The sequence below is a fragment of the Andrographis paniculata genome, unplaced genomic scaffold (genome assembly GCF_009805555.1).
Source record: "Andrographis paniculata isolate CXL003 unplaced genomic scaffold, ASM980555v1 Contig69END, whole genome shotgun sequence".
NCBI classification, from domain to species: Eukaryota; Viridiplantae; Streptophyta; class Magnoliopsida; order Lamiales; family Acanthaceae; genus Andrographis; species Andrographis paniculata.
In genome coordinates this window covers 3,457,700-3,529,788 of record NW_026137605.1, presented here as the reverse complement: position 1 = coordinate 3,529,788, position 72,089 = coordinate 3,457,700, and the positions used below count along the sequence as shown (strand labels likewise).

Below are 72,089 nucleotides of genomic sequence, written 5' to 3'. Positions count from 1 at the left end.
CTAACTTAATATCTTCCTTTTGCCTTAGGCTGCCCAAGAAATGAATATTTTGGCCCGAGTGGACCTTCCGACTTCCGTCAAGTCTATCGTGGAGCGCTGCGCCGACTTGGCTTTTGTCGACTTGAGTTTAACCAACCTCTCGGCTCTATTCTATGTCGCAATAACCTTGTTGGTTCAGCCCACCTTCGCATCAGGAGCTTCCCCCGTCCTTGATCGGATGATGGCCAGGATCACCGAACTTCAGGCCGAACTGCCCCTGATCCGCCCCCATCATCCGAGGCCACTTCATCCCATCCGACCGCTGACCCAGCCAGTCTTGAGGTAAACTTGAAGAAGGTCGATCAGGACCTTAGTCTTGCCAAGACCAAGCTGGACGAACTCCGACAAACGCGGCACGTGTTAGTGACCGAGATCTCCAAAAAAACGGAAGAACTTAGATGCCTCCAAGAACAACTGAAGTCCCTGGATGACAGCATTCAGGAAGGGAGTCGCCTGGTGGAGGCACATTGCCAAACTCAAACGAGTCTTTGCGAGCAACTCCAAACAGCTATACAAATGAAACTCGTTCAGAGACATCAGGAAGCCTATCAGCATCGGCGGTCCACAAAGTCTGAGCTAAAGTGGACCGACCTCTAGACAGCTTTAAAGGCCTTGCTTACTATGTAACCCTGATGTGATTTGTATAGAGTTCCAGACTTAGTTTATATATTCCCTATTTCCAAAACACATATCCTATGTTCCTTGCGCTTTTACTAAGTCAGACATCAAACACAGATCCATATTTTTTGCACATTTAATAAACCACATAAATTAAATACCACAACATCTATATAAACTCCATACATTTTATCGCAAATATCATCATCCCTCACATTATTACTCAAAATGGTTTCTCCTCGCATTCGCGTCCCTTCGTCCAACTAGCAAGGTTCTCTGCAACCATTCCTAGTAGGAAAATACCCTATAGGTCATCATGCTGAAGACCTGATACAGGTACTGAAACAACTAGACTTTAAATTTAGGTTCTCTGGCAGAGAGGCATGAGAACCATACATCGTACAATCTGACTGATGGAGCATATATCCACCGGATATGAACCCTTTCACCGACATACTTACTCGTATATCTGATCTTGATCATCATCTGGACATGATAGACCATCATGTATCTGCAATTCTCCCAGACCTCAGCTGGAACAACATTTTCCAGCAACAAAGATCAACACTCTTCAGACTGCGCGTCCTTGTTGAACGAGAGAATCAGTCTCTGCAAGATATGAAGGCCCAGACTGAACAAGATCTTCAAGATATGCAAGATCAGTGGGATCGCTACCGCCTAGATTTGGACGACCTCTTAGATGAAGAACCTGAAATGGTTTCTGCGAGTTGGGATGAAACCACTACCCTTCCGATGATTAGAGAACCCTTTCCTAATAGGTTCGAACCCTTTGAAGGGTTCCTAGATTTTATAATAAAAACTAATGACGATGTTCTGAAAAGGTAGGGTAATACCTTTTCAGATACTTAGCATTAATATTTTCATTTACCAGCTTTCCTTCTTGATTTATGATAATAAATGCTCAATTCCCAATCAGTTTATGAATGATGAAGGGACCTTCTCAGTTGGGAGACCACTTCCCTAATTGATCCACCTTCTTATACGTAGGCAGAATTGTCTTCCAGACCAAATCTCCTTCTGCAAAAACCTTTGGGAACACTCTTTTCCCATAGTATTTCGCCTTAATCTCACTCGGTCTAACCACTTGATCCAAGGCGTTTAACCGATTTGTATCCACTTCTTCCAATTGTTGCCACATCCTTTGTGCATACGCCTCGTCAATACACGCTGTTGTATTAGTCACTCTGGGTGAAGGCACAACAAATTCTGCATGTAAAACAGCATCTTGCCCGAACGTTAATTGGTATGGGGAAAATCCAGTAGAAGTATTTCTACTATTTCGGTGGGCCCACAATGCCTGAGACAGCAATGTGTGCCATTTCCTTGGATTTTCTTCTACCATTTTTCGGATGATGCTAATAACGATTTTATTTGCCGCTTCGGCCAACCTATTCGCCTGTGGGTAATACGGTGAAGAGTGATGCAATTTGATATTAAATTCGGCCAAAAACTCAACAAATTTTCCCCAGTAAACATCAATCATTGATCGGTTGTAAGAGTGTGCGGAATCCCAAATCAATAGATGATGTGATTAAGCACGAACTCAATCAACTCTTTCTGTGTTGCATTCTTCAAAGGAACCGCCTCTACCCATTTGGTGAAATATTCAGTGGCTACCAAAATGAATGAATGTTGCTTCGATGATGTCAGATGAATTTTTCCTATTACATCCAACGCCTAGGCTTTGAATGGCCACGGCTTAACCATCGTCTGCAGTTCTACTGTTGGCAGATGATTTAACGGACCATGCCTATGGCATTCTTCGCACCCCTTAGCAAATCTGATACAATCATAAAAAATCTTTGGCCAATAAAATCCCATACGATGAATAGCCCATCGCATATTCAATCCCGCTCGGTGCACCCCACAAATTCCATAATGGACCTCTTCCATTACTTTAGTGGATTCCTCAGGCCCCAGACACCTCAATAAAAATCCTTCAAAGGTTATTTTATACAGAACCCCTTCAATAAGCTGGAAACATAAAACTTTCAATCGAACGCCCACAAGAGTTACAAAACTTGGTGATTCCAAATACGCCGTAATTTTTGTTCTCCAATCAGTCCCGGAATCAATGCTACCGATCATTTGCTGGCAGGCACTCTCAGCCAAATTATCTGCCAACCGGTTCTCTGTTCTTGGTACATGCTTGAAAACTACCTCCGCAATTCTGTATAACAGGTGGAATACCAAATCTCGGTACCGACGCAGATGAGGGTAATTACAAGCGTACCATTTTAACACCTGGTTGATGACCGGTTGAGAATCTCAACAAATTAGGACCGATTGTACTCCTTTAGCGATAAGTGCTTCCAAACCCAAAATCAATGCTTCGTATTCCGCAGAATTATGAGTCATCTCTTCCATTTGAAGCTGCAAACTAATTTTACTGGCTCTTGGTCCTTCTAGTATCACTCATGCTCCTGACTTTCCTTTTGAACGAGAACCATAAAAAAACATTTTCCGAGGACTGGTGCCTATATACGACACTACTTTGTTTTCCAATGATTCATTGCCTGCAAATTCAGCCAACAAGTCGGCTACAACCTGCCTTTTCACCGCTTTTATAGGTCGATGTTGCAACGCAAAAGGAGCCAACTTGATGGCCCATTTCATTAATCTTCCCTGCATGGTTGGTCTGTGCAGAATTAATCTAATCAAATCCATTTTAGAAACCACCTCGGTTTCTCTTGGCAAAATATAATGCTCCAGCCGAGTACACGCAAAAACTAAAGAATAGCATATTTTTTCGGGCATACTATAATTCAACTCTGGTCCTGCCAAAGTTTTGCTTAAATAATAAATAGCCCTTTCCTTACCATCCTCCTATTCTTGCACCAACAGACTACTCACAACATCAAAGCTGTTTGCAACGTATAGCCGAAGGGGTCGGTCTCCTCTTGGGGGAACCAAGATAGACGGTTTTAATTAACACCTACTTAATTTCTTCTAGTGCCTTCTGCTGCTCCTGACCCCAAGAGAAATTGGCCACCTTATTCCGTAGCAACTTTGTGATAGGTTTTAACTTCCCTGCAGCATTTGATATAAAACTCCTTAGATGATTTACCTTTTCCAAAAAACTTTGCACTTCTTTGACCAACCGAGGTGACCGCATAGTCAGAACAGCCTTGGCTTTGTTTGCATCAATTTCTATCCCTTTTTCATGTACTAAAAACCCCAAGAAATTCCCTTCCGAAACTCCAAAGGCACATTTCGTTGTGTTCATTTTCAAGTTATACTGCTTCATCCATATAAAAGCATTTTTTAAATCAACCAGATGTGTGTCAAAGTCGGTAGACTTAATGATCACATCATCAATGTATACCTCCATTGACTGGCCGATCAGATCATGAAAGATGGTATTCATTGCCCGTTGGTAGGTTGCTGCAGCATTCTTTAAACTGAATGGGATAACCGTTCATTCGTAGATTCCTAAAGCTCCTGGGCATCTGAACGCAGTTTAGGATATATCTTCCTCTGCTAATGAAATTTGATTATACCCTGTGTATCTATCCATCAAACATAAAATTCGATTCCCTGCTGCCGAGCCGATCAACATGTCTGCTATGGGCATGACATACTCATCTTTTGGAGTGACGAGATTGAGATCTCTAAAATCAATGCAGATTCGAATCTTTCTATTTTTCTTGGTTACCGGAACAATATTGGCTAACCATTCTGCATATCGACATGGTCGAATGAATCCAACCTTCAACAGCTTCTCGATTTCTTCTTTGATCTAGGGCATCAATTCTTGACTCACTCTCCTTGGTGGTTGCTTATACGGTTTAAACCCTTTCTTAATAGGCAGCCTACGTTCTATCAAATGTGCGCCAATCCGGGCATTTCGGAGTAATCCCATGCCAGACACTCCTTATGATCCCGAATTAACGCTACCATTTGCTCCTGTTGGTTTTTTGACAATAAACCACTTACCCTGACTATCTTGGGTATCTGTTCGGTTCCTACATTATACTCAATGAGAGGATCCTGACTCGACAAAGAAGTTTCTGTCTTTTCCAAGAGATCAGGCCAGTGAAAACCTTCTCCCTCGCCAACATTATTGTTGGAACCTTCACTATTATGTAACCTAACCATTAATTGGTTTAAATAAAACTGCCTAATCAGCTTATCACATTTATTTATTTCTTCCATAATTAAACTTAAATAAATAAAAAGTTTTTTGGCTAACAACAGAGCCATAATACAGAAGATTGTTTCTAATGAAAAACATAACCCTGTGCAGTGAGCCTACAGCCCTTCCAGGGATACTCGTCTACCACAGTTGTCCGTCAAATGGGCGGTACATACTCTGAATAAAACACCGACTCTTCCACACCTTCTGTAGAACCGAACGGATTGGTACTGGCTTCCATGGTGAATACTTGGTCTCCTTCCCGAGATATGATCTGTTGATGGAGAGAAGAAGGCACGCATTTGGAAGCGTGAATCCAGTCTCGCCCCAACAAGACCGAATAAGTAGTGTTGACATCTACCACGAAGAATACTGTTGAAATCACCTTTGGTCCGACTTCAATAGGTGCCACCATCATCCCTTCTAGTTTGGTTGGTTGTCCTGTGAAGCTTGTTATCTCGATATCCACTAGAGATAGGTCGCCAATCCCTTTGCCTAATTTCCTCAGAGTTTTAAGAGGCATGACGTTGAAGACGGACCCATTATCAATGAAAACCTTGTTAATCGGCTTACCACATATGTGAGCGTTAACATACAGTGGTTTTAAGTGCGGGATTGCTCCTTCTGGTATAGGCGGAATAACCATAGGTGGGGGTCTGCCAGTCATCGCCGCCCACTCTGGTTCTTCTTCTTCCTCGAACTTTGCCCAGATGGGCTCTTCTTCTTCTTCATCGAACCATCGCATATCTGTCATCCTGACTTCGAACCTGGCTTTATCAATCTTCACTATCTTGCTGCACAAAAATTTTGTTTATTCTGGAGCAAAGGACCCGAAGACTATCTCAGGAGTCTCTTCCTCAGCATCTTCTATTTCAGGATCAATGTTGATCCGTCTGCAGAACTGACACCGAAAACACTTGGCCTTCTTGATAGGCTTTTCGATCTGCCAGTGCTCTTGTAGTCGGTCGCTCGAGCTTTTCCTTTTGGGTGATGACTTCTTCTTCTTATTCCCTTTATCTACTCGCTTTCCATGCCGAGCCACATACCTGTGCTTAGTATTACGGATTTGTGTGCGATTCATACCTGGAAATTGGAGATCTATGTCTATTGGCAGAGGCTTTCTGTTTCGGCTCCATTTGTCATGCACTGGCTGTGGTTTGCGCGTTCGTCGGTCTCGTACAACAACTTTATCCTTCAACTCCACTTTGAAGGACCCATCTTCTTTATCCTATTTCTCCGCCACTCTGGTTTCGCAAACTTTGAACTTGTCTTCCTGATCGTGTTCCCGCTCTTTGGGCTTGCACTCATTTCGCTTGGTATTTTCCTCACCATCACTTTGCGTATCTTGTGAAGAACGCAGGGAGATCACAGCAGTAGTCACTTTTGGGAACGGCTGGTGTTCCACTCCCATTGTTACATACTTGAATCTCCCTGCTTTGATAGCCTTCTGTATTTCCTTTCGGAAATGCGTACATTGATTAGTGTAATGCGTAAAAGAATTATGCCACTTACAGTATGGCCTCCCTTTTTTCTCTTCTTTCGTTGCTAAACTCTGCGCCTTGGGAATGTGAATTTGCCCGTCTGCTAGCATAATATCAAAAACTTTGTCTGCTTTAGACGCATCAAAGGTCAGTTGTTCCTTCACTTCTGTTCCCGGAAGAGGCTTTAGTTTGGAACACACATAAGGCTTCCCGCTTACAATTTCAAGCGCCATTTCTTCAATGATGTTTCCCTGCTCATCATCTGGCGCATACATTTCTGTGTCGACACTGGCCATCTATTGGACCCTGTTCTGTCGTAAATTATGATATTTTTCTCTAAAAAGAGATTCTAACCTTCCTTCTTTGGAAGCCAAACTGGCCAGGTCCTGAATATCATGGGCTGTCAACGCCTCCTGTAGTCTGGTATGCATATTCCTGACCAATAAATTGGTCATCTCGCTTTCTTCGACGATTTTCGGGTACCGTCCCTTCATTAGACGTATCCGCTCTATAAATTGATAAGCAGTCTCTTCTGGCATCTGCCAGATCTCTAAGAGATCTGTGAGTGAAACCATTGGGAGCGGATTAAAAAATCTTGCATGGAATGCAGCCTCCAGACCTTCCCAAGTTTGCAACAGTCCTCGCGGCAGATTAGCGAACCATGAAAAGGCGGTTCTTGTGAGCGATAACCCAAACAACTGTAATTTTTAAAACGAATTATTGACCACTTCCCCCAATTGAGCCGTGAAACGTCCCACATGCTCAATGGTTGATGCTCCATCCTCTCCTGAAAATGACTGAAAGTCGGGTGGTCTTTAATTCCTCGGAAGGGGGTACTCATTGATGATTCTTTCTGGGAATGGCCTCTGATATGCCGGTCTGTTGACCGTATGAGGATTCATTACAAAATGCACTCTCAAGACTTGAGCAATGTCTTCCATATCTACCATGGGCGGAACAGGATCAAATACAGGAATGGGATTGTGAGCCTGTCCTCCCAATCTTTCTTCTCTGGGATCGGTTGGTTCGGCCCTAACACCCAGTGGAACATTATTTGGGTATGTAAGAGGAGTCTTTCCCCTGTCAACCCTAGCGGCAGTAGCACTTGGAAAAGTGCTATCCACGTAAGAGGGCCCCACAAAATTTTCATGTAATCTTGATGGTGATGACTCTGGCAGTGTCTGGGTAGGTTGCAGAGTAACCCTTGATAACGCCTGATTTAGCATATTTTGCATAAGGTTTTGTTGCTCCCGCAACATGTTTTGCATAGCCAGATTATGCTGATTGTTCAATTTTTGAACATAGGACACCCAATCAGCAGGTGCTTGGGGTGTTTCCTCTGCATTTGGCAAGACAGGTGGTGAAACAGTTTCCCCCACCGGTGCTGAAGATGCTAGAGGCTGTGAGCCTGCCATATGGATCCTTCCGATGATTCGGCCAGACCTCAGTCATATGAAATTCTCTGTTGACGTAGGATCACCAATCTTGCCTTTCTCCCACTGTGGTCGCCAAATTATTGATGCAATTTTTCAACAATAAAAAGTAAAATCCGAAAATAGGAAATTATCTTCAAATTTGATATAACTAGTGCCTGAGATTAGGAATCCCTAAACACTATAGGATACATAAATAAAATAGAAAAATAAAACTACTGACTGGAAAAATAAAGTGGTGATCCCCAAAAGCAATTCTCTTGAATTTGATGTCGATTGAAGATAATTTGTCAGAATAGACCTGAATCTTTAAATAACTCCTTAAAGAAACGGTTTGAACTGCCGCCTGGTCGGTTACAGCAACCGCTGTCAACCGCCCACCAGGTTCTCCTCTGTTGACACATGTGTTAACCGACTCACCAACCGCTCTCACCAGTTACAGCGCTCAACTGATTTGTTTAACCCCCCGACTTGCCTGACTTTGCTTCACCCAACCTTATCACATCCGACCTCCGTACCCGACCTTATCATGCCCTATCTCCTTGTCCGACCTTACCACGCCCGACCTCTGAGCCCGACCTGATCACGTCCGATCTCACTGCCCGACCTTATCACGCCTGACCTCCGAGCCCGACCTACTCACGTCCGACCTCAGCGCCCGATCTTATCACGGCCGACCTTTGTGCCTGACCTTAAACGTGTCCGATCTTAACACCCGACCTGATCACGTCCGACCTCCGTGCCCGACCTGATCACGCCCGACCTGAGTGCCCGACCTTATCACATCCGACCTCTGTGCCCGACCTTACCGCGTTCGATCTCAACACCCGACCTAATCACGTCCAACCTCCGTGCCCAACCTGATCACGTCCGACCTCAGTGCACGACTGTATTACACGTGGGCTCCGCATCCGACCTTATCATACCTGAGCTCCGTGTCCAACCTTATTACACCTGGGTTCCGCACCCGACCTTATCGTACCTGAGCTCCATGTCTGACCTTATTACACCTGGATTCCGCATCCGACCTTATCGTACCTGAGCTCTGTGTCCGACCTTATTACCCCTGGGTTCCGCATCCGACCTTATCGTACCTGAGCTCCGTGTCCAACCTTATTACACCTGGGTTCCGCACCCAACCTTATCATACCTGAGCTCCGTGTCCGACCTTATTACACCCGATCTCTGCCTTCTCCCGAGGAAGCTTTTTCCTTAACAGTATTTATATTCGGACTTTTTGAAAGCCCATTAAACTCGAATAAACCTTAATCTAATTTGGTAGGCCTATTCTCGAAAACTCTACCCATCGTTTTTTTTGTGCTCAACACAATCCAAATGATTTTTATATTTTGTAAACTATAACATTAAACCACTAATGAAATACAGTATAATATACAAAACAAACCAAACAAACTCTATATTCATTATATATATGTATGAGAAAAATTTATTACTATTAATTTTGATTCTGTTATATAGTATATTACTAAATTTATTATGCAAACAACAATAATTTAACTAGTATAATTTTTGTTTTAATAATTTATTATGAGTGACTGTGAAGAAGTATATAATGTACTTCACTTGCGCAAGAAATACTTACATATATATTGTAGGGTGTGTTTCTTTAGGCGCGATTTGGAGAAATTGGATTTGGGTTTGGTTTATATTTGAATTTTTGAGTGAATTTTATTTTAGTTGTTTCTTTAGATATGTAGTTTGGTTTGGATTTCGGGGAAATGATATGAATTGATTTGATAGGTGAAATGATTGTGTAGGATAATAGGTATTTTTGGATTTTTTCTTTTTTATTTTTTTTTATGATGAAAAGGGGTTTTTAGAATTTTTTTAATCAATTATATAAATAGTAATAAAGAAAAATAAATTTGGGTTATTACCGCTTTTTATCCTGTTCGGCAATTGTAAATTTCTAAATTCTGATCTCATTTTCATCACATCCAGGTTTTTTTTTGTTTTATTAACACAATATTTGAAGCGACAATTTTACATAGACCAGTTACAATTATTAACTGAGGTGGGGAATCATTTGTTACACGGGTGATTAAAGTGTATCGGAAGCATGGAAAAAAATTATTACTGTCGCAAGCGAGCGTGTGAAGGTATCACAACTGCGAGGGGCGGAACGAAAGCCGCCGTCATTCCACCTAGCTCCAAACTGAAACCCTCTGAAGATGCTCACGAGCACCGGTATGACAGAAAACAAGGCACATTACTTCAAAATGATTAAATCCTAGTACATGAATGGCACATGGGTGGCGAAAGACCAACGAATGGATGCACGGAGTGAACGCCGTCCCCGAGCAAAGCATTTCAACGTTTATCATCAACGAGATCCGCTAGCACATCCCCACATATTGTGGCATAAGTCGAAGTGGGGGAACGGCCGTGAAAGTAGATGGTTGTGTCTGGGGTATGCCTGATGCGGACAGCCAAAATTTCGTCTCTGTCATAGTTGAAAACACCGGAATATATTGATTATTGAACTCAGCACTTACCGCTAGCCATGCGGCTTTCTCCTCGATGGTTGCATTGATGAGTCCCATTGCCCTGTCCCAACAAAGGCCTGTCTCCTGAACAACTAGGTCACATAAAAGAAAGTACGAGGACCGAATCCGCTTCAGTTTCTCTTTCAGCTGCCCCAGCTCAAATGCACAACTGCTTTCGTGATTGAATTGCTCATATACCTCGTCCCAAAGCTGGACGCGGATGTAAGGCCCATCAAAGCCTCCAGAAAGCCATTGTACCCATACAATGTGTATAAATTGTTGTTCAAGTTGATAAGTCCACTGCATCGGTGGAGTACGTGACACCCCGGGAGTCCCTGCTTGAAAAGGAAACATATTTCTACTTTCAATAACTAGAAGGATGAAAGCTTCGAAGCACGAATGAGATAGTATGGAGTATTAATACTCCACATGGGTCACAAGAATGAATGATTGGTCGTACGTGCAGATCATATTCGCTGATATTATCGTATTAATTATTTATGTCAAGTTTTTTCGTAATGTAGGGACAACCTGCAGACATAGGGAGGTCAGGAGGATGGATGGTAAACTCTGTGGTATGCACTTGTGGGTTGCACGCCTAGTCATTTCGAAAATTAAATGCAGGTGATGGTTGATTTCGTTGGTATACTGGTGCAAGATGGTTGGGCTTTTTTAGAAATGACAGAACATATAGAATGAAGTCTACTTGTTGGGAGAATCCATTGTAATAATGCAGAATAACGGGTAGTTTAGGCATGAAAAAAGAACAATTGCAGTGTCGTAGATAACTATTACAACTATTATGAATAAGTACTAAAATTGGATGAAAGATTCCACAAACGGGATGGAAACACCAGTAGCAACATGGCAAAAGGAGTTCACACATAATGACGTAATGGAAAACACAGTTATAAATCTGCAATCGAATAGTCGTTTGGGGCTAGGAGTAATTAGTGGATCGTATGTTCAATTGCAAAATACCGTCCAAGAATAAGGGGAGCTGCGGTGGACAAACCTGCCAACGGTAAAATGCTTCAACCAGTACCGGTGGAAGTGGGACCTACGTTACCGGCTCCATAAGCGGGATGATGGTGTGCGAGGAGCCGGCACACCAAAGTGAGTACAAAGGGCCTCCACTCTCTCCTCAATGACGTGCAACCTCTCGTCAATCCGCGCCTCCATATGAAACACCCGATCCTCCGTCGCGCCGTTACGTCCGACAGTTGTCTCAGATGTGCCCTCGTCCGCCGCATCGTCCGTCGGGGCCTCAATTTCTAGAGAGGTGTCACCACGCATCCTCCTCCGGACAAGGCCCATTTGAATAAGTACATCAACTCCGGCAGGCCTCATCGTTGACGCCGGGCTCTCTCCGAAAAAGGTCGTAACGTGTAAGCCGTGAGCAAGTCGGGTCACATAAGGTCCAACGGAGATGGTACGAATCCTGTCATCCGCGCTTGCCTTGCGATCAGTCGTGCAAGGCAATACCAAACGTGAATGGGGACCCTCCTTTCCATACTCCAAATATATTTGAGATCGTCGGAAGTGACCACACTCATGGTTGAGTTGCGGCCTGTGAGCGTGTGCGCCAGTACGTACTGCAGGTACCGCAATGCCGGGGATCGGAGAGCTGAAGCCTTCGACTGACCTGGGTGGTATATGTGCTGGTTCATCACCGATCACTAGTACATTTGTTGTGTCGCTTGCAACTCCTTCGTCAGCGACCGGTACTCGCTGGTCTTTGTAAAATTCTCGTCGTACAAACCCATGGCCGTAGAGAACTCCATGCAAAAGAGGCGGAAGAACCTATTCCCCAACCTGAATTGGAGCGTACCCGGGTAGTCGACCTCATGTAAATGCTTCTTGTTCACCTATAAAGTAGCAAGAAGCTCCAACGTCAGAGTCCGATGTGTGTCATCAGTTATTGAAAAGAACCGGTGCCACGCACCCACGCTAAGGTATCCATCAACCTCGTCTGCAGCGTTCAATGCTGTTATAGCTTCCTCGGAGATGCAGTGGCCCAAGAAAGGACACACTCTTAAGTTGTTCGAAGTTCACAGCTTGGATCGGATTTTCAAAAGGGAGCATAGTCGTATCTTCAGCAGAGGGCGTAGCTCCCGCGCTCGCTGCAGTCCCCTTCTTCGTAGTACGACTGCGCTTTTTTGCAGGTGCCATCCAAAGCACTCAAGCACAGTCCTACAAAATCGATAAAAGAAATTTGGTCACGGATCGAATAACTTTCATAGGACAGCAACATACCAGTCAATAAAAACAACGAACGAGAAACGCCACAGACACGTCAACATTAACAGACAAGTGCAAATCCTATAACTATGTATTTCACTGAATCAACCTACATGGGCAACGACAAAAGTCCGATTTATTGGAGGATCCGTGAAGAAACAAGTGGCCTGCACGGCCATGCATACCACTTTGTCAAGTTCCCAGCCTGAGAGGGCAGGGATTTAGAAGGGCCTCGCCACGGTTGTGCAGTCGCCCTCGTATTTCTTTGCCACTGCGAAAAGCCCACAAGTCAGAGGCGTCACGGCCGTGCTGAAGGGGCAACAATTCCTTGACGAAGTAATGTACTAGTCCATTTCGGCGCTGCCACGGCCATGCACGGCGGGTTGAAGTTCTCTGCCACAAAGTGGTAGGAAAGAAGCTCCACATTGGCACGGCCGTGCACAAGGGGACATATCTGGCTGCCTCTTATACACTGCAGGAAACATACGGTTGTGCAACACAGTGCTCTTTGGTGACTTTTTCCGATGGCAAAGCTGAGCACGTGTGGATGTACTCAATACTGAACTACTAGACGTACTAGAATAACATCGACGAGTGAAATTACATTACGTTTAAGACTCTTCGTTACTACACGGTCGATAGTTACCCACGAACACCTAAGGGATGACTCAATGATCCTAAGCAATCGAACTTACAGCCACGTACCCTGTGGGAAAAACCTTACATATTAACCCAAAGATACACAAGAACTGCTATCAGGGTTCACACACGACTTTTGGAAATTACGAGTATAGGCACACAACGTACGTAGTATTATTGATATAATTATGTTATTAAATTTTGGGTAGTGAATAAAGTAAGGGTTTCATTGTTTATGCCGAACCATTTTTCACATGCTAGCATCGTGTTCTTATTATGTTCTTTTCTGACATATTTTAGCCTTCGCATATCCTTTTTTCTATCCCTAACCATCAGCCCCGTTACAACCTTTATAAAAAAGTCTCTTTGATTCTTGATGTTAGATTCGAGTATCTTAAGAAATGGGGATTTGATTTTCATTCAAGCCTATGGGATAATATTTTGTCGCACTACTCGAGCGTTAGCTGATTATACACACTTATTTCTTTCAGAGAGCATGTGCGCATACACTTTATCCTGTGACGTTGACTTGGCTATATATGTTGAATTTCTGGTTGATTTGGTTAAGTTAGATTTTCTTGTCATATTGAGTCGTCTGCGATTTCTTTTAGCTTGTTTTGAATTTATGCTTGAGGGCAAGCATGGTCTAGGTGTGGGTCTTGGATGTGATAGCCATAAATCGCATGCGTTAAATATTCATATTATTTTGCGATATTTCGTTGATTTTGATTAGATTCTACCTGATTTGGGTATATATTATTTATTTATGATTTGCAGAAGTAAAATAATAAAATTGATAAAATTATAGAGAAAAGATTAAAAAAAAAGGCCCAAAGCCTAATTGTTACAAAATTAGGGCAAATATAAAGGAAAGAAATAAGGGGAGACGCTACTTTATGCCACTTGCCGAGGAGAACATCGTGCAGAACATTCCCAGGGAGAAACCGTGCAAGGGCAAGAAGGAGAATGATTCTTCCAAGAAGATTTCAAGTTCTACCCCTACCAACATTATTCTCAGGCGATATTTCTCTTTGCTTCATTTTCCTTTGTTCTTCCTCCTATGATTAGCGAGTAGTTTACTTTTCTAGTCTAGGAGCGGAAAACAACTTGGTATGAGTTTGAGGGATTAGACTTATTTTGATTTATGATATTTCTTTGATTCCTAAGTATTTATGTGGTTTCTGATTTCTTTGAGTTATAATCTTTTATTTGGTTGGGTATTGTGGCCAGGTATTTCAATTGGATTGAGGATTAATTGCTAAACTAAATTAGACGTCCTTAATTGCATTTTAATTTGGTTCAAGTAGCAACTAGTGGCAGACACCATTAGGAAATCACGGAATCAATTTTAAACAATTCCGCATAGTTAATTGTTAACTTGAATTAGGCTCTTTTAGTTCGCAAGGCGGTTAGGCTAGTAAATTCTTTGTGGCGTCACTAAGGTTCTAGTCTAACTAGAGAAGAAATTGACGGACGTACCTAGACTGTCAAGAAATTACGGAAGAGTTGGTTATTAGGCGCGTGTCAGTAACTATAACTAATTTATTTAGAAACCAATAAAATTAAATATTTATCGATGATCAAATCCACTACTCAAGTTGTCAATTTCATTCCAAGACTAGAAACTTATTTTTATTGAATTTATCTTTTAGTCGTAGAGTTTTTAGTTTGTTATTTTATTTTTATTTCCTACTTCCAAAATCCCCCTTTTATTATATTTATAAATCAAACAATAAAAAATAATATCTTTTTAATTCCTTGAGGAGACGACCCTACTTCATCTATATTACGTTATTTTTATTGCAAAAGTATGTTTATTCTATTTTATATTTTGCAGTGTGTGACAAACGTATGTCAGGATGTGTGTTCAATGTCGGTTTATGTTTGGGTAAAACTGAGTTCGAGTATATTACTTCCGTAATAATTAAAGTTGCTTTAAGTTTTCGCTAGATTCTTGTTTGGTGATTGATTAAACAAGTTGTCGATCTTGGTTTAGTAATAACATATAATAATATTTTTATATAATATTATATTTTAACTTTTTAAATTACAAATCTATATAAAATTTTTAATAATTGAAATGATTCCAAATAAATCAACATATATATTAATTAAAAATAACATAAAAAAGAATCATAATACTCCCTCCGTTCCATTGAAAGGTTGTCATTTTCCATTTTCGTCCGTCCCAAAACAAGGTTACTATTTCCTAATTTAGTAATTGTACTACCTATCTAACACAATAAATACCCTTCTAACTTACACTATATTACACAAATGACATTACTTTTATATTACACAATACTAATAGGGGCATTTTTGTCTTTTTCACTACAATTCATTATAATACTTATATTAAAAAATCTACGTGCAAAAAGTAAACGACAACCTTGTACCGGGACGGAGGGAGTATAATATAAACGTATAAAATAAATATATTACAATATAACTGAAGAATTATTCTTTTTATTGTCCAATCGTGTCCAATAATTTAATTTAAGTACTAATTAAAAATATCAGTATTTTCACTACCCATTTGGTTTAATTGAATATAAAAAGGTAGAGAATTGGTTAATAAAATATAAATATATTTATAAATAATTTATATTAAATTTAAATTTTAAAAATTTAATATTTCAAAAAATTTTGGATAGCTTTTAATTTTTTATTTTTATTTTTATTTTTTTAAGGTAAGTGGTTCTTGATAAAAGTAATAAATTTTGATAACCGTATTTCTTGTTAGAGGCTATAAGTTTTGTTATAGTAAAAAGTGAAAAGACAATGATAAAGATAACGAAATAGGTGACTGTAACAGATGTTGTTATATGTGGGCTCATTCTAAAATCGGTTGTCACATGACACTAACCGCAATTCAAACTGTGTTCACATTTTTACTTTGGTCATTGCGATTTTGTGATATATTAAAAAATAATATTATTTTATTAATTAATGAAAGTGTAAGAAGTTTTGATGTTTTTATTCTTTTGATTTTATATATAAAGTAATTTGATGTGTAATAATATACTTATAATTTACATAAAAATTAATGGTACGTTAATATTAGTGTGTGATTATTTTTACTAAAAAGAAAAAAAATACTTTGAGTGGAACGGACAAAATGGTAAAAGTGATATTTTGAATTAAAACAGAAGGAGAATTTGTTTTCTTTTTTTTTGGGAGTTTGTTTGTCTAATCATATTTTTATCTAAAGATAATCATTAATTTTTCTTCATATGAATCTTTAAATATTAATTATTATATTAATATACGGTACAAATAAAAAAAATAAGAATGTATCTTTTAATCTCTTATAATATAGATACATGATAATTGTGGAGTAAATTATATAAATATAATAATATTTTTAATATTAAATACAAGAATGCATAAAACAAATAGTATAATTCTTATTATCGACACATTTTTTATAAAGTATTATTTTTTATATTATCGACACATTTTTTTTTATATCTCAATAAAAATTACATTAAACAAAAGCAGATAACAAACAAACCCTTATATTTTGGAAACAAAAGTAGTTCTTAAATATTGTAATATATAAAATAAATGGTTGTTGTTAGGTGCTAACGAGGTCAATTAGCAAGCAATTTGTCACAAAGCAGATAACATAACACGTTAACTTGAAGCAATTAACATTTCATTAGAAGACATTTAACATATATTGTATTGCTATTTATTATATTAATATTTGTTAATTTCTTTAGATATTTGCTTATTTGGTCAAATTATTACTGTGATGAAATCAGAATATATTTTGTTATATGTCATTATATAATGTGTTTATATTGTATTAATATTTGTTATTTTCTTTATATTTTTTATTGGATCAAATCAGCACCATTTTGATTTATATATATACACATACATTCAGAATAGTATAAGGGTGTGTTTCTCTATTTCTTAAAGTGTATTTGGTTGTGATTTCAAATAAAAATCAATACTATTTATTATGTGAAATTCTCAATAAACAATATTACTCAATCCGTCATCCAATTATGTGCTCATTGGATCGGGCACGAGTTTTAAGAAAAAAAAAAAGGTAAAAATAGGTAAATAAAAAGTAGAAAAAATTGTTTTTGTCTACTAAAAGAAAACTATAATAAATTTGAATGACAATCCAAAAAGAAAAGTAATAATAGATTTGGATGAAAGATGGGGTATTTTTTTTTTTTTTTTGTCATAAAATATCATATCAAAATACTATTTAAATAAAAATTTAAATAAACATCTTATTTTAAATCAATTTAAAACTATCCTTCTTCCATCCCATATTTATCTCAATTTACTCTCTCCACGAACTTTTAAAAATATTAATTAGTATTATTTTATGATGTAGTAAAAACAAAACTAAAAATACTAAGCTAACTTTATTAGTATTATATGACATAAAGATAATGACATTTGTGTAATATATGGTAAATTTGAAGGGTATTTGTAATGTTACCATTACTTTAAAAAAAAATGAATGTTTTATTATGAGACGGACCAAAATGAAAAAAATTATAAATTGTTAAGGGACTGAGGGAGTATTATGTGTTGTATAATTAATAAATAGCAAATATGACATAATTTATTAATTATGGAATATTTGAAAAGATGTTAAATTATTTTTTACAAAATATTATTGAAGTATTTGTAGGAATTTTTAATGATTTTCAACTTTCATGTTATTAACTGTACTGCCTCCGTCCCCACTTAAATTGTCCGCTTTAGCTGAGGATATTGAGTAATTAACAAATAATTATAAATATATTAGTAAAAAATAATTATGTTTAATAAAGTTAAAAAAATATTATTTTTAAATATATAAATTTAATAAAAAATTTTAAATTTAAAAAAAAAAATTGTGTCCACTATAGCACTTATTTGGCAGATAGGTGTTCTCCGACGTGCCACGCGGGTGCAGTCATTTTCAGCGTCGGATGTCCAAATATGCGAAAAAATTCCACTTACGAGTTTATGTCAAGACAAACTCCAATTACTGAACTAAAATGATAAGATGTATCGATAACAAGAATAAAATAATAAGGCATTCCAATTACGACAATTACAATATAATATACTCTAAAATATATTAAAATGAAATTTCAAATGAAATATCAAAATAATAAATAGAAAAAAGAAGTCAATGTTTTTCATTACTAATTTATTATTATCTATCAATTTATTAAATAAAATATGAATTAGAACATTTATTTCTATCTAAAAATATCAAAATAATAAAGACAGACATAAATAATATAAAAAATACAAATAAATACAGTTAAAAATGATGTATGTACGGGTACAGAAACTGAGTCATACAACAGTAAAAACATGACCATTTTAATTCTAGAGAGAGAAAGAGGAAACGGATGAGAGAGAGAGCTCTCTCACTCTAAAATATCGGAGAAACTTTTGCTTTTCTGTCACACCATTTTCATATATTCTTAGGATTTGTGTTTTCCCACCGGCAGATTTTACTCATCACCCGGCCGATTTCATCGTTATCTTCGATCCTCACTAAATCCATTTCTCAGATTGCTTCTCCAAATCTTGTTTGTTCTTAGATTTGTTCCAATAGCAGTCTCCAGATTTGTCTAAAACATTACAATTTTTTATCAATTAAAAAAAAAAAAAAAAGAAATTATTATTGTTGTATCCTTACGTAGTCGATGCAGTAGTCGCTGTTGATTGCAGTCTGCAACCTTTATTGAATCCTTGGATTGAATTTTCAGAAGAATCAATAAATCAATCGGTGATAACTCCGGCGGTGGTGGCTGAATTTGGGGAATTTTCAGATTAGTAATTTTAATTAATCATAATAAGGAATTCATCCGCCATGGCAAAAGCTTCTTCGAGCATCAATAAATGGCGCAATTCTTTCGCGAACACGAGTTCCGACATCTTTGATATAATCAGGCATGCAGTAATAGTGGCGGCTTTCGATTGCCCTCGCGAGCTCAAGCTACAGAGGGACGATATTACAGAGCTTCTCTACACTTGTGGATTGCCGACGTGCCGCTGCTGCGGCGGCAAGCTCGAACTCGCCTTGTCCCGGATGGAGTCCCGCGACACCAAGGAGAGCGAAGCTAACGACGCCGACCGCCGGAAGAAGAAGGTCGAAATGGATCGGATTAATGAAGAAGATGAAGATGAGGAGGAAGATGAAGATGAGGATAAAGATGCTGAAGCACTGAATAATGAGGATGAGATGGAGACAAGGAAGATCGAGCAAGTTTCGAGGATCAAATCTCTCATCGACGACACTGGTGGTGATGAAAAGGTTGTCTTTATCTTTTAGGGTTTGTTTGGTTGTGATATATATATATATATATGAGATTGAAATTTTAATTTGGATTTGGATTTTGGTTTAAAAAGTATTTTGGTGTGAGTGATATTGAGTCTATTTGGTGATTTTGGTTTCAAACACAAACCAAACACTTACATTTCTGGTTTTCTTCTTTTAATTTTGAGTGTTATGGTCTTGAGCTTAAATGAGCTATTAATTTGGTCTATTGTTGTTTCGATTCTGATTTTTAAGTTCTTTTGTATCTATCCGGCAGCCGGATGCTGCAATGTTAGAATTGCTGAGGCAGCTTAGGCAGATACGTTTGTCGGTGGAGATTTTGAAGGTTTGACGATACTTTTTTTTAGAAGCGCACTTCCTTGTGTCAATTTTAAATACTTTGGTTCTATTTTCAGGCAACCGATATTGGAAAATCTATTTCCAGTTTGATGAAGCATCAATCAAGGGATGTTCGCCAACTTTCTCGGGCATTGATTAAGTATGGACTCTGATCGTATTCCTTTAATTTGTTGCTATTTATGCTCTTTACGTTCAAGATGTGATCTTGTGCTACGTAATTAAGAATGTTCTGTGTCAACAAGTGAATAGTTTAGAATAGTTCATTGCATCCAATCACTTGTCGGACATTGATTATAGACTTTAATCATATTCTGTTAATTTGTTTGTACGTACTCTCTTTACATTCAAAGTGTCATATTGTGCTATTGTGCTCTATGTAATCAAGAATATTTGGTGCCCACGTCTAAATAGCTTAGAATAGTGATATGCATTCGATCATGTGTTGTATCTTTGTAGGCATTGATTGAGTTTGGACTTTGATTGCTTTCAATTAATTTGTCGCTGCGTACGTCAAAGTGTGATCTTGTACTATGTAATCAAGAATGTTTTATGTCTACTTGTAAATAGTTTAGAATAGTGTTTTGCATTTGGTCACGTGTTATATCTTTGTCAAGCATTAATTGTGTATGGACTTTGATCACATCTTTTTAATTTGTCACTACGCTCTTTACATTCAAAATATGATCTTGTGCTACATAATCAAGAATGTACGGTGTCCACGTGTAAATAGTCTAGAATAGTATTTTGCATTTGATCGTGTGTTGCATCGTTGTCGGGCATTGATTTAGTATGGACTTTGATCATAGTCACGTAATTTTTCGGTAAGCCCATTACATTCAAAGTGTGATCTCCTACATAATCAAGAACTCTCGATGTCCACGTGTAAATAGCCAAGAGTATTATTTTGCATTCAATCACATGTTATATCTTTGTGCGGCATTGATTGAGTATGGACTTTGATCACTTTCCATTAATTTGTCGCCATGTTTTTTATATCCAAAGTGTGATCTTGTACTACGTCAATTAAGAATGTTCAGTGTGCACATGTAAATAGTTTAGAATAGTGTTTTGTATTCGATCACGTGTTGTTTCCATTGCACAATGGTTACACTTTACATGATCTTGCTTTTCCATTAAAATGCGAAAACAAAGCATTTTGTTATCTTCTCGTTAAAAAGTTTTGCTCACTTCTTGCTCGTCGATTTTCCAAACATTGAATGAAAAATATGAATAGTTTTCAACATCTTGAGATGTTTCTTTTCTTTTCTTTGTTGCTCCATAATGCAGGGAATGGAGGAAAGTTGTCGATGAGTGGGTTATCGCAAGAGCTGCCACAGCAGGTAAAATCTTATAAATACTAAGATGTTTTTAAGAATCATGGCCTGTAATACCATAGATAATGACTGTTTATGTCTGAAATTAAGGTGACGGAGCTGCGAAAGAATCGACGGAAAAATCTGAAGATCAAGAGAAGGGGGGCCTCGCGACGCCCCCTATGGATGTAGGCGCTCTATCCGCTGCTCCAGCAAAGATGAAGTTATCAAAGGTGCACGATCTGTTCTATTATATTGCTCAATCAAGTTTCGAATTTGGGATTTTTGATCGATTATCAACCAGCTGACTATGTTTTGCTTGTGTTGCTCTTCAATTGGTGATCCATAAAGATCTTCGATGGAATCGACAATGACGGGAGTTAGTCTCATCCTTCACTATATATATCTACATGTTCGCTAGTCATTTTTGTTTCCTTTTCATATTCGATTCTTCCATTTCGATGGATGGTGGTTTCAGAAATCAGAGATGAAGAACATCTACACAAGACCGAGGAAAGTGGCCGGAAAAGGAATTTGAATGATTCATGCCCGAGCATAAAATTCGATAATCCAACTGCGAAAAGGGAAGCCCCACCAAGCAGACCAAATAGGCCCCCCAAAAGCCTACCAGCCCCGGCAAGACCACCGGCCATTCGACAAACAGCCATCCCTAAACAGCCATCTGAGGCTCGGAACGGTCCTAATACTCAAAAGAAAACTCCGGTTTCTTGGCTGAAGAGAGAGGCCTTAACCAATAAACAGGGTGAGAAGCCTGTCTTGTCGAAGCCAAAACCAAAACCCGCGGCTCAAGTGAAGGGCACCATTCGGGATACAAGACCGATGCCTCGCCCCAATGAGGTTAGCATTGGAGCTTGTTGATACATTGTATATATCTTAATCATCTTTTTCTTTTTTTTTTGTTTCAATAATGCGTGTAATTTACTTACAAAAATGAACTAGCAGCCGAACCGCAACAATGCGTCTTCAATCGGGGCGATGCTAGAGATCGCCAAACGGAAACTTCTGGAGCGCAATCAAGAATTGGGAAGAGGTTAGCATTTGATCCTCCAATGTTGAACCAGTTGACTTCATAATATATAAATAAATAAATTATGCATATCCCTTTAAATTTAACTTTTTAGGTGAGATTGTCATTTAGCACAAGCAATATAAACTAAAACTTGTTGCAACATGAAACAAATAAATAAACAAGTTGTTGTTAATGAATCCGTGATAAAATGCAGCCAAGAAGCAGAAGACGGAAGAACTGGAGCCGGGAGAGATCAATCCAAAGGCCACCGTTCAGCGTGGCCCAAGGCCGGGTGGGACGGCCGTGACAGCCTTCTCCTACATATGGTGAGTTCGCTTTTGCTGTTGATGGTTCTCGCGGTTTTGTTTTGCTTTCTTGGGGCGAATAAATAGGTGGCTTCGATTGGTTAGAAGTAAGATTTGTTGGTTTTTTAAGGAGCGGAGAAGATTGATTTTGCACAAGGTTTGCACATTTTAGGAGCAATTCTTGTCGATCGTTGCATTCGAAAAATAGTTTTCAGAATAAAAAAAAATTGTATACTTTTAATAGAACGATTGATTCTTATTTATATCATATTATAGATATATATATTTATGATTCGTTCTCTTTAACTTTTTTAAACTATATAATTTTACAATTTTTACTTAAAAAATGTAACAAGTTTTTCATTTTATAACATTAAAACCCAAGCACGTCAAAAGAACCAAAAAAATAACATAGGTCAAGTTTTTCTATATGATATAGAGTGATTATTCATTTTGATATTTACTCCCTCCAAATACTTATTCCTGGTTTTGTTATCCACTAAATTTGTATATAGTAAATGGTAAATAATTTTATCCATTTACAATTTGTTGTTATTTTTTTAACTTAGTCTTATATTTTTTTTTATCAATTCTTAAACAAAATTGTTACAAGGTAACATTATATTTTTATAAAATTTTTAATATTTTTTTAAAGTTTTAAATTATTTTTGGCAATTTTTAAGACAATTATAGAGTAAGATTAATATTTTCTACTTAAGAAAGTTTTTAATGATAGTATTTATAATAGAGAGAAGATTCTACGATGATATTGATTTGTAATTATATTCAGCACTGAATTACAATCATTTTAAATATTTTATTGTAATTAAGGGTTATGATTGATTATCAGTATGTTGAATTTAATATATTTAAGCAGTTTACATGTATGCTTTTCCATTTAAAAGAGGTATTGGACTCTATTCTATTTTTGAAAATGATTGATATTAATGAGAAGTTTCTGTTATTATATTTTGTATTTTTAGATTTCTTTTTTGGAGTACAAAAACAATTCTAAAATTGTTTTTAGTTTGTTTTTCTCTCTCCAATTAAGATCATTTTATTGTTAAATGGGTTAAACAATTCAATTAATCTCTAACTTTCTTCACCAAATTGGGAATCCAAACCAAGAATTTGAATGAAAATATGCCTTCCCACATAAGCCATGGTGAGTTCTCAAAGGTCGAAGAACACACCATTGTAAATGTTAGTTAATACATATCTAACTTTATATTTATACACTTTATAATTAGCAATATATATATAATCATAGCAGCCTAATACCATAATTTCGAAGAAAATAGTATTAGTATGGATAACTGCATTCCTCCCCGGCCTCAGAATTGGCATCCAGCGGCCATCTTATTCTTCTACAGCCTCGCCTCCTCCAAATATCGCATCAATAATCTTATTTTTTATTGATAATTAATTAGATAATCTAAACTATATGGCCAAGACTTATAAATTATACTTCATTCATCCCTTAGTCCATCTTCAACCCACCAACTTTATTTATGTAGTTTTAACTTGCTACAGTATTTTTACTCTAACCTATAATTCTTTCTTTTACTGCAAAAAGAATATTCTTCAAATATTTTATTTTATATATTATTTTAAATCACTATTTATATTTACAATTAATATATTTTTTTTTTACCTGTCGAGTCTAGTTTGCAGGGTATTAGATTCGGCCAGAGATTTATCCAGTGTACACTTTTGGATAGCGGCTGCGGATTCTACGTTATAAAAAAAATTAATATAATTTTTTAAAAAACAGTGAAAAATAATAAAATAATTAATATAAAAATAATTAAGAAAAAAAAACACATACAATTCCATAGGATTTTTTCGGTACATTATCTTCTAAACTGATCATTTTTCCATATTACGATACAATTCATTCAAGTATAAAAAATTCCCCCTCAAATACTATTAATATGGCATTCATCAAAGATATATATAAAAAAAAAGAAAAAAAAAGGAAAAAAAGAAAGAAAGAAAGCATGAAAAACCATAGAAATGCAAGAAACATGATAAAAATAAACAAATATGAATCTTTCATGAAATATCTCTACTCGCTATATGTGAGGCTGTCTTTATTTTAAAATTCACTTTTAAAAAATAAAAAATAAAAATTACCAAGCAATCCAAATGGTTTTTATATTTTGTAAACTATAACATTAAACAACTAATGAAATACAATATAAAATACAAAACAAACCAAACAAACTCTATATCCATTATATATATGTATGAGAAAAATTTATTACTATTAATTTTGATTATGTTATATAGTATATTACTAAATTTATTATGCAAACAACAATAATTTAACTAGTATAATTTTTGTTTTAATAATTTATTAATGAGTGACTGTGAAAAAAGTATATATTGTACTCCACTTGTGCAAGAAATACTTACATATATATTGTAGGTGTGTTTCTTTAGGCGGGATTTAGAGAAATTGGATTTGGGTTTGGTTTATATTTGAATTTTTGAGTGAATTTTATTTTAGTTGTTTCTTTAGATATGTAGTTTGGTTTGGATTTGGGGAAATGATCTGAATTGATTTGATAGGTGAAATGATTGCGTAGGATAACAGGTGTTTTTGGATTTTTTTTTTTTTTTTTATGATGAAAAGGTGTTTTTGGAATTTTTTTTTTAATCAATTATATTTGTAGACACTAAAAATATATGTCTAAACTCAATTAAATTTCATGTATTTTGGAAAAAATAAAATTTCAATAAAATAAATATATGGTATTTAACTATGCACATATGTTAATTTTTGTACAATAAATATCAACTATTAATGCAAAAATCTGCTTAAAATGGAAGATATCGTACAAATATTACGTGCATAAATAGAGCCATAATAAATTTGACGGCAAAAGAAATTAATCTTGTCAATAAAGGAAGTATATAAATTAATGTCTTCCAAAAAAGGCAATGATATAAAGATTTTGGCGATAGGTGCGCAATCAAATCCGTCAACAATGAAAAACAACATCTGATGGAAAATGAAAGATTATAAAATCTTTCCATCCACGTGGCACCATCCGTAAAGGAAGCCAAGGCCACCCTCCCCTATAAATAGGAGCCTTGGCCAATTCATTTGAACACCGAAGTTGCATCGAGAATTCAAGCAAATGGGTAAGTCTCTAGATTCTCTCTGTATTGTTCTTCATATTCTTTGTGTCCTTCGAAGCGTTCTTCGTCGAAAGTTACTAATTTGGACAAATGATCCAATATTGGTTGGCGAATTGATGAAGTTAACGTTCTTCGTCGTATGTCCGAGCCGGAGGAAGGATCAAAGCTCTCAAAGCCATCGAGGAATCCATCAAAGCCAAGGAAGAGCCTCCAAAGCCGCTCTCAAAGCTTCAAGATGTTCGTCGCGTTCTTCATAAAAGGCGCAAACCAAGCCCTCTTCGATCCAAAATTCAAAGGGACACGCCGCCAAAAATGTTATGGAGCACTAAATCCACCTCTTCAAGGATCAAAGCTCTCAAAGCCGTTTAGGAATTCGTCAAAGCCAAGGGAAGGTCTTCAAAGTTCATCCCAAAGCTTCGAGGTGTTCATCGCATTCTTCACCAAAGCAACAACTCGGCCCTCTTCAATCCAAAAGTCAAAGGGACACGCCGCCTAAAGCGTTATGGAGCACCAAATCCACCTTCTCAAAGATCAAAGCTGTTGATCGTTTAAAGAGGACATCAAATCCAAAAATTAGGATTAAATCACCCACACGGAGACCAAAGTCCTCCAAAAGCGGCAAAGACAAACTAAAGATCAAAGTTGCAGATCGTCTAAATAAGACATCAAATCCAAAGCTGCGATCAAATCGCCCGCACGGAGACCAAAACCCTCCAAAAGCCGGCAAAGTCAAACTGAAGACCAAACCTCTTCGGATCAAAGAAGCCATCGAAAACCAAGTTGGAAAATAAATTGACCCGGAAGGAGAATCAAAAGGACCCATTTAGAGAATAGGACCCGCTTTAAATTCAAATCAAATATAATTTGTACAAATTTTGTGTTATTAAAAATAACACAATTTTTTGTCCACAATATTAATAGTAATAAAGAAAAATAAATTTGGGTTATTACCGTTTATTAGTCTGTTCGGCAATTGTAAATTTCTAAATTCTGATCTCATTTTCATCACATCCAGGTTTTTTTTTTTTTGTTTTTTTAACACAATGTTTGAAGCGACAATTTTACATAGACCAGTTACAATTATTAAGTGGGGTGGTGATAAAAATATATTATTATATATTTCTAGAAATATATTATAAGATTTAATTAATGTTTTGGATAGATTCATACTCACTTTTGGCATGTATTGATTTGTGCGAGGTAATTGAGCGATTCACGTCCATGCCATATTTTCGATCAAAGAATTTTGGAAAGACTTGAATTAAGCTCCAATGGTAAGGAAAGAGGTGGATTACGGAATTAAAGCTTGATTATTGTCATCGTGATTAATAAGGAGCAATTAAGGGAGTGATTGAGGACCCGGTCATCTATAAAAGGGGGGCCAAGACATTGGATGTGCCATCACAATTCATACTCACTTTTCATAGTCTAAGTGGAGGATTGAGAAGGCCGTTTAGAGACGAAGCACTTTTGGATGATCATCAAGGTTATTGTTTTATTTATTTATAAGTATGAGTAGTTAAATTCCTAGTCTAGTCCAAGGTTGAACGTAGATTTTGGATTGAGATTTGTGAGATTGTGTTATGAGTTAATTTGAATCTTGTTTAAGTAAATTGATATTTGTGTGATTTCTGTGATTCATGTCTGCAATTGTTTTATTTAATCTTTTATCGTAGCCGGATCTTAGATTGGTTTAGCAATTGTATGCCAATTGAACATTTACATCCGTAATTGTGTATGTGTTTCATAAAGTGGTAAATAGGTTAACAAGCTTAGCCTAGGAATCGCATGATCAAATAATTTAATCTTTTCGTAATTGATTAAATATTTGAATTGGGTTTTTCTCATGCTATTTTCAATTGGAGAAATTAATTTATGGTCGTACCTAGATTATTTCTTTGATTAGGGGTGCGGTTAATCGGTCGTACCATTGCCGTCAATAAAGTAAGGAAAAATTGGGTGTTATGATCGTATCTAATGCCTATAACCAATTTATCAGTTGAACAACAAGATTATTTAAAATCAATGATCGAATCTTTAATCCGGTCTCTTATTCACTCCTTGGGCTAGAAGTTAATCTCTTTGAAATCAAAAGTTTATTTTCCATCGTTTATTTTAATTATTTTAGTGAATTGCTAGTCCGTCCCCCAATATTTAAAATTGTGACAAAACAAAAATTGAACTTCACAGTCCCTGTGGATCGACCTTGGCATCACTTGCTACACGTGGTGTTAGAGTAATTTTATTGGAAGCATCGAGGCTACCAATTTTTGGCGTCGTTGCCGGGGACTGGCGTTTGTTTTATTTTTTTTTCAATTTTATTATATATATTATATATTTCTATAGTTTATGCCCCGCTCTTCTCGTACAGGAAATTTAATATACGAAGCGGAAATCGAGAGATTGGCGAGGAAAGTACGAAAGGAAGCAAAAAGAAAGCTGGAATTTGAAAAGGCATCGAGTTTTCAACTGAGGGAATCGATCAAGCAAGAGCCCAATATGGCGGAAGAGGATACCCGCACGCTGAGGGAGTTGGCTGCGCCTAATTTAAATTTACAACCTCTATGCATTACTTTGCCGGAAATTGAAGGTAATGCTAGTTTCGAATTATGATCCGGACTAATACACTTTTTGCCCTCGTTTCATGGCCTTGCAGGAGAAGAACCACATAAACATTTGCAGGAATTCGATGTGGTTTGCTCGAGCATGAAACCACCAATGGTTACAGAAGAGCAAGTAAAGCTACGAGCATTCCCTTTCTCATTGAAGGATGCGGCGAAGGAATGGCTATTTTTTCTACCGGCGGGAAGCGTGACTACTTGGAGGGACATGAAAAAGAAATTTCTGGAGAAGTATTTTCCGGCATCGCGGGCGGCGACATTACGCAAAGAAATTTGCGGAATCAAGCAACAACAAGGAGAGACGTTGCACGAATACCTAGAGAGGTTCAACAGGCTTTGTGCGCGATGCCCGCAACACCAAATCACTAACCAACTTTTGCTCCAATACTTTTATGAAGGACTGGGCATGCGAGACCGGAACAACATTGATGCCGCTAGCCAAGGAGCACTGGCGGATAAAACCCCGAAAGGTGCATGGGAGTTGATCGCAAGGATGGCAGAGAATTCGCAACAATTCGGAACAAGAGGAGTCGAATATTCGGAAGGTAACGATTCTATTCGACAACAAATATATGAACTTACAAAAGTTGTTCATCAATTGGCTACAGGAAACACACGCCATGTGAAAGCGTGTGGAATTTGCATGAGTTCGGAGCATCACACCGATGCATGTCCTACCCTGCATGAGGACAGTCATGCCGATGTGAAGGCAGCAGGTTTCAACCAACCAAGACGTCAATGAATTAATTTTTCCAGTTGACTTCTATGTCTTAGAAATGCATGATGAACATTCGCCCAACCCATCACCACTACTTTTAGGAAGGCCTTTTATGTGTACGGCGGATACTAAGATTGATGTAAAGAATGGAATTTTGACGATGGAATTTGATGGGGAAAAAATTGAATTCAAATTTTTTGATGCGATTAAATATCCCCTGGATCCTCACTCTGTTTTCTCGTTAGATGTTATTGACCTTGAAGTACAAGATGCTTTTGAGTTGAGGGCTGACGATGCGCTCGAAGTGGTGCTCACGAAACACTTGGAGGTTCAAAGCATGCCTACTCGAGGATTGAGTCCAGATTTGTTGGAAGTGATGCAAGCCTTAGAAGCTACAACTTTAGTTTCACACAGGTATGCCCTTGCTCCTATATTCATACCCGAGACTAATATACATTTATTGCCTTCGATTGTGCAGCCGCCGGAGTTGGAATTGAAACCACTGCCGAGCCATTTGAAGTATGCCTATTTGGGAGAAAATGAGACCCTTTCGGTGATCATTTCATCGAAGTTGACGACGGAACAAGAGGAAAAATTGATTCAAGTGCTAAAAAAACACAAACAAGCGATAGGATGGACAATAGCGGATATCAAAGGTATAAGCCCCTTATTTTGCACGCATAAGATTACACTTGAGGAAGGCGCAAAGCCGGTGAGGCAGGGCCAAAGACAGTTGAATCCAATCATGACAGAAGTTGTTAAGAAGGAGGTCCTCAAACTCCGGGATGCAGGAATCATATTTCCTATTGCCAATAGTCCTTGGATAAGTCCAATCCAAGTTGTTCCTAAGAAGTCCGGGGTAACCGTAGAGACAAATAAAAATGGTGAGTTAATTCCGGTAAGAAAACAAACTGGTTGGCGGCAATGCATCGATTATCGTAAGCTTAATTCCAGTGGGAATCATTTGTTACACGGTTGATTAAAGTGTATCGGAAGCATGGAAAAAAATTATTACTCTCGCATGCGAGCGTGTGAAGGTATCACAACTACGAGGGGCGGAACAAAAGCTGCCGTCATTCCACCTAACTCCAAACTGAAACCCCCCGAAGCTGCTCACGAGCACCGGTATGACAGAAAACAAGGCACATTACTTCGAAATGATTAAATCCTAGTACATGAAAACAAGAAAGGACAACAACAGAACGGCACATGGGTGGCGAAAGACCAACGAACGGATGCACGGAGTGAATGCCGCCCCCGAGCAAAGGATTTCAACGTTTATTCGTCAACGAGATCCGCTAGCACATCCCCACATATTGTGGCATAAGTCGAAGTGAGGGAACGGCCGTGAAAGTAGATGGTTGTGTCTGGGGTATGCCTGATGCGGACAACCAAAAGTTCGTCTCTGTCATAGTTGAAAACACCGGAATATATTGATTATTGAACTCAGCACTTACCGCTAGCCATGCGGCTTTCTCCTCGATAGTTGCATTGACGAGTCCCGTTGCCCTGTCCCAACAAAAGCCTGTCTCCCGAACAACTAGGTCACATAAAAGAAAGTACGAGGACCGAATCTGCTTCAGTTTCTCTTTTAGCTGCTCCAGCTCAAATGCACAATTGGTTTCGTGATTGAATTGCTCATGTACCTCGTCCCAAAGCTGGACGCGGATGTAAGGCCCATCAAAGCCTCCAGCAAGCCATTGTACCCATACAATGTGTATAAATTGTTGTTCAAGTCTAGTCCACTGCGCCGGTGGAGTACTTGAAACCCTGGGAGTCCCTGCTCGAAAAGGAATCATCTCTCTACTTTCAATAACTAGAAGGATGAAAGCTTCGAAGCACGAATGAGATAGTATGGAGTATTAATACTCCACATGGGTCACAAGAATGAATGATTGGTCATACGTGCAGATCAGATTCGCTGATACTATCCTATTAATTATTTATGTCAAGTCTTTTCGTAATGTAGGGACAACCTGCAGACATAGGGAGGTCGGGAGGGTGAATGAGGGGTAAACTCCGTGGTATGCGCTTGTGGGTTGCACACCTAATCATTTCGAAAATTAAATGCAGGTGATGGTTGATTTCGTTGGTATACTGGTGCAAGATGGTTGGGCTTTTTTAGAAATGATAGAACATATAGAATGAAGTCTACTTGCTGTGAGAATCCATTGTAATAATGCAGAATAACGGGTAGTTGAGGCATGAAAAAAGAACAATTGCAGTGTCGTAGATAACTATTACAACTATTACGCATAAGTACTAAAATTGGATGAAAGATTCCACAAACGGGATGGAAACACCAGTAACAACACGGCAAAAGAAGTTGACACATAACGACGTAATGGAAAACGCAGTTGTAATCTGAAATCGAATAGTCGTTCAGGGCTAGGAGTAATTAGTGAATCGTATGTTCAATTGCAAAGTACCGTCCAAGAATAAGGGGAGCTGCGGTGGACAAACCTGCCAACGGTAAAATGCTTCAACCAGTACCAGTGGAAGTGGGACCTACGTTAATGGCTCCGTAAGCGGGATGACGGTATGCGACGAGCCGGCACACCAAAGTGAGTGCAAAGGGCTTCCACTCTCTCCTCAATGACGCGCAACCTCTCGTCAATCCGCGCCTCCATACGAAACACCCGATCCTCCATCGCGCCACTGCATCCGACAGTTGTCTCAGATGTGCCCTCGTCCGCCGCATTGTCCGTCGGGGCCTCAATTTCCAGATAGGTGTCACCACGCATCCTCCTCTGGACAAGGCCCATTTGAATAAGCACATCAACTCCGGCAGGCCTCATCATTGACGCCGGGCTCTCTCCGAAAAAGGTCGTAACATGTAGGCCGTGGGCAAGTCGGGTCACATAAGGTCCAACGGAGATGGTACGAATCCTGTCATCCGACGTTTGCCTTGCGAACAGTCGTGCAAGGCAATACCCAACGTGAATAAGGACCCTCCTTTCCATACTCCAAATATACTTGAGATCATCTGAAGTGACCACACTCATGCTTGAGTTGCAGCCCGTGAGCGTGTGCGCCAGTACGTAGTGCAGGTACCGCAATGCCGGGGATCGGAGAGCTAAAGCCTTCGACTGACCTGGGTGGTATATGCGCTGGTTCATCACCGATCGCCAGTACATTTGTTGTGTCGCTTGCAACTCCTGTGTCAGCGACCGGTACTCGCTGGTCTTTGTAAAATTCTCGTTGTACAAACCCATGGCCGTAGAGAACTCCGTGCAAAAGAGGCGGAAGAACCTATTCCCCAACCTGAATTGGAGCGTACCCGGGTAGTCGACCTCATGTAAATGCTTCTTGTCCACCTATAAACTAGCAAGAAGCTCCAACGTCAAAGTCCGATGTGTGTCGTCAGTTATTGAAAAGAACCGGCGCCACGCACCCACGCTAAGGTATCCATCAACCTCGTCTGCGGCGTTCAATGCTGTTATAGCTTCCTCGGAGATGCAGCAGCCCACAAGAAAGGACACACCCTTAAGTTGTTCGAACTTCACAGCTTGGTCCGGATTTTGAAAAGGGAGCATAGTCGTATCTTCAGCAGAGGGCGTAGCTCCCGCGCTCCCCGCAGTCCCCTTCTTCGTAGTATGATTGCGCTTTTTTGCAGGTGCCATCCAAAGCAGTCAAGCACGGTCCTACAAAATCGATAAAAAAAAAAATTGGTCACGGATCGAATAACTTTCATAGGACAGCAACATACCTGTCAATGAAAACAACGAACGAGAAACGCCACAGACACGTCGACATTAACAGACAAGTGCAAATCCTATAACTATGTATTTCACTGAATCAACCTACATGGGCAACGACAAAAGTCCGATTTATTGGAGGATCCGTGAAGAAACAAGTGGCCTGCACGGCCATGCATACCACTGTGTCAAGTTCCCAGCCTGAGAGGGCAGGGATTTAGAAGGGCCACGCCACGGTCGTGCAGTCGCCCTCGTATTTCTTTGCCACTGCGAAAAGCCCACACATTGGAGGCGTCACGACCGTGCTGAAAGGGCAACAATTCCTTGACGAAGTCATGTACTAGACCAGTTCGGCGCTGCCACGGCCATGCACGGCGGATTGAATTTCTCTGCCACAAAGTGGTAGGAAAGAAGCTCCGCATTGGCACGGCCGTGCACAAGGGGACGTATCTGGCTGCCTCTTATACACTGCAGGAAACATACGGTTGTGCAACACAGTGCTCTTCGGTGAGTTTTTCCGATGGCAGCGCTGGGCACGTATGGATGTACTCAATACTAAACTACGAGACGTACTAGAATAACATCGACGAGTGAAATTACATTACGTTTAAGACTCCTCATTACTACACGGTCGATAGTTACCCACGAACACCTAAGGGATGACTCAATGATCCTAAGCAATCGAACTTACAGCCACGTACCCTGCGGGAAAAACCTTACATATTAACCCAAAGATACACAAGAACTGCCATCAGGGTTCACACACGACTTTTGGAAATTACGAGTATAGGCACACAACGTACGTAGTATTATTGATATAATTATGTTATTGAATTTTGGGTAGTGAATAAAGTAAGGGTTTCATTGTTTATGCCGAACCATTTTTCACGTGCTAGCATCGTGTTCTTATTATGTTCTTTTCTGACATATTTTAGCCTTGGCATATCCTTTTTTCTACCCCTAACCATCAGCCCCGTTACGACCTTTATAAAAAAGTCTCTTTGATTCTTGATGTTAGATTCGAGTATCTTAAAAAGGGGGATTTGATTTTCATTCAAGCCTATGGAATAATCTTTTGTCGCACTACTTGAGCGTCAGCTGATTATACACACTTATTTCTTTCAGAGAGCATGTGCGTATACACTTTATCCTGCGACGTTGACTTGGCTTGATATGTTGAATTTCTGATTGATTTGGTTGAGTTATATTTTCTTGTCATATTGAGTCGTCTGCGATTTCTTTTAGCTTGTTTTGAATTTATGCTTTGAGGGAAAGCATGGCTAGGTGTGGGTCTTGGATGTGATAGCCATAAATCGCATGCGTTAAATATTTATATTATATGCGAGATTTCGTTGATTTTGATTAGATTCTACCTGATTTGGGTATATATTATTTATTTATGATTTGCAGGAGAAAAATAATAAAATTGATAGAATTATAGAGAAAAGAGAAAAAAAAAAAAAAAACCCAAAGCCTAATTTTTACAAAATTAGGGCAAATATAAAGGAAAGAAATAAGGGGAGGCGCAACTTTATTCCACTTGCCGAGGAGAACATCGTGCAGAACATTCCCAGGGAGAAACCGTGCAAGGGCAAGAAGGAGAATGATTCTTCCAAGAAGATTTCAAGTTCTATCCCTACCAACATCATTCTCAGACGATATTTCTCTTTGCTTCCTTTTCCTTTGTTCTTCCTCCTATGATTAGGGAGTAGTTTACTTTTCTAGTCTGGGAGTGGAAAACAACTTGGTATGAGTTTGAGAGATTAGACTTGTTTTGATTTATGATATTTCTTTGATTCCTAATTATTTATGTGGTTTCTGATTTCTTTGAATTATAATCTTTTATTTGGTTGGGTATTGTGGCCAGGTATTTCAATTGGATTAAGGATTAATTGCTAAACTAAATTAGACGTCCTTAATTGCATTTTAATTTGATTCAAGTAGCAACTAGCGGTAGACACCATTAGAAAATCACGGAATCAATTTTAAACAATTTCGCATAGTTAATTGTTAACTTGAATTAGGCTCTTTTACTTCGCAAGACGGTTAGGCTACTAAATTATTTGTGGCGTCGCTAGGGTTCTAGTCTAACTAGGGAAGCAATTGACGAACGTACCTAGACTGTCAAGAAATTAAGGAAGAGTTGGTTATTAGGCGCGTGTCAGTAACTATAACTAATTTATTTAGAAACCAATAAAATTAAATATTTATCGATGATCAAATCCACTACTCAGTTGTCAATTTCATTCCTAGACTGGAAACTTATTTTTATTGAATTTATCTTTTAGTCGTAGAGTTTTTAGTTTGTTATTTTATTTTTATTTCCTACTTCCAAAATTCCCCTTTTATTATAATTATAAATCAAACAATAAAAAATAAAACCTTTTTAATTCCCTGAGGAGACGACCCTACTTCATCTGTACTATGTTATTTTTATTGCAAAAGTATGTTTCTTCTATTTTAAATTTTGCAACGTGTGACAAACGTATGTCAGGATTTGTGTTCGATGTCGGTTTATGTTTGGGTAAAAGTGAGTTCGAGTATATTGCTTCCGTAATAATTAAAGTTGCTTTAAGTTTTCGCAAGATTCTTGTTTGGTAATTGATTAAACAAGTTGTCAATCTTGGTTTAGTAATAATATATAATAATATTTTTATATAATATTATATTTTAACTTTTTAAAATATAAATCTATATAAAAATGTTAATAATTGAAATGATTCAAAATAAATCAACATATATATTAATTAAAATAACATAAAAAAGAATCACAATACTCCCTCCGTCCCATTGAAAGGTTGTCATTTTCTATTTTCGTCCGTCCAAAACAAGGTTATTATTTCCTAATTTAGTAATTGTACTACCTACCTAATACAAAAAATACCCTTCCAACTTACACTATATTACACAAATGTCATTACTTTTATATTACCAAATACTAATAGAGGCATTTTTGTCTTTTTCACTAAAAAATTCATTATAATACTAATATTTAAAAATTTACGTGCAAAATGTAAATGGCAACCTTGTACCGGGACGGAGGAAGTATAATATAAACGTATAAAATAAATATATTAACAATATAACTTAAGAATTATTATTTTTATTGTCCAATCGTATCCAACAACTTAATTTAAGTACTAATTAAAAATATCAGTATTTTCACTGCCCATTTGGTTTAATTGAATATGAAAAGGTAGAGAATTGGTTAATGAAATTTAAATATATTTATAAATAATTTATATTAAATTTAAATTTTAAAAATTTAAAATTACAAAAAATTTTGGATAGCTTTTAATTTTTTTATTTTTATTTTTTTTTAAAGGTAAGTGGTACTTGATAAAAGTAATAAATTTTGATAAACGTATTTCTTGTTAGAGGCAATGAGTTTTATTATGGTAAAAACTGAAAAGACAATGATAAAGGTAACGAAACAGGTGACTGTAACAGATGCTGTTATATGTGGGCTCATTCCAAAATCGGTTGTCACATGACACTAACCGCAATTCAAGCTTTGTTCACATTTTTACTTTGGTCATTGCGATTTTGTGATAGATTAAAGAATAATATTATTTTACTAATTAATGAAAGTGTAAGAAGTTTTGATGTTTTTATTATTTTGATTTTATATATAAAGTAATTGGATGTGCAATAATATATTTGTAATTTAAATAAAAATTAATGCTACGTTGATATTAGTGTGTGATTATTTTTACTAAAAAGAAAAACAAAATACTTTCAATGGAACGGACGAAATGGTAAAAATGATATTTTGAATTAAAACAAAAAGAGAATTTATTTATTTATTTTTTTTGAGTTTGTTTGTCTAATCATATTTTTATGTTAAGATAATCATTAATTTTTTTTCATATGACTCTTTAAATATTAATTTTTATATTAATATACGGTACAAATAAAAAAAATAAGAATGTATCTATTAATCTCTTATAATATAGATACATGATAATTGTGGAGTAAATTATATAAATACAATAATATTTTTAATATTAAATACAAGAATGCATAAAACAAATAGTATCCTTCTTATGGGACCAAGGTAGTAGATATATTTTATCATTTACAAAAAAATAATTTTCTACATAAAATATTATTTTTTATATTATCGACACATTTTTTTTTATATCTCAACACAAATTACATTAAACCAAAGCAGATAACAAACAAACCCTTATATTTTGGAAACAAAAGTAGTTCTTAAATATTGTAATATATAAAATAAATGGGTTCACTAGCCGGTCCCCACACATCTGAGTGAAGATATTCAAGGATATCTTTTGAAAAAATCCTACTTTCAGTGGGTTTTTGAGGAAAGGTAACTCTATGATGCTTTTCATATATGCAATTGTCACAAAATGGCACATTTGAGAAATTTTCAGCACCTAAACAACAAGTTTTATGCAAAATCTCCAATCCCCTGTTACTTAAATGACCTAATCTCTTATGCCACAATTCAGTGCTGTTATGGACAGCATTCACACAAGCATCAAAATCACAAATAGGCACAGCAGTCACAATATAGAGATTATTTCTCAAATCATCCTTGAAAACTACTAAAGAACCCTTAATTATTTTCATAAAATCCATTCCCTATTTTCCTTCTAGTCCTAAAGAAGACAAACCAGCACAAGAAAGCAAGTTATTCGACAGATTAGGGACATGTCTCACATTGCACAGCTTTAAAACATTTCCAGATTTAAATTTCAGAGTAACAGTCCCTATTCCTTTAACACTGCAAACCCTATTATAAGCCATAGTCACATTACAGTTTAAAAGGGTTTTATCATCACTGAAAAATTCCTTAAAAGGGGTCATGTGATAGGTGCAAGTTGAATCTAATAACCATTCAGTCTTATTAAAAGCAGTCACATTGGAACATTAAGCTGTAACAACATACACTTCACCTAAGGCATCATCATGAGAAATCAAGTTTACTTGTTCATTTGAAGAAGTATTAATAGGGGCTGTTCCATTTCTAAAGTTATTGTTGTTGTTATTCAAGTTTCTATTCTTCTTAGGACAATTCCTAATGAAATGTGAAGTGTCACCACAATTAAAACACCGTTTGACATACTTTGAAGGGGTTTGTGATCTATTCCTAAACTTACTTCTAGACTTCTTCTTATGTTGACTATTGTAGGAGTTATTCCATTGCTTATTGTTATTGGAAAAAGAGCCATTCTTATTCGGTCTAAAGGGAGATCTACCCCTAAAATGCATCACCTCACCATGTGACTGTCTATTAGCTTTACTTAGATTCAAATCCACTTCTTTACTTTTTAGACAATTTATCACAACATCTAGAGTAATCACATCCCTACCATACTTTATATCTGATTTTACATCTGAATTTGTACTAGGGATTGCATTTAACATCACAATAGAGTTGTAATCATCTATTTTTTATCCCCTGTAAGTTTTATATCTTGAATTAACTTGAAAAAAACATCTAAATTTTCATCTATTTTCTTTGAAAGGTCAAATTTGAAGCTAAAGAATTGCTCTAACAAATGTATCCTATTTGGAAGAGAAGTTTCAGTATACATGTTATTTAATTTGTCCCACAAATCGTCAGATGAACTATAAGATCCTATTTTCCTAATTAGATGGTCAGCTAGGTTTAAAATAATGCACGAAGACGCAAGTTCATCAAGCTCAAACCTTTCTTCAAGAGAAAGGTCAGTTGCTTGATCAGGTTCCACGGCTTTTATCAATCTTTGAGTTACAAGGACACTTCTCATCTTTTGTTTCCAAATTGCAAAATCAGATTTTCCATCAAAAGGTTGTATATTAAAGAATGCTTGACCAGCCATGATTTTAAAAGAGGAAAAACAATCTGTTTTAGGTAAAAAGACAAGAACAGACCAAATTTTCACAAAAAACAGCTGCTGCTCCTTAAAAAAAATTCACATAATCATTCAACACAGATTTATTGTTTATAATATCTCAACGAAAGAACCACCAGGTAGGAATGCACCAAGAACAAAGAAAATCTGAATATTAACTAATCCAAGGGTTAGTTTCTTGAGAAAACTAACTTAGGAGTAGTTAATATTACCTAACACACAATCAAATTTGCACAAACTGCTCTAACTAACACTTTAAATGTCACAGCAACCTTAAACAACCACACTTAGCACAGAAACAGTCACTTAGCAGACAAAATTTGCCACACTTAGTCACCCCAAAACTGAAATCTCACAAAAACACGCAACAAGGTTAGGAATGTTACCCACTCGAAGCTCCGCAACTGTTCTTTAAATTTCTTTTCGTAATTCAAAGCCTCCAACCTGTAAAATCCTTCCAACTGCGCACTTAATACACAGATTAGTAAATTTTGGATGAATCAATCAACAAGGAACTACACAAATCAACCAAATAAGGATGATTTCAAGTCCTAATCTACTACAGGGCCTATCTTAGATCTAATCAAGGAGGTCTAAACTTTATAGAAGTGAAAAACACCTTTAAAAAATAGTTTTCACTTCGACAGAAAAGTAAACAACCAAGACTTCGAAGAAACTTGAGATTATTTACTCAAAACCTTCGGATTTTACAAGAGAGAACTAGGTGTTCACTCCAGGAACTCGAAAATCACAATTCGAGTAAACTAACAAGCCCTAATAGCTCTGATACAGCTTGTAGATGTAATACAAGACCTAATACTTGTAGTTTACAGTTAATCGAACACATACGAAACAAGAAACATCGAATCTTTTATATACTTTCAAAATCAAAGGAGTTCGGACTCGGTTTACCCAAAGTTCCAACCGAATAGCAACATATACACACAACCTCGACCCAAACACTACCGACATCCACAGAAACGCACAATCAACGCGATTACCAACCTAATCGAAAGAAATCTCAAGATTCTAAGCCTAAATCATCGCGGACAACCAAATAACACCACAAACAGTACATAAAGGCATAATCAAGAAATCAAACCGAAGAACAGCTTTAGGACAAGCTGTAACACAACCACGATGGATTAACTTCGAGTTTCGATGGCCAAACTCGCTGGAATGCCAAGAATAGGTTGATCGCATTCGTCGGGGAAGTTAGGGCTCCAGAGACTGAAATCGCGATATGAAGAAGTGAGGAATCTGTCTATCCAGCGAAGCGGGGAAACCAAAATATATTAAGGCCCCATGGACCGGTTGAGGACGGTCCAGGGTGGTTCAGGCCAAACGAACCCATCATCCAATTCATCACTCAATCGGGTCGAACCGCGGGCACAGGATCAAGGGTTCGATAGGCTGGGTCGGGTCGAAGTGTAATACGCACAAAACATCACAAATATGAATTGATTTGATGGGTGAAATGATTGTGTAGGATAATAGGTGTTTTTGGAATTTTTGTTTTTTATTTTTTTTTATGATGAAAAGGTGTTTTTGGAATTTTTTTAATCAATTATATAAAGAGTAATAAAGAAAAATAAATTTGGGTTATTACCGCTTATTATCCTGTTAGCCAATTGTAAATTTCTAAATTCTGATCTCATTTTCATCACATCCAGGTTTTTATTTTTGTTTTTTTAACACAATGTTTGAAGCGACAATTTTACATAGACCAGTTACAATTATTAAGTAGGGTGGGGAATCATTTGTAACACGGGTGATTAAAGTGTATCGGAAGAATGCAAAAAAATTATTACTGTCGCATGCGAGCGTGTGAAGGTATCACAACTGCGAGGGGCGGAACAAAAGCCGCCGTCATTCCACCTAACTCCAAATTGAAACCCCCCAAAGTTGCTCGCAAGTACAAGTATGACAGAAAACAAGGCACATTACTTCGAAATGATTAAATCCTAGTACATGAAAACAAGAAAGGACAAAAACGGAACGGCACATGGGTGGCGAGAGACCAACGAACGGATGCACGGAGTGAACGCCGTCCCCGAGCAAAGGATTTCAACGTTTATTCGTCAACGAGATCCGCTAGCACATCCCCACATATCGTGGCATAAGTCGAAGTTGGGGAACGGCCGTGAAAGTAGATGGTTGTGTCTGGGGTATGCTTGATGCGGACAGCCAAAATTTCGTCTCTGTCATAGTTGAAAACACCGGAATATATTGATTATTGAACTCAGCACTTACCGCTAGCCATGCGGCTTTCTCCTTGATGGTTGCATTGACGAGTCCCGTTGCCCTGTCCCAACAAATTCCTGTCTCCCGAACAACTAGGTCACATAAAAGAAAGTACGAGGACCGAATCCGCTTCAGTTTCTCTTTTAGCTGCCCCAGCTCAAATGCACAACTGGTTTCGTGTTTGAATTGCTCATGTACCTCGTCCCAAAGCTGGACGCGGATGTAAGGCCCATCAAAGCCTCCAGTAAGCCACTGAACCCATACACTGTACATAAATTGTTGTTCAAGTTGATAAGTCCACTGCGCCGGTGGAGTACGTGACACCCCGGGAGTCCCTGCTCGAAAAGGAAGCATCTCTCTACTTTCAATAACTAGAAGGATGAAAGCTTCGAAGCATGAATGAGATAGTATGGAGTATTAATACTCCACATGGGTCACAAGAATGAATGCTTGGTCGTATGTGCAGATCAGATTCGCTGATACTATCGTATTAATTATTAATGTCAAGTCTTTTCGTAATGTAGGGACAACCTGCAGACATAGGGAGGTCAGGAGGGTGGATGGGGGGTAAAGTCTGTGGTATGCGCTTGTGGGTTGCACGCCTAGTCATTTCGAAAATTAAATGAACGTGATGGTTGATTTCGTTGGTATACTGGTGCAAGATGGTTGGGCTTTTTAGAAATGACAGAACATATAGAATGAAGTCTACTTGCTGGGAGAATCAATTGTAATAATGCAGAATAACGGGTAGTTGAGGCATGAAAAAAGAACAATTGCAGCGTCGTAGATAACTATTACAACTATTACGTATAAGTACTAAAATTGGATGAAAGATTCCACAAACGGGATGGAAACACCAGTAGCAACACGGCAAAAAGAGTTGACACATAACGACGTAATGGAAAACGCAGTTGTAATCTGAAATTGAATAGTCGTTCGGGGCTAGGAGTAATTAGTGGATCGTATGTTTAATTGCAAAGTACCGTCCAAGAATAAGGGGAGCTGCGGTGGACAAACATGCCAACGGTAAAATACTTCAACCAGTACCGGTGAAAGTGGGACCTACGTTAACGGCTCCGTAAGCGGGATGATAGTGTGCGACGAGCCGGCACACCAAAATGAATGCAAAAGGCCTCCACTCTCTCCTCAATGACGCGCAACCTCCTACGTCAGTGACCGGTACTCGCTGGTCTTTGTAAAATTCTCATCGTACAAACCCATGGCCGTAGAGAACTCCGTACAAAAGAGGCGAACAAACCTATTCCCCAACCTAAATTGGAGCGTACCCGGTAGTCAACCTCATGTAAATGCTTCTTGTCCACCTATAAAGTAGCAAGAAGCTCCAACGTCAGAGTCCGATGTGTGTCGTCAGTTATTGAAAAGAACCAGCGCCACGCACCCATGCTAAGGTATCCATCAACCTTGTCTGCGGCGTTCAATGCTGTTATAGCTTCCTCGGAGATGCAGCGGTCCACAAGAAAGGACACACCCTTAAGTTGTTCGAACTTCACAGCTAGGTCCTGATTTTGAAAAGGGATCATAGTCGTATCTTCAGCAGAGGGCGTAGCTTCTGCGCTCGCTGCAGTCCCCTTCTTCGTAGTACGACTGCGCTTTTTTGCAAGTGTCATCCAAAGCAGTCAAGCACAGTCCTACAAAATCAATAAAAAAAAAATTGGTCACGGATCGAATAACTTTCATAGGACAGCAACATACCTGTCAATGAAAACAACGAATGAGAAACGCCACAGACACGTCGACATTAACAGACAAGTGCAAATCCTATAACTATGTATTTCACTGAATCAACCTACGTGGGCAACGACAAAAGTCCGATTTATTGGAGGATCCGTGAAGAAACAAGTGGCCTGCACGGCCATGCATACCACTGTGTCAAGTTCCCAGCCTTAGAGGGCAGGGATTTAGAAGGGCCTCGCCACGGTCGTGCAGTCGCCCTCGTATTTCTTTGCCACTGCGAAAAGCCCGCACGTCGGAGGCGTCACGGCCGTGCTGAAGGGGCAACAATTCCTTGACGAAGTCATGTACTAGTCCAGTTCGGTGCTGCCACGGCCATGCACGGCGGGTTGAATTTCTCTGCCACAAAGTGGTAGGAAAGAAGCTCCGTATTGGCACGGCCGTCCACAAGGGGACGTATCTGGCTGCCTCTTATACACTGCAAGAAACATACGGTTGTGCAACACAGTGCTCTTCGGTGAGTTTTTCCGATGGCAACACTGAGCACGTATGGATGTACGCAATACTGAACTACGAGACGTACTAGAATAACATCGACGAGTGAAATTACATTACGTTTAAGACTCCTCGTTACAACACGGTCGATAGTTACCCACGAACATTTAAGGGATGACTCAATGATCCTAAGCAATCGAACTTACAGCCACGTACCCTGCGGAAAAAACCTTACATATTAACCCAAAGATACACAAGAACTGCCATCAGGGTTCACACACGACTTTTGGAAATTACGAGTATAGGCACACAACGTACGTAGTATTATTATTGATATAATTATGTTATTAAATTTTGGGTAGTGAATAAAGTAAGGGTTTCATTGTTTACGCCGAACCATTTTTCACGTGCTAGCATCATATTCTTATTATGTTCTTTTTTGATATATTTTAGCCTTCGCATATCCTTTTTTCTACCCCTAACCATCGGCCCCGTAACAACCTTTATAAAAAAGTCTCTTTGATTCTTGATGTTAGATTCGAGTATCTTAGGAAAGGGGGATTTGATTTTCATTCAAGCCTATGGGATAATCTTTTGTCGCTCTACTTGAGTGTTAGCTGATTATACACACTTATTTCTTTCAGAGAGCATGTGCGTATACATTTTATCCTGTGACGTTGACTTGGCTTGATATGTTGAATTTCTGATTGATTTGGTTAAGTTAGATTTTCTTGTCATATTGAGTCGTCTGTGATTTCTTTTAGCTTGTTTTGAATTGAGGGCAAGCATGGTCTAGGTGTGGGTCTTGGATGTGATAGCCATAAATCGCATGCGTTAAATATTCATATTATTTGTGATATTTCATTGATTTTGATTAGATTCTACCTGATTTGGGTATATATTATTTATTTATAATTTGCAGGAGAAAAATAATAAAATTGATAAAAATATAGAGAAAAGAGAAAAAACAAAAAAAATAAGGCCCAAAGCCTGATTGTTACAAAATTAGGGCAAATATAAAGGAAAGAAATAAGGGGAGGCGCTACTTTATGCCACTTGCCGAGGAGAACATCGTGCAGAACATTCCCAGGGAGAAACCGTGCAAGGGCAAGAAGGAGAATGATTCTTCCAAGAAGATTTCAAGTTCTACCCCTACCAACATCATTCTCAGGCCATATTTCTCTTTGCTTCCTTTTCCTTTGTTCTTCCTCCCATGATTAGCGAGTAGTTTACTTTTCTAGTTTAGGAGTGGAAAATAACTTGGTATGCGTTTGAGAGATTAGACTTGTTTTTATTTATGATATTTCTTTGGTTACTAAGTATTTATGTGGTTTCTGATTTCTTTGAGTTATAACATTTTATTTGGTTGGGTATTGTGCCCAGGTATTTCAATTGGATTAAGGATTAATTGCTAAACTAAATTAGACGTCCTTAATTGCATTTTAATTTGGTTCAAGTGGCAACTAGTGGCAGACACCATTAGGAAATCAAGGAATCAATTTTAAACAATTCCGCATAGTTAATTGTTAACTTGAATTAGGCTCTTTTAGTTCGCAAGGCGGTTAGGCTACTAAGTTCTTTGTGGCGTCACTAGGGTTCTAGTCTAACTAGGGAAGCAATTGACGGACGTACCTAGACTGTCAAGAAATTAAGGAAGAATTGGTTATTAGGCGCGTGTCAGTAACTATAACTAATTTATTTAGAAAGCAATAAAATTAAATATTTATCGATGATCAAATCCACTACTCAGTTGTCAATTTCATTTATAGACTGGAAACTTATTTTTATTGAATTTATCTTTTAGTCGTAAAGTTTTTAGTTTGTTATTTTATTTCTATTTTCTACTTCCAAAATCCCCCTTTTATTATATTTATAAATCAAATAATAAAAAATAAAACCTTTTTAATTCCTTGAGGAGACGAACATACTTCATCTATACTGCGTTATTTTTATTGCAAAAGTATGTTTATTCTATTTTAAATTTGGCAGCATGTGACAAACGTATGTCAGGATGTGTGTTCGATGTTGGTTTATGTTTGGGTAAAACTGAGTTCGAGTATATTGCTTCCGTAATAATTAAAGTTGCTTTAAGTTTTCGCTAGATTCTTGTTTGGTGATTGATTAAACAAGTTGTCGATCTTGGTTTAGTAATAACATATAATAATATTTTTATATAATATTACATTTTAACTTTTTAAAATATAAATCTATATAAAAATTTTAATAATTGAAATGATTCGAAATAAATCAACATATATATTAATTAAAGATAACATAAAAAAGAATCGTAATACTCCCTCCGTCCCATTGAAAGGTTGTCATTTTCCATTTTCGTCCGTCCCAAAACAAGGTTACTATTTCCTAATTTAGTAATTGTACTACCTACCTAACACAAAAAATACCCTTCCAAATTACACTATATTACACAAATGCCATTACTTTTATATTACACAATACTAATAGGGGCATTTTTATCTTTTTCACTACAATTCATTATAATACTAATATTCAAAAATCTACGTGCAAAAAGTAAACGGCAACCTTGTACCGGGACGGAGGGAGTATAATATAAACGTATAAAATAAACATATTACAATATAACTGAAGAATTATTATTTTTATTGTCCAATCGTGTCCAATAATTTAATTTAAGTACTAATTAAAAATATCAGTATTTTCACTGCCCATTTGGTTTAATTGAATATAAAAAGGTAGATAATTGGTTAATAAAATTTAAATAATTTATATTAAATTTAAATTTTAAAAATTTAATATTTCAAAAAACTTTGGATAGCTTTTAATTTTTAATTTTTAATTTTTTATTTTTTTTTAAGGTAAGTGGTTCTTGATAAAAGTAATAAATTTTGATAACCGTATTTCTTGTTTGAGGCAATGAGTTTTGTTATAGTAAAAAGTGAAAAGACAATGATAAAGGTAACGAAATAGGTGACTGTAACAGATGTTGTTATATGTTAGCTCATTCCAAAATCGGTTGTCACATGACACTAACCGCAATTCAAGCTGTGTTCACATTTTTACTTTGGTCATTGCGATTTTGTGATAGATTAAAAAATAATATTATTTTATTAATTAATTAAAGTGTAAGAAGTTTTGATGTTTTTATTCTTTTGATTTTATATATAAAGTAATTGGATGTGTAATAATATATTTGTAATTTAAATAATTTTTTTTTTTTGGAGTTTGTTTGTATAATCATATTTTTATCTGAAGATAATCATTAATTTTTTTTCATATGAATCTTTAAATATTAATTATTATATTAATATACGATACAAATAAAAAAAATAAGAATGTATCTTTTAATCTCTTATAATATAGATACATGATAATTGTGGAGTAAATTATATAAATACAATAATATTTTTAATATTAAATACAAGAATGCATAAAACAAATAGTATCTTCTTATGGGACCAAGGTAGTAGATATATTTTATCATTTACAAAAAAATAATATTCTACATAAAATATTATTTTTTATATTATCGACACATTTTTTTTTATATCTCAATACAAATTACATTAAACCAAAGCAGATAACAAACAAACCCTTATATTTTGGAAACAAAAGTAATTCTTAAATATTGTAATATATAAAATAAATGGCTTTTGTTAGGTGCCAACGAGGTCAAATTAGCAAGTAATTTGTCACAAAGCAGATAACATAGCACCTTTACTTGAAGCAATTAACATTTCATTAGAAGACATTTAACATATATTGTATTGCTATTTATTATATTAATATTTGTTAATTTCTTTAGATATTTGCTTATTGGGTCAAATTATTAATGTGATGAAATCAGAATATATTTTGTTATATGTCATTATATAATGTGTTTATATTGTATTAATATTTGTTATTTTCTTTCTATTTTTTATTGGATCAAATCAGCACCATTTTGATTTATATATATACACATACATTCAGAATAGTATAAGGGTGTGTTTCTCTATTTCTTAAAGTGTATTTGGTTGTGATTTCAAATTAAAATCAATACTATTTATTATGTGAAATTCTCAATAAACAATATTACTCAATCCGTGATCCAATTACATGCTCATTTGATCGGGCACGAGTTTTACAAAATATTATTGAAGTATTTGTAGGAATTTTTAATGATTTTCAAGTTTCATGTTATTAACTGTACTACCTCCGTCCCCGCGTAAATTGTCCGCTTTAGCTGAGGATATTGAGTAATTAATAAATAATTATAAATATATTAATAAAAAATAATTATGTTTAATAAAGTTAAAAAAATATTATTTTAAATATATAAATTTAATAAAAAATTTTAAATTTAAAAAAAAATTGTGTTCTCCGACGTGCCACGCGGGTGCAGTCATTTTCAGCGTCGGATGTCCAAATATGCGAAAAAATTCCACTTTCGAGTTTATTTCAAGACAAACTCTAATTACTGAAGTAAAATGATAAGATGTATCGATTACAAGAATAAAATAATAAGGCATTCCAATAACGACAATTACAATATAATATACTCTAAAATATATTAAAATGAAATTTCAAATGAAATATCAAAATGAATAAATAGAAAAAAGAAGTCAATGTTTTTCATTACTAATTTATTATTATATATCAATTTATTAAATAAAATATGAATTAGAACATTTATTTTTATCTAAAAATATCAAAATAATAAAGACAGACATAAATAATATAAAAAATACAAATAAATACAGTTAAAAATGATGTATATACGGGTACAGAAACTGAGTCATACAACAGTAAAAACAGGACCATTTTAATTCTAGAGAGAGAAAGAGGAACGGATGAGAGAGAGAGCTCTCCCACTCTAAAATATCTGAGAAACTTTTGCTTTTCTGTCACACCATTTTCATATATTCTTAGGATTTGTGTTTTCCCACCGGCAGATTTTACTCATCACCCGGCCGATTTCATCGTTATCTTCGATCCTCACTAAATCTATTTCTCAGATTGCTTCTCCAAATCTTGTTTGTTCTTAGATTTGTTCCAATAGCAGTCTCCAGATTTGTCTAAAACATTACAATTTTTTATCAATTAAAAAAAAAAAAAAAGAAATTATTATTGTTGTATCCTTACGTAGTCGATGCAGCAGTCGCTGTTGATTGCAGTCTGCAACCTTTATTGAATCCTTGGATTGAATTTTCAGAAGAATCAATAAATCAATCGGTGATAACTCCGGCGGTGGTGGCTGAATTTGGGGAATTTTCAGATTAGTAATTTTAATTAATCATAATAAGGAATTCATCCGCCATGGCAAAAGCTTCTTCGAGCATCAATAAATGGCGCAATTCTTTCGCGAACACGAGTTCCGACATCTTTGATATAATCAGGCATGCAGTAATAGTGGCGGCTTTCGATTGCCCTCGCGAGCTCAAGCTACAGAGGGACGATATTACAGAGCTTCTCTACACTTGTGGATTGCCGACGTGCCGCTGCTGCGGCGGCAAGCTCGAACTCGCCTTGTCCCGGATGGAGTCCCGCGACACCAAGGAGAGCGAAGCTAACGACGCCGACCGCTGGAAGAAGAAGGTCGAAATGGATCGGATTAATGAAGAAGATGAAGATGAGGAGGAAGATGAAGATGAGGATAAAGATGCTGAAGCACTGAATAATGAGGATGAGATGGAGACAAGGAAGATCGAGCAAGTTTCGAGGATCAAATCTCTCATCGACGACACTGGTGGTGATGAAAAGGTTGTCTTTATCTTTTAGGGTTTGTTTGGTTGTGATATATATATATATATATATATGAGATTGAAATTTTAATTTGGATTTGGATTTTGGTTTAAAAAGTATTTTGGTGTGAGTGATATTGAGTCTATTTGGTGATTTTGGTTTCAAACACAAACCAAACACTTACATTTCTGGTTTTCTTCTTTTAATTTTGAGTGTTATGGTCTTGAGCTTAAATGAGCTATTAATTTGGTCTATTGTTGTTTCGATTCTGATTTTTAAGTTCTTTTGTATCTATCCGGCAGCCGGATGCTGCAATGTTAGAATTGCTGAGGCAGCTTAGGCAGATACGTTTGTCGGTGGAAATTTTGAAGGTTTGACGATACTTTTTTTTAGAAGCGCACTTCCTTGTGTCAATTTTAAATACTTTGGTTCTATTTTCAGGCAACCGATATTGGAAAATCTATTTCCAGTTTGATGAAGCATCAATCAAGGGATGTTCGCCAACTTTCTCGGGCATTGATTAAGTATGGACTCTGATCGTATTCCTTTAATTTGTTGCTATTTATGCTCTTTACGTTCAAGATGTGATCTTGTGCTACGTAATTAAGAATGTTCTGTGTCAACAAGTGAATAGTTTAGAATAGTTCATTGCATCCAATCACTTGTCGGACATTGATTATAGACTTTAATCATATTCTGTTAATTTGTTTGTACGTACTCTCTTTACATTCAAAGTGTCATATTGTGCTATTGTGCTCTATGTAATCAAGAATATTTGGTGCCCACGTCTAAATAGCTTAGAATAGTGATATGCATTCGATCATGTGTTGTATCTTTGTAGGCATTGATTGAGTTTGGACTTTGATTGCTTTCAGTTAATTTGTCGCTGCGTACGTCAAAGTGTGATCTTGTGCTATGTAATCAAGAATGTTTTATGTCTACTTGTAAATAGTTTAGAATAGTGTTTTGCATTTGGCCACGTGTTATATCTTTGTCAAGCATTAATTGTGTATGGACTTTGATCACATCTTTTTAATTTGTCGCTACGCTCTTTACATTCAAAATATGATCTTGTGCTACATAATCAAGAATGTACGGTGTCCACGTGTAAATAGTCTAGAATAGTATTTTGCATTTGATCGTGTGTTGCATCGTTGTCGGGCATTGATTTAGTATGGACTTTGATCATAGTCACGTAATTTTTCGGTAAGCCCATTACATTCAAAGTGTGATCTCCTACATAATCAAGAACTCTCGATGTCCACGTGTAAATAGCCAAGAGCATTATTTTGCATTCAATCACATGTTATATCTTTGTGCGGCATTGATTGAGTATGGACTTTGATCACTTTCCATTAATTTGTCGCCATGTTTTTTATATCCAAAGTGTGATCTTGTACTACGTCAATTAAGAATGTTCAGTGTGCACATGTAAATAGTTTAGAATAGTGTTTTGTATTCGATCACGTGTTGTTTCCATTGCACAATGGTTACACTTTACATGATCTTGCTTTTCCATTAAAATGCGAAAACAAAGCATTTTGTTATCTTCTCGTTAAAAAGTTTTGCTCACTTCTTGCTCGTCGATTTTCCAAACATTGAATGAAAAATATGAATAGTTTTCAACATCTTGAGATGTTTCTTTTCTTTTCTTTGTTGCTCCATAATGCAGGGAATGGAGGAAAGTTGTCGATGAGTGGGTTATCGCAAGAGCTGCCACAGCAGGTAAAATCTTATAAATACTAAGATGTTTTTAAGAATCATGGCTTGTAATACCATAGATAATGACTGTTTATGTCTGAAATTAAGGTGACGGAGCTGCGAAAGAATCGACGGAAAAATCAGAAGATCAAGAGAAGGGGGGCCTCGCGACGCCCCCTATGGATGTAGGCGCTCTATCCGCTGCTCCAGCAAAGATGAAGTTATCAAAGGTGCACGATCTGTTCTATTATATTGCTCAATCAAGTTTCGAATTTGGGATTTTTGATCGATTATCAACCAGCTGACTATGTTTTGCTTGTGTTGCTCTTCAATTGGTGATCCATAAAGATCTTCGATGGAATCGACAATGACGGGAGTTAGTCTCATCCTTCACTATATATATCTACATGTTCGCTAGTCATTTTTGTTTCCTTTTCATATTCGATTCTTCCATTTCGATGGATGGTGGTTTCAGAAATCAGAGATGAAGAACATCTACACAAGACCGAGGAAAGTGGCCGGAAAAGGAATTTGAATGATTCACGCCCGAGCATAAAATTCGATAATCCAACCGCGGAAAGGGAAGCCCCACCAAGCAGACCAAATAGGCCCCCTAAAAGCCTACCAGCCCCGGCAAGACCACCGCCCATTCGACAAACAGCCATCCCTAAACAGCCATCTGAGGCTCGGAACGGTCCTAATACTCAAAAGAAAACTCCGGTTTCTTGGCTGAAGAGAGAGGCCTTAACCAATAAACAGGGTAAGAAGCCTGTCTTGTCGAAGCCAAAACCAAAACCCGCGGCTCAAGTGAAGGGCACCATTCGGGATACAAGACCGATGCCTCGCCCCAATGAGGTTAGCATTGGAGCTTGTTGATACATTGTATATATCTTAATCATCTTTTTCTTTTTTTTTTTTTTGTTTCAATAATGCGTGTAATTTACTTACAAAAATGAACTAGCAGCCGAACCGCAACAATGCGTCTTCAATCGGGGCGATGCTAGAGATCGCCAAACGGAAACTTCTGGAGCGCAATCAAGAATTGGGAAGAGGTTAGCATTTGATCCTCCAATGTTGAACCAGTTGATTTCATAATATATAAATAAATAAATTATGCATATCCCTTTAAATTTAACTTTTTAGGTGAGATTGTCATTTAGCACAAGCAATATAAACTAAAACTTGTTGCAACATGAAACAAATAAATAAACAAGTCGTCGTTAATGAATCCGTGATAAAATGCAGCCAAGAGGCAGAAGACAGAAGAACTGGAGCTGGGAGAGATCAAGCCACAGGCCACCGTTCAGCGTGGCCCAAGGCCGGGTGGGACGGCCGTGACAACCTTCTCCTACAGATGGTGAGTTCGCTTTTGCTGTTGATGGTTCTCGCGGTTTTGTTTTGCTTTCTTGGGGCGAATAAATAGGTGGCTTCGATCGGTTAGAAGTAAGATTTGTTGGTCTTTTAAGGAGCGGAGAAGATTGATTTTGCACAAGGTTTGCACATTTTAGAAGCAATTCTTGTCGATCGTTGCATTCGAAAAATAGTTTTTAGAATAAAAAAAAATTGTATACTTTTAATAGAACGATTCATTGTTACTTATATCATATTATAGATATATATTTATGATTCGTTCTCTTTTAACTTTTTTAAACTATATAATTTTACAATTTCTACTTAAAAAACTTAATAAGTATTTCATTTTATGAGATTAAAACCCAAGCACGTCAAAAGAACCGAAAAAAAACATAGGTCAAGTTTTTCTATATGATATAGAGTGATTATTCATTTTGATATTTACTTCCTCCAAATACTTATTCCTGGTTTTGCTATCCACTAAATTTGTATATAGTAAATGATAAATAATTTTATCCACTTACAATTTGTTGTTATTTTTTCAACTTGGTCTTATATTTTTTTATCAATTCTTAAACAAAATTGTTATAAGGTAACATTATATTTTTATAAAATTTTTAATATTTTTTTAAAGTTTTAAATTATTTTTGTCAATTTTTAAGACAATTATAGAGTAAGATTAATATTTTCTACTTAAGAAAGTTTTTAATGATAGTATTTATAATAGAGAGAAAATTCTACGATGATATTGATCTGTAATTATATTTAGCACTGAATTACATCCTAATTATTAATTAAACACGTTAATTAAATCATTTTAAATATTTTATTGTAATTAAGGGTTAGGATTGATGATCGGTATATTGAATTTAATATATTTAAGCAGTTTACATGTATGCTTTTCCATTTAAAAGGGGTATTGGACTCTATTCTAATTTTGAAAATGATTGATATTAATGAGAAGTTTCTCTTACTATATTTTGTATTTTTAGATTTCTTTTTTGGAGTACAAAAACAATTCTAAAATTGTTTTTAGTTTGTTTTTCTCTCTCCAATTAAGATCATTTTATTGTTAAATGGGTTAAACAATTCAATTAATCTCTAACTTTCTTCACCAAATTGGGAATCCAAACCAAGAATTTGAATGAAAATATGCCTTCCCACATAAGCCATGGTGAGTTCTCAAAGGTCCAAGAACACACCATTGTAAATGTTAGTTAATACATATCCTAACTTTATATTTATACACTTTATAATTAGCAATATATATATAATCATAGCAGCCTCATACCATAATTTCGAAGAAAATAGTATTAGTATGGATAACTGCATTCCTCCCCGGCCTCAGAATTGGCATCCAGCGGCCATCTTATTCTTCTACAGCCTCGCCTCCTCCAAATATCGCATCAATAATCTTATTTTTTATTGATAATTAATTAGATAATCTAAACTATATGGCCAAGACTTATAAATTACACTTCATTCATCCCTTAGTCCATCTTCCACCCACCAACTTTATTTATGTAGTTTTAACTTGCTACAGTGTTTTTACTCTAACCTCAACTCTTTCTTTTACTGCAAAAAGAATATTATTCAAATATTTTATTTTATATATTATTTTTAATCACTATTTATATTTACAATTAATATATTTTTTTTTTTACCTGTCGAGCCTAGTTTGCAGGGTATTAGATTCGGCCAGAGATTTATCCAGTGTACACTTTTGGATAGCGGCTGCGGATTCCACGTTATAAAAAAATTAATATAATTTTTTTTAAAAAAAAAAACAGTGAAAAATAATAAAATAATTAAGAAAAAAAAAACACATACAATTCCATAGTTGTTTTTCTGTGCATTATCTTCTAAACTGATCATTTTTCCATATTACGATACAATTCATTCAAGTATAAAAAATTCCCCCTCAAATACTATTAATATGGCATTCATCAAAGATATATATATTAAAAAAAAAAAAGGAGAGAAAGAAAGAAAGCAAGAAAAACCATAGAAATGCAAGAAACTTGATAAAAATAAACAGATATGAATCTTCCATGAAAGATTTCTACTCTATATGTGAGGCTGTCTTTATTTTAGAATTCACTTTAAAAAAAAAAAAAATTACCATGCAATCCAAATGATTTTTATATTTTGCAAACTATAACATTAAACCACTAGTATAAAATACAAAACAAACCAAACAAACTCTATATCCATTATATATATGTATGAGAAAAATTTATTACTAGTAATTTTGATTATGTTATATAGTATATTACTAAATTTATTATGCAAACAACAATAATTTAACTAGTATAATTTTTGTTTTTTAATAATTTATTAATGAGTGACTGTGAAGAAGTATATATTGTACTCCACTTGCGCAAGAAATACTTACATATATATTGTAGGGTGTGTTTCTTTAGGCGCGATTTGGAGAAATTGGATTTAGGTTTGGTTTATATTTGAATTTTTGAGTGAATTTTATTTTAATTGTGTCTTTAGATATGTAGTTTGGTTTGGATTTGGGGGAAAGATATTGTAGATGTAACACAGGACCTAATATTTGTAGTTTACAATTAATCGAACACATACGAAACAAAAAACATCGAATATTTTATATACTTTCAAAATCGAAGGAGTTCGGATTCAGTTTACCCAAAGTTCCAACCGAATAGCAACATATACACACTACCTCGACCCAAACACTACCGACATCCACAGAAACGCACAATCAGCGCGATTACAGACCTAATCGAAAGAAATCTCAAGATTCTAAGCCTAAATTATCGCGGACAACCAAATAACACCACGAAAAGTACATAAAGGCAGAATCGAGAAATCAAACCGGAGAACAGCTTTAGGACAAGCTGTAACACAACCATGACGGATGAACTTCAATATCCGATGGCCAAACTCGCCGGAATGCCAAAAACAGGTTGATCGCGTTCGTCGGGGAAGTTAGGGCTGCAGAGAGTGAAATCACGATATGAAGGAGTGAGGAATCTGTCTATATATATCATGCTGAGTGAAATAGCCGTAAAAAACAAATCAGCTGCAAAACTAAACAAAAACAGCCACACAATCAGCTACATGTTAAATATATCATACTGAAAACAGAATGTTAAAAATCAAAAGATATAAGCCTTCAAGTTTAAAAGATTCTCCTAATCAAAAGTATCTATATACACTGTTTTCTTACACAAATTGAATTTTGTTATTGATAAAACTTTAGTTCCCATGTCCGCAGGATTATATTCAGAAGGTATTTTTTCTAGTTTTAAAAAACCCTTAGACACTATATCACGAATGAAATGAAACCTAACATCAATATGTTTGGTTCGATCATGAAAGACTGGGTTTTTACAAAGCTGGCTTCCCGATTGACTATCTGAAAAAAACTGTTACTTCATTTTTCAAGTAGCCTATTTCATTTAATAAACCTTTTAACCACATACCTTCCTTTAATGCTTCAGTTATGGCCACATATTCAGATTCTGTCGTAGAAAGAGCAACTATATGTTGTAGTTGGGATTTCCAACTAACACAAGAACCACACAAAGTAAAGATATACGACATAGTTGACTTCCTAGAATCTCTATCATTCGCATAATTGGAATCCACATAGCCATTTAGTTTTAACTCACTAATGTGTTTACCAAATACTAAACCAACATCAATAGTATCAACCAAGTATTTAAACACACACTTTAAAGCATTCCAATGTTCCACAACCGGATTAGCCATGTATCTACTCAAACAACTAATAGAATACGCTAAATCAGGCCTAGTGCACACCATCAAGTACATAATAGAACCTATAGCACTAGTGTGAGGAACATTCAGCATGTATTTCACATCATTTTCAGATTTTGGGCATTGATCTTTAGATAAAATGAAATTAGAAGCGAGGGGGACATCAGAGGGTTTAGCATCAGTCATGCAGAATTTATTCAAAATTTTGTTTAATGTATGAAGACTGATTTAAAAACAACATGTTACCTTGTCTATTCCTAAGTATATTCATACCAAGAATTATGTTTGCATATCCTAGGTATTTCATATCAAATTTCTTGTTTAAACAATCCTTCACATGACTAATGGTTTCCAAACTAGGACTCATAATCAACATATCATTAACATATAATAGCAAGAATATGGGATGCTCACATGCTATTTTAAATACAAACAATAATCAAAATTGCTTCTATTAAATTCCAAAGATTTCATGCATTCATCAAATTTTATGTTCAATTGCCTAGGGGACTGTTTTAGTCCATAAATGGATTTTTTTAAAAGGCACACATGATTATGATTAATTTTATCAAAGAAGCCTTCCGGCTGTTTCATGTAAATCCTTTCATACAAATCACCATGTAAAAATGCAGTTTTTACATCTAATTATTTCAATTCCCAATTGAAATAGGCAACTAAAGCAAGCATGAGCCTTATAGTAGAATATTTAACAACATGAGCAAAAATTTCATTGTAATATATTCCCTCCTTTTGTGTAAACCCCTTAGCAACTAATCTTGCTTTAAATCTAACTCCATTTCCATCTTGTTTTACTTTGTAAAGCCATTTACAATCAACAACAGAACTGTTAGCTAACTTTGGCACCAAAATCCAGGTTTTACTATCCTTTAATGACTTCATTTCTTCATTCATTGCATTAATCCACTCATTTCTTTGTTTTGATTTCATAGCTTCACTATATGAACTTTGTTCATTACCATCTAATGATTCGAACACATTATAAGCTAATGAGATAACATCAACATCAAAATCATCTAACCTAGGAGACTGCCTTACATTTCGCCTAACTCTATCCCTAGCAAGTTGATAATTTTCCAGATTTTGATCAATGTTTTCAGCAATTCCAGATTCAATTCCCTCACTAACATCAACAGAACTGATTCCCGGATCAGCCTTTGAATTTCTAGAATTAAAATCTGGATCAGAACTGGCTGTTCTGGTATCAGTTCCATTTGAGGCATTATTATCAAGTAATTCAGCCTCTAAATTGGCTAAGGGGGTGTTTGGCAAATAGCTTTTTGAAGAGCTTTTAGCTTATTGAACAACTTTTAGCTGTTTGACCAGTCAAAAAGCTAATTTAGGTGTTTGGTAAATTAGCTTTTTGGAATAGCTTTTTGGACCCAATAAGTTAATTTCTAAAAAGCTAACTTACCCAGCGATTTGAAATAGCTTTTTCTGTAAAAAAAATATTTATTCCTTATATGCCCTTAAAAATTTATTATACATTTTACACAAATAAATATATTTTGATCGTTTATTAATTATATTAGAATATTTTATTATATTATAGTTTTACTTTTATAAATTTAAAATAATTAATTTTTATATAAAAATTATTTTAATTGTAAAATATATAAATTTATTAAAATAAACATAAAATAAAAAATATAAATATTAATAATTTATTTTTTTATTAAAATTACATTATATAAATTTTATACTAAAAATAAATTAAATTTATTGAAAATTATAAATATAATGAACTAATCGATAACTAACATAATAAATATATGCACGAAAAATTTATTATTTTATATTTTACATAATTTTCAATAAAAAACTATTTATACATTTTAATAAAAATATATTATTTTTTAAATCTAACTGTAATAAAAATAAATACTTTTATAACACTTTTACAATTTCCAATAACTAATAACAAAAAATTTTAAACATTCTAAACTCAGAAGAACATAATTGAATATATTAGAAACAAGAATAAAATAGAAATAAATGTCCTCAATTTTCATTTTACATATAAACAGCTAATATCAAACAGTTGTTTTACCAAACATTTTAATACAAACAGCTAATCGAATCAGCTAGTCAAACCAGCTAATTGAATCAACTAAGAACTATCAGCTAATTGAATCAGCTAACAGCTATCAGCTAATTGCCAAACACGCCCTAAATTATAATGATTTTGCTCCATCTCATTTTGAGTATCATTAGAACCATTAACAACAATGTTTTCATCATTTAAAATCTGATTTTGCTTCAAATAGGGTATTTCATTTTCATTAAATGCTACGTCTCAAAAGAAGTCACATTGGAACATTCAGCAGTAACAACAAACACTTCACCTAAGCCATCATCATGAGAAATCAAGTTTACTTGTTCATATGAAGAAGTATTAATAGGAGCTGTTCCATTTCTAAAGTTATTGTTGTTGTTATTCAAGTTTCTATTCTTCTTAGGACAATTCCTAATGAAATGTGAAGTGTCACCACAATTAAAACACCGTTTGACATACTTTGAAGGGGTTTGCGATCTATTCCTAGACTTACTTCTAGACTTCTTCGTTGACTATTGTAGGAGTTATTTCATTGCTTATTGTTATTGGAAAAAGATTCATACTTATTGGGTCTAAAGGGAGATCTACCCCTAACATGCATCACCTCACCATATGACTGTCTATTAGCTTTACTTAGTTTCAAATCCACTTCTTTACTTTTTAGACCATTTACCACAACATCTAGAGTAATCACATCCCTACCATACTTTATAGCTGATTTTACATCTGAATCTGTACTAGGGATTACATTTAACATGACAATAGATTTGTAATTATCTATGTTTTTATCCCCTGTAAGTTTTATATCTTGAATTAACTTGGGAAAAACATCTAAATTTTCACCTATTGTCTTTGAAAGGTCTAATTTGAAGCTAAAGAATTGCTCTAACAGATGTATCCTATTTGGAAGAGAAGTTTCAGTATACATGTTATTTAATTTGTCCCACAAATCCTCAGCTGAACTATAAGATCCTATTTTCCTAATTATATGGTCAACTAGGTTTAAAATAATGCACGAAGACGCAAGTTCATCAAGCTCAAACCTTTCTTCAAGAGAAAGGTCGGTTGCTTGATCAGGTTCCACGGCTTTTATCAATCTTTGAGTTACAAGGACACTTCTCATCTTTTGTTTCCAAATTGCAAAATCAGATTTTCCATCAAAAGGCTGTATATTAAAGAATGCTTGACCACCCATGATTTTAAAAGAGGAAAAACAATCTGTTTTAGGTAAAAAGACAAGAACAGACCAAATTTTCACAAAAAACAACTGTTGGTCCTTAAAAAAAATTCACAGAATCATTCAACACAGATTTATTGTTTATAATATCTCAACAAAAGAACCACCAGGTAGGAATGCATCAAGAACAGAGGAAATTTGAATATTAACTAATCCAAGGGTTAGTTTCTTGAGAAAACTAACTTAGGAGTAGTTAATATTACCTAACACAATCAGATTTGCACAAACTGCTCTAACTAACACTTTAAATGTCACAGCAACCTCAAACAGCCACACATAGCACATAAACAGTCACTTAGCAAACTAAATTTGCCACACTTAGTCACCCCAAAACTGAAATCTCAAAAAAACACGCAACAAGGTTAGGAATGTTACCCACTCGAAGCTCCGCAACTATTCTTTGACTTTCTTTTCGTAATTCAAAGCCTCCAACTTGTAAAATCCTTCCAACTGCGCACTTAATACATAGATTAGTAAAGTTTGGATGAATCAATCAACAAGGAACTACACAAATAAACCAAATAAGAATGATTTCAAGTCCTAATCTCCTACAGGGCCTATCTTAGTCCTAATCAAGGAGATCTAAACTTTACAGAAGTGAAATACACCTTTAAGAAACAATTTTCAGTTTGACAGAAAAGTAAACAACCAAGACTTCAAAAAAACTTGAGATTATTTACTCAAAACCTTCGGATTTTACAGAGAGAACTAGGTGTTCACTCCAGGAACTCGAAAATCACAATTCGAGTAAACTAACAAGCCCTAATAGCTCTGATACCACTTGTAGATGTAATACAGGACCTAATACTTGTAGTTTCCAATTAATCGAACACATACGAAACAAGAAACATCGAATCTTTTATATACTTTCAAAATCAAAGGAGTTCGGACTCTGTTTACCCAAAGTTCCAACCGAATAGCAACATATACACACAACCTCGACCCAAACACTACCGACATCCACAGAAATGCACAATCAATGCGATTACCAACCTAATCGAAAGAAATCTCAAGATGCTAAGACTAAATTATCGCGGACAACCAAATAACACCACGAACAGTACATAAAGGCAGAATCGAGAAATCAAACTGAAGAACAGCTTTAGGAAAAGCTGTAACACAACCACGATGGATGAACTTCAAGTTCCGATGGCCAAACTCGCCGGAATGCCAAGAACAAGTTGATCGCGTTCGTCGGGGAAGTTAGGGCTCTAAAGAGTGAAATCGCGATATGAAGGAATGAGGAATCTGTCTATCCAGCGAACCGGGGAAACCAAAATATATTAAGACCCCATGGACCGGTTGAGGGCAGTCCAGGGTGATTCAGGCCAAACGAACCCATCATCAAATTCATCACTCAATCGGGTCGAACCGCGGGCACATGATCCAGGTTTCGATAGGTTGGGTCGGGTTAAAGTGTAATATGCACAAACCATCGCAGATATGAATTGATTTGATAGGTGAAATGATTGTGTAGGATAATAGGTGTTTTTGGAATTTTTGTTTTTTATTTTTTTTATGATGAAAAGGTGTTTTTGGAATTATTTTTAATCAATTATATAAATAGCAATAAAGAAAAATAAATTTGGGTTATTACCGCTTATTATCCTGTTCGCCAATTGTAAATTTCTAAATTCTGATCTCAATTTCATCACATCCAGGTTTTTTTTTTTGGTTTTTTTAACACAATGTTTGAAGCGACAATTTTACATAGACCAGTTACAATTATTAAGTAGGGTGGGGAATCATTGGTAACACGGGTGATTAAAGTGTATCGGAAGAATAGAAAAAAATTATTACTTTCGCATGCGAGCGTGTGAAGGTATCACAACTGCGAAGGGCGGAACAAAAGCCGCCGTCATTCCACCTAACTCCAAACTGAAACCCCCCAAAGTTGCTCGCGAGTACAAGTATGACAGAAAACAAGGCACATTACTTCGAAATGATTAAATCCTAGTACATGAAAACAAGAAAGGACAAAAACGGAACGGCACATGGGTGGCGAGAGACCAACGAACGGATGCACGGAGTGAACGCCGTCCCCGAGCAAAGGATTTCAATATTTATTCGTCAACGAGATCCGCTAGCACATCCCCACATATTGTGGCATAAGTCGAAGTGGGGGAACGGCCGTGAAAGTAGATGGTTGTGTCTGGGGTATGCTTGATGCGGACAGCCAAAATTTCGTCTCTGTCATAGTTGAAAACACCGGAATATATTGATTATTGAACTCAGCACTTACTGCTTTCTCCTTGATGGTTGCATTGACGAGTCCCGTTGCCTTGTCCCAACAAAGGCCTATCTCCCGAACAACCAGGTCACATAAAAGAAAGTACGAGAACCGAATCCGCTTCAGTTTCTCTTTTAGCTGCCCCAGCTCAAAGGCACAACTGGTTTCGTGATTGAATTGCTCATGTACCTCGTCCCAAAGCTGGACGCGGATGTAAGGCCCATCAAAGCCTCCAACAAGCCACTGTACCCATACAATGTGCATAAATTGTTGTTCAAGTTGATAAGTCCACTGCGCCGGTGGAGTACGTGACATCCCGGGAGTCCCTGCTCGAAAAAGAAGCATCTCTCTACTTTCAATAACTAGAAGGATGAAAGCTTCGAAGCACGAATGAGATAGTATGGAGTATTAATACTCCACATGGGTCACAAGAATGAATGCTTGGTCGTACGTGCATATCAGATTCACTGATACTATCGTATTAATTATTTATGTCAAGTCTTTTCGTAATGTAGGGACAACCTGCAGACATAGGGAGGTCAGGAGGGTGGATGGGGGGTAAAGTCTGTGGTATGCGCTTGTGGGTTGCACGCCTAGTCATTTCGAAAATTAAATAAAGGTGATGGTTGATTTCGTTGGTATACTGGTGCAAGATGGTTGGGCTTTTTAGAAATGACAGAACATATAGAATGAAGTCTACTTGCTGGGAGAATCAATTGTAATAATGCAGAATAAGGGGTAGTTGAGGCATGAAAAAAGAACAATTGCAGCGCCGTAGATAACTATTACAACTATTACGTATAAGTACTAAAATTGGATGAAAGATTCCACAAACGGGATGGAAACACCAGTAGCAACACGGCAAAAAGAGTTGACACATAACGACGTAATGGAAAACACAGTTGTAATCCGAAATTGAATAGTCGTTTGGGGCTAGGAGTAATTAGTGGATCTTATGTTTAATTGCAAAGTACCGTCCAAGAATAAGGGGAGCTGCGGTGGACAAACATGCCAACGGTAAAATGCTTAAACCAGTACCGGTGGAAGTGGGACCTACGTTAATGGCTCCGTAAGCGGGATGATAGTGTGCGACGAGCCGGCACACCAAAATGAATGCAAAAGGCCTCCACTCTCTCCTCAATGACGCGCAACCTCCTACGTCAGCGACCGGTACTCGCTGGTCTTTGTAAAATTCTCGTCGTACAAACCCATGGCCGTAGAGAACTCCGTACAAAAGAGGCGAAAGAACCTATTCCCCAACCTAAATTGGAGCGTACCCGGGTAGTCAACCTCATGTAAATGCTTCTTGTCCACCTATAAAGTAGCAAGAAGCTCCAACGTCAGAGTCCGATGTGTGTCGTCAGTTATTGAAAAGAACCAGCGCCACGCACGCACGCTAAGGTATCTATCAACCTCGTCTGCGGCGTTCAATGCTGTTATAGCTTCCTCAGAGATGCAGCGGTCCACAAGAAAGGACACACACCCTTAAGTTGTTCGAACTTCACAGCTTGGTCCTGATTTTGAAAAGGGAGCATAGTCGTATCTTCAGCAGAGGGCGTAGGTCCCGCGCTCGCTGCAGTCCCCTTCTTCGTAGTACGACTGCGCTTTTTTGCAAGTGTCATCCAAAGCAGTCAAGCACAGTCCTACAAAATCGATAAAAAAAAAATGGTCACGGATAACTTTCATAGGACAGCAACATACCTGTCAATGAAAACAACGAACAAGAAACGCCACAGACACGTCGACATTAACAGACAAGTGCAAATCCTATAACTATGTATTTCACTGAATCAACCTACATGGGCAACGACAAAAGTCCGATTTATTGGAGGATCCGTGAAGAAACAAGTGGCCTGCACGGCCATGCATACCACTGTGTCAAGTTCCCAGCCTTAGAGGGCAGGGATTTAGAAGGGCCTCGCCACGGTCGTGCAGTCGCCCTCGTATTTCTTTGCCACTGCCAAAAGCCCGCACGTCGGAGGCGTCACGGCCGTGCTGAAGGGGCAACAATTCCTTGACGAAGTCATGTACTAGTCCAGTTCGGCGCTGCCACGGCCATGCACGGCGGATTGAATTTCTCTGCCACAAAGTGGTAGGAAAGAAGCTCCGCATTGGCACGGCCGTGCACAAGGGGATGTATCTGGCTGCCTCTTATACACTGCAGGAAACATACGGTTGTGCAACACAGTGCTCTTCGGTGAGTTTTTCCGATGGAAGCGCTGGGCACGTATGGATGTACTCAATACTGAACTACGAGACGTACTAGAATAACATCGACGAGTGAAATTACATTACATTTAAGACTCCTCCTTACTACACGGTCGATAGTTACCCACGAACACCTAAGGGATGACTCAATGATCCTAAGCAATAGAACTTACAGCCACGTACCCTGCGGGAGAAACCTTACATATTAACCCAAAGATACACAAGAACTGCCATCAGGGTTCACACACGACTTTTGGAAATTACGAGTATAGGCACACAACGTACGTAGTATTATTGATATAATTATGTTATTAAATTTTGGGTAGTGAATAAAGTAAGGGTTTCATTGTTTATGCCGAACCATTTTTCACGTGCTAGCATCGTGTTCTTATTATGTTCTTTTCTGACATATTTTAGCCTTGGCATATCCTTTTTTCTACCCCTAACCATCAGCCCCGTTACGACCTTTATAAAAAAGTCTATTTGATTCTTGATGTTAGATTCGAGTATCTTAAGAAAGGGGGATTCGATTTTCATTCAAGCCTATGGAATAATCTTTTGTCGCACTACTTGAGCGTTAGCTGATTATACACACTTATTTCTTTCAGAGAGCATGTGCGCATACACTTTATCCTGCGACGTTGACTTAGCTTGATATGTTGAATTTCTGATTGATTTGGTTGAGTTATATTTTCTTGTCATATTGAGTCATCTGCGATTTCTTTTAGCTTGTTTTGAATTTATGCTTTGAGGGAAAGCATGGTCTAGGTGTGGGTCTTGGATGTGATAGCCATAAATCGCATGCGTTAAATATTTATATTATATGCGAGATTTCGTTGATTTTGATTAGATTCTACCTGATTTGGGTATATATTATTTATTTATGATTTGCAGGAGAAAAATAATAAAATTGATAGAATTATAGAGAAAAGAGAAAAAAAAAAAAAAAAAAAAAAAGGCCCAAAGCCTAATTTTTACAAAATTAGGGCAAATATAAAGGAAAGAAATAAGGAGAGGCGCAACTTTATTCCACTTGCCGAGGAGAACATCGTGCAGAACAGTCCCAGGGAGAAACCGTGCAATGGCAAGAAGGAGAATGATTCTTCCAAGAAGATTTCAAGTTCTACCCCTACCAACATCATTCTCAGACGATATTTCTCTTTGCTTCCTTTTCCTTTGTTCTTCCTCCTATGATTAGGGAGTAGTTTACTTTTCTAGTATGGGAGTGGAAAACAACTTGGTATGAGTTTGAGAGATTAGACTTGTTTTGATTTATGATATTTCTTTGATTCCTAATTATTTATGTGGTTTCTGATTTCTTTGAATTATAATCTTTTATTTGGTTGGGTATTGTGGCCAGGTATTTCAATTGGATTAAGGATTAATTGCTAAACTAAATTAGACGTCCTTAATTGCATTTTAATTCGATTCAAGTAGCAACTAGCGGCAGATACCATTAGAAAATCACGGAATCAATTTTAAACAATTTCGCATAGTTAATTGTTAACTTGAATTAGGCTCTTTTACTTCGCAAGACGGTTAGGCTACTAAATTCTTTGTGGCGTCGCTAGGGTTCTAGTCTAACAAGGGAAGCAATTGACGAACGTACCTAGACTGTCAAGAAATTAAGGAAGATTTGGTTATTAGGCGCGTGTCAGTAACTATAACTAATTTATTTAGAAACCAATAAAATTTAATATTTATCGATGATCAAATCCACTACTCAGTTGTCAATTTCATTCCTAGACTGGAAACTTATTTTTATTGAATTTATCTTTTAGTCGTAGAGTTTTTAGTTTGTTATTTTATTTTTATTTCCTACTTCCAAAATTCCCCTTTTATTATAATTATAAATCAAACAATAAAAAATAAAACCTTTTTAATTCCCTGAGGAGACGACCCTACTTCATCTGTACTATGTTATTTTTATTGCAAAAGTATGTTTCTTCTATTTTAAATTTTGCAACGTGTAACAAACGTATGTCAGGATTTGTGTTCGATGTCGGTTTATGTTTGGGTAAAACTGAGTTCGAGTATATTGCTTCTGTAATAATTAAAGTTGCTTTAAGTTTTCGCAAGATTCTTGTTTGGTAATTGATTAAACAAGTTGTCGATCTTGGTTTAGTAATAATATATAATAATATTTTTATATAATATTATATTTTAACTTTTTAAAATATAAATCTATATAAAAATGTTAATAATTGAAATGATTCAAAATAAATCAACATATATATTAATTAAGAATAACATAAAAAAGAATCATAATAATCCCTCCGTCCCATTGAAAGGTTGTCATTTTCTATTTTCGTCCGTCCATAACAAGGTTATTATTTCCTAATTTAGTAATTGTACTACCTACCTAACACAAAAAATACCCTTCCAACTTACACTATATTACACAAATGTCATTACTTTTATATTACCAAATACTAATAGAGGCATTTTTGTCTTTTTCACTACAAAATTCATTTAATACTAATATTTAAAAATTTACGTGCAAAATGTAAATGACAACCTTGTACCGGGACGGAGGGAGTATAATATAAACGTATAAAATAAATATATTAACAATATAACTTAAGAATTATTATTTTTATTGTCCAATCGTATCCAACAACTTAATTTAAGTACTAATTAAAAATATCAGTATTTTCACTGCCCATTTGGTTTAATTGAATATAAAAAGGTAGAGAATTGGTTAATGAAATTTAAATATATTTATAAATAATTTATATTAAATTTAAATTTTAAAAATTTAAAATTACAAAAAATTTTTGATAGCTTTTAATTTTTTATTTTTTTTTATTTTTTTTTAAAGGTAAGTGGTACTTGATAAAAGTAATAAATTTTGATAACCGTGTTTCTTGTTAGAGGCAATGAGTTTTATTATGGTAAAAAAACCGAAAAGACAATGATAAAGGTAACGAAACAAGTGACTGTAACAGATGCTGTTATACGTGGGCTCATTCCAAATTGGTTGTCACATGACACTAACCGCAATTCAAGCTGTGTTCACATTTTTACTTTGGTCATTGCGATTTTGTGATAGATTAAAAAATAATATTATTTTATTAATTAATGAAAGTGTAAGAAGTTTTGATGTTTTTATTATTTTGATTTTATATATAAAGTAATTGGATGTGCAATAATATATTTGTAATTCAAATAAAAATTAATGGTACGTTGATATTAGTGTGTGATTATTTTTACTAAAAAGAAAAAAAATACTTTCAATGGAACGGACGAAATGGTAAAAATGATATTTTGAATTAAAACAGAAAGAGAATTTATTTATTTATTTATTTTGAGTTTGTTTGTCTAATCATATTTTTATCTTAAGATAATCATTAATTTTTTTTCATATGAATCTTTAAATATTAACTTTTATATTAATATACCGTACAAATAAAAAAAAATAAGAATATATATCTTTTAATCTCTTATAATATAGATGCATGGTAATTGTGGAGTAAATTATATAATTATAATAATATTTTTAATATTAAATACAAGAATGCATAAAACAACTAGTATCCTTCTCATGGGACCAAGGTAGTAGATATATTTTATCATTTACAAAAAAAATAATATTCTATATAAAGTATTATTTTTTATATTATCGGCACATTTTTTTATATCTCAATAAAAATTACATTAAACCAAAGTAGATAACAAACAAACCCTTATATTTTGGAAACAAAAGTAGTTCTTCAATATTGTAATATATAAAATAAATGGCGGTCGTTAGGTGCTAACGAGGTCAAATTAGCAAGCAATTTGTCACAAAACAAATAACATAACATTTTAACTTGAAGCAATTAACATTTCATTAGAAGACATTTAACATATATTGTATTGCTATTTATTATATTAATATTTGTTAATTTCTTTAGATATTTGCTTATTGGGTCAAATTATTACTGTGATGAAATCAAAATATATTTTGTTATATGTCATTATATAATGTGTTTATATTGTATTAATATTTGTTAATTTTTTATATTTTTTATTAGATCAAATCAGTACCATTTTGATTTATATATATACACATACATTCAGCGTCGGATGTCCAAATATGCGAAAAAATTCCACTTACGAGTTTATTTCAAGACAAACTCTAATTACTGAACTAAAATGATAAGATATATCGATAACAAGAATAAAATAATAAGGCATTCCAATTACGACAATTACAATATAATATACTCTAAAATATATTAAAATGAAATTTCAAATGAAATATCAAAATGAATAAATAGAAAAAAGAAGTCAATGTTTTTCATTACTAATTTATTATTATATATCAATTTATTAAATAAAATATGAATTAGAACATTTATTTTTATCTAAAAATATCAAAATAATAAAGACAGACATAAATAATATAAAAAATACAAATAAATACAGTTAAAAATGATGTACATACGGGTACAGAAACTGAGTCATACAACAGTAAAAACAGGACCATTTTAATTCTAGAGAGAGAAAGAGGAAACGGATGAGAGAGAGAGCTCTCCCACTCTAAAATATCGGAGAAACTTTTGCTTTTCTGTCACACCATTTTCATATATTCTTAGGATTTGTGTTTTCCCACCGGCAGATTTTACTCATCACCCGGCCGATTTCATCGTTATCTTCGATCCTCACTAAATCCATTTCTCAGATTGCTTCTCCAAATCTTGTTTGTTCTTAGATTTGTTCCAATAGCAGTCTCCAGATTTGTCTAAAACATTACAATTTTTTATCAATTAAAAAAAAAAAAAAAGAAATTATTATTGTTGTATCCTTACGTAGTCGATGCAGTAGTCGCTGTTGATTGCAGTCTGCAACCTTTATTGAATCCTTGGATTGAATTTTCAGAAGAATCAATAAATCAATCGGTGATAACTCCGGCGGTGGTGGCTGAATTTGGGGAATTTTCAGATTAGTAATTTTAATTAATCATAACAAGGAATTCATCCGCCATGGCAAAAGCTTCTTCGAGCATCAATAAATGGCGCAATTCTTTCGCGAACATGAGTTCCGACATCTTCGATATAATCAGGAATGCAGTAATAGTGGCGGCTTCCGATTGCCCTCGCGAGCTCAAGCTACAGAGGGACGATATTACAGAGCTTCTCTACACTTGTGGATTGCCGACGTGCCGCTGCTGCGGCGGCAAGCTCGAACTCGCCTTGTCCCGGATGGAGTCCCGCGACACCAAGGAGAGCGAAGCTAACGACGCCGACCGCCGGAAGAAGAAGGTCGAAATGGATCGGATTAATGAAGAAGATGAAGATGAGGAGGAAGATGAAGATGAGGATAAAGATGCTGAAGCACTGAATAATGAGGATGAGATGGAGACAAGGAAGATCGAGCAAGTTTCGAGGATCAAATCTCTCATCGACGACACTGGTGGTGATGAAAAGGTTGTCTTTATCTTTTAGGGTTTGTTTGGTTGTGATATATATATATATATATATATATGAGATTGAAATTTTAATTTGGATTTGGATTTTGGTTTAAAAAGTATTTTGGTGTGAGTGATATTGAGTCTATTTGGTGATTTTGGTTTCAAACACAAACCAAACACTTACATTTCTGGTTTTCTTCTTTTAATTTTGAGTGTTATGGTCTTGAGCTTAAATGAGCTATTAATTTGGTCTATTGTTGTTTCGATTCTGATTTTTAAGTTCTTTTGTATCTATCCGGCAGCCGGATGCTGCAATGTTAGAATTGCTGAGGCAGCTTAGGCAGATACGTTTGTCGGTGGAAATTTTGAAGGTTTGACGATACTTTTTTTTAGAAGCGCACTTCCTTGTGTCAATTTTAAATACTTTGGTTCTATTTTCAGGCAACCGATATTGGAAAATCTATTTCCAGTTTGATGAAGCATCAATCAAGGGATGTTCGCCAACTTTCTCGGGCATTGATTAAGTATGGACTCTGATCGTATTCCTTTAATTTGTTGCTATTTATGCTCTTTACGTTCAAGATGTGATCTTGTGCTACGTAATTAAGAATGTTCTGTGTCAACAAGTGAATAGTTTAGAATAGTTCATTGCATCCAATCACTTGTCGGACATTGATTATAGACTTTAATCATATTCTGTTAATTTGTTTGTACGTACTCTCTTTACATTCAAAGTGTCATATTGTGCTATTGTGCTCTATGTAATCAAGAATATTTGGTGCCCACGTCTAAATAGCTTAGAATAGTGATATGCATTCGATCATGTGTTGTATCTTTGTAGGCATTGATTGAGTTTGGACTTTGATTGCTTTCAGTTAATTTGTCGCTGCGTACGTCAAAGTGTGATCTTGTGCTATGTAATCAAGAATGTTTTATGTCTACTTGTAAATAGTTTAGAATAGTGTTTTGCATTTGGCCACGTGTTATATCTTTGTCAAGCATTAATTGTGTATGGACTTTGATCACATCTTTTTAATTTGTCGCTACGCTCTTTACATTCAAAATATGATCTTGTGCTACATAATCAAGAATGTACGGTGTCCACGTGTAAATAGTCTAGAATAGTATTTTGCATTTGATCGTGTGTTGCATCGTTGTCGGGCATTGATTTAGTATGGACTTTGATCATAGTCACGTAATTTTTCGGTAAGCCCATTACATTCAAAGTGTGATCTCCTACATAATCAAGAACTCTCGATGTCCACGTGTAAATAGCCAAGAGCATTATTTTGCATTCAATCACATGTTATATCTTTGTGCGGCATTGATTGAGTATGGACTTTGATCACTTTCCATTAATTTGTCGCCATGTTTTTTATATCCAAAGTGTGATCTTGTACTACGTCAATTAAGAATGTTCAGTGTGCACATGTAAATAGTTTAGAATAGTGTTTTGTATTCGATCACGTGTTGTTTCCATTGCACAATGGTTACACTTTACATGATCTTGCTTTTCCATTAAAATGCGAAAACAAAGCATTTTGTTATCTTCTCGTTAAAAAGTTTTGCTCACTTCTTGCTCGTCGATTTTCCAAACATTGAATGAAAAATATGAATAGTTTTCAACATCTTGAGATGTTTCTTTTCTTTTCTTTGTTGCTCCATAATGCAGGGAATGGAGGAAAGTTGTCGATGAGTGGGTTATCGCAAGAGCTGCCACAGCAGGTAAAATCTTATAAATACTAAGATGTTTTTAAGAATCATGGCTTGTAATACCATAGATAATGACTGTTTATGTCTGAAATTAAGGTGACGGAGCTGCGAAAGAATCGACGGAAAAATCAGAAGATCAAGAGAAGGGGGGCCTCGCGACGCCCCCTATGGATGTAGGCGCTCTATCCGCTGCTCCAGCAAAGATGAAGTTATCAAAGGTGCACGATCTGTTCTATTATATTGCTCAATCAAGTTTCGAATTTGGGATTTTTGATCGATTATCAACCAGCTGACTATGTTTTGCTTGTGTTGCTCTTCAATTGGTGATCCATAAAGATCTTCGATGGAATCGACAATGACGGGAGTTAGTCTCATCCTTCACTATATATATCTACATGTTCGCTAGTCATTTTTGTTTCCTTTTCATATTCGATTCTTCCATTTCGATGGATGGTGGTTTCAGAAATCAGAGATGAAGAACATCTACACAAGACCGAGGAAAGTGGCCGGAAAAGGAATTTGAATGATTCATGCCCGAGCATAAAATTCGATAATCCAACCGCGGAAAGGGAAGCCCCACCAAGCAGACCAAATAGGCCCCCCAAAAGCCTACCAGCCCGGGCAAGACCACCGGCCATTCGACAAACAGCCATCCCTAAACAGCCATCTGAGGCTCGGAACGGTCCTAATACTCAAAAGAAAACTCCGGTTTCTTGGCTGAAGAGAGAGGCCTTAACCAATAAACAGGGTAAGAAGCCTGTCTTGTCGAAGCCAAAACCAAAACCCGCAGCTCAAGTGAAGGGCACCATTCGGGATACAAGACCGATGCCTCGCCCCAATGAGGTTAGCATTGGAGCTTGTTGATACATTGTATATATCTTAATCATCTTTTTCTTTTTTTTTTTGTTTCAATAATGCGCGTAATTTACTTACAAAAATGAACTAGCAGCCGAACCGCAACAATGCATCGTCAATCGGGGCGATGCTAGAGATCGCCAAACGGAAACTTCTGGAGCGCAATCAAGAATTGGGAAAAGGTTAGCATTTGATCCTCCAATGTTGAAACCAGTTGACTTCATAATATATAAATAAATAAATTATGCATATCCCTTTAAATTTAACTTTTTAGGTGAGATTGTCATTTAGCACAAGCAATATAAACTAAAACTTGTTGCAACATGAAACAAATAAATAAAACAAGTCGTTGTTAATGAATCCGTGATAAAATGCAGCCAAGAAGCAGAAGACGGAAGAACTGGAGCCGGGAGAGATCAAGCCACAGGCCACCGTTCAGCGTGGCCCAACGCCGGGTGGGACGGCCGTGACAGCCTTCTCCTACAGATGGTGAGTTCGCTTTTGCTGTTGATGGTTCTCGCGGTTTTGTTTTGCTTTCTTGGGGTGAATAAATAGGTGGCTTTGATCGGTTAGAAGTAAGATTTGTTGGTTGTTTAAGGAGCGGAGAAGATTGATTTTGCACAAGGTTTGCACATTTTAGGAGCAATTCTTGTCGATCGTTGCATTCGAAAAATAGTTTTTAGAATAAAAAAAAATTGTATACTTTTAATAGAACGATTCATTGTTATTTATATCATATTATAGATATATATTTATGATTCGTTCTCTTTTAACTTTTTTAAACTATATAATTTTATAATTATTTACTTAAAAAATGTAACAAGTATTTCATTTTATGACATTAAAACCCAAGTCAAAAGAACCAAAAAATAACATAGGTCAAGTTTTTCTATATGATATAGAGTGATTATTCATTTTGATATTTACTCCCTCCAAATACTTATTCCTTGCTTTGTTATCCACTAAAATTTGTATATAAT

General features: G+C 36.0%; 3 protein-coding genes across 4 annotated transcripts; 2 read left to right on the top strand and 1 right to left on the bottom strand.

Moving 5' to 3' along the window:
* Window positions 1-18,923: 18,923 nt before the first annotated feature.
* On the top strand, window positions 18,924-51,672 carry LOC127263452 (probable mediator of RNA polymerase II transcription subunit 26b). 2 transcript variants are annotated; one of them, XM_051292477.1, is made up of 9 exons: window positions 18,924-19,400; window positions 19,681-19,749; window positions 19,820-19,902; window positions 50,263-50,315; window positions 50,400-50,521; window positions 50,640-50,667; window positions 50,767-51,146; window positions 51,256-51,343; window positions 51,537-51,672. In XM_051292477.1, exons 1-9 carry the CDS (start codon window positions 18,957-18,959, stop codon window positions 51,650-51,652), a joined length of 1,383 nt encoding a protein of 460 aa, XP_051148434.1. In that variant the 5' UTR covers window positions 18,924-18,956; the 3' UTR covers window positions 51,653-51,672. The 2 variants fall into 2 exon arrangements, with proteins under 2 accessions (XP_051148434.1, XP_051148433.1); XM_051292476.1 differs by lacking the exons at window positions 18,924-19,400; window positions 19,681-19,749; window positions 19,820-19,902 and adding exons at window positions 47,675-48,608; window positions 48,893-48,961; window positions 49,032-49,114.
* Window positions 51,673-54,538: 2,866 nt separating this feature from the next.
* LOC127263633 (secreted RxLR effector protein 161-like) lies at window positions 54,539-55,583 on the bottom strand. The gene is made up of 2 exons (XM_051292744.1): window positions 55,100-55,583; window positions 54,539-54,696 (listed from the first exon to the last, which is right to left on the bottom strand). The coding sequence occupies exons 1-2, from the start codon at window positions 55,581-55,583 to the stop codon at window positions 54,539-54,541; spliced, it is 642 nt and encodes a 213-aa protein (XP_051148701.1).
* A 12,530-nt stretch (window positions 55,584-68,113) lies between these two features.
* Window positions 68,114-71,674, top strand: LOC127263451 (probable mediator of RNA polymerase II transcription subunit 26b). Its single transcript, XM_051292475.1, has 9 exons — window positions 68,114-68,557; window positions 68,844-68,912; window positions 68,983-69,065; window positions 70,214-70,266; window positions 70,351-70,472; window positions 70,591-70,618; window positions 70,718-71,097; window positions 71,204-71,291; window positions 71,487-71,674. The coding sequence occupies exons 1-9, from the start codon at window positions 68,114-68,116 to the stop codon at window positions 71,600-71,602; spliced, it is 1,383 nt and encodes a 460-aa protein (XP_051148432.1). The 3' UTR covers window positions 71,603-71,674.
* Window positions 71,675-72,089: the final 415 nt, after the last annotated feature.

What these genes read in the sequence shown, in the direction of transcription:
- LOC127263452 (XM_051292477.1), top strand. Translation starts at nt 18,957, where the DNA reads ATGGCAAAAGCTTCTTCGAGCATCAATAAATGGCGCAATTCTTTCGCG. An exon ending in TGTCGGTGGAGATTTTGAAG is followed by an intron (nt 19,750 to 19,819) that starts GTTTGACGATAC and finishes TTCTATTTTCAG; the next exon opens with GCAACCGATATTGGAAAATC. An exon ending in CAAAGATGAAGTTATCAAAG is followed by an intron (nt 50,522 to 50,639) that starts GTGCACGATCTG and finishes TGATCCATAAAG; the next exon opens with ATCTTCGATGGAATCGACAA.
- LOC127263633 (XM_051292744.1), bottom strand. Translation starts at nt 55,583, where the DNA reads ATGACTGATGCTAAACCCTCTGATGTCCCCCTCGCTTCTAATTTCATT. An exon ending in AACTGAAGCATTAAAGGAAG is followed by an intron (nt 54,697 to 55,099) that starts GTATGTGGTTAA and finishes TTAGTTTTGCAG; the next exon opens with CTGATTTGTTTTTTACGGCT.
- LOC127263451 (XM_051292475.1), top strand. Translation starts at nt 68,114, where the DNA reads ATGGCAAAAGCTTCTTCGAGCATCAATAAATGGCGCAATTCTTTCGCG. An exon ending in CGCAAGAGCTGCCACAGCAG is followed by an intron (nt 70,267 to 70,350) that starts GTAAAATCTTAT and finishes TCTGAAATTAAG; the next exon opens with GTGACGGAGCTGCGAAAGAA. An exon ending in CAAAGATGAAGTTATCAAAG is followed by an intron (nt 70,473 to 70,590) that starts GTGCACGATCTG and finishes TGATCCATAAAG; the next exon opens with ATCTTCGATGGAATCGACAA.